General features: G+C 44.5%; 3 protein-coding genes and 2 non-coding genes across 15 annotated transcripts in view; 3 read left to right on the forward strand and 2 right to left on the reverse strand.

The window, feature by feature from the left end:
* Positions 1-2,384, forward strand: part of ZNF672 (zinc finger protein 672) — an 8,738-nt gene extending 6,354 nt beyond the window's left edge. For all 5 annotated transcript variants that reach the window (XM_070374216.1, XM_005911744.3, XM_070374215.1 and 2 more), the window contains exon 4: positions 1-2,384. This exon is cut by the window's left edge and continues 120 nt beyond it. In XM_070374216.1, coding sequence (XP_070230317.1) covers positions 105-1,502 — 1,398 coding nt within the window. In that variant the 5' untranslated portion in view covers positions 1-104 and the 3' untranslated portion in view covers positions 1,503-2,384.
* Positions 2,385-3,058: 674 nt separating this feature from the next.
* On the reverse strand, positions 3,059-11,264 carry ZNF692 (zinc finger protein 692). Of its 7 annotated transcripts, none has more exons than XM_070374208.1 (12): positions 11,131-11,264; positions 10,234-10,421; positions 9,919-9,950; positions 9,376-9,639; positions 8,785-8,833; positions 8,562-8,684; positions 8,057-8,275; positions 7,892-7,969; positions 7,717-7,795; positions 6,186-6,300; positions 3,546-3,645; positions 3,059-3,403 (listed from the first exon to the last, which is right to left on the reverse strand). In XM_070374208.1, the coding sequence occupies exons 2-12, from the start codon at positions 10,407-10,409 to the stop codon at positions 3,106-3,108; spliced, it is 1,533 nt and encodes a 510-aa protein (XP_070230309.1). In that variant the 5' UTR covers positions 10,410-10,421; positions 11,131-11,264; the 3' UTR covers positions 3,059-3,105. The 7 variants fall into 7 exon arrangements, with proteins under 7 accessions (XP_070230309.1, XP_070230307.1, XP_070230308.1 ...); XM_070374206.1 differs by having other exon boundaries at positions 8,057-8,278; XM_070374207.1 differs by lacking the exon at positions 11,131-11,264 and adding an exon at positions 10,955-11,045 and having other exon boundaries at positions 8,057-8,278.
* Positions 11,265-32,662: 21,398 nt separating this feature from the next.
* On the forward strand, positions 32,663-32,768 carry TRNAL-CAA (transfer RNA leucine (anticodon CAA)). The gene is made up of 2 exons: positions 32,663-32,700; positions 32,723-32,768. It is a non-coding gene; the product is annotated as a tRNA-Leu (tRNA).
* A 280-nt stretch (positions 32,769-33,048) lies between these two features.
* TRNAE-CUC (transfer RNA glutamic acid (anticodon CUC)) lies at positions 33,049-33,120 on the forward strand. The gene has a single exon. It is a non-coding gene; the product is annotated as a tRNA-Glu (tRNA).
* Positions 33,121-41,794: 8,674 nt separating this feature from the next.
* Positions 41,795-42,790, reverse strand: LOC102269756 (nucleophosmin). Its single transcript, XM_014480211.2, is given in 4 exon segments — positions 41,795-42,116; positions 42,118-42,338; positions 42,341-42,745; positions 42,748-42,790. Coding segments are annotated over 4 exon segments (855 nt in total). The 3' UTR covers positions 41,795-41,930.
* Positions 42,791-71,331: the final 28,541 nt, after the last annotated feature.

The following is a 71,331-nucleotide window of genomic DNA, read 5'->3' on the forward strand; positions in this document are numbered from 1 at the left end:
TGCTACTGCTCCCTTTCTATGCCTTAAAAATAACTCAGATGAAGGTGGACTCCAGAGTGTGAGTGGCACTCTGCACGCTGAGGGCTCCCGACCTGGCCCTCACCATGTTCGCTGCCTCAGAGGTGGCAGCGGGCAGACCTTATGGGTGCAGTGAGTGTGGCAAGAGCTTCCGCTACAGTTCAGTGCTGCTGCGGCATGAGCGCGTCCACAGTCGTGACAGCAGCTTCCGCTGCCTAGAGTGTGGCGAGCGATGCGCAGAGGCCTCTGACCTCCGTGCACATAGACGCGCTCACGCGGGCCAGACGCTCTACATCTGCAGTGAGTGTGGCCAGAGCTTCCGCCACAGCGGCCGCCTTGACCTGCACCAGAGCGTACACAGGCGGCGCATCCGCTCCTGCCGCTGCCGAGCTTGTGGCGGATGCTTTCCACACCTCCCGGCTCTGTTACTGCACCGGCGCCGCTGGCACCCTCCCGAGAGGCCCCACCGCTGTCCGCTGTGCCCTCGAGCCTTCCGCCAGAGTGCGCTGCGCTTCCACCTGGCACGGGCGCACCCATGGGGAACACCTACTGTGCCTGCTGACACCCTCCACCGCTGCACACAGTGCTCGCGGGCCTTCCGCAGCATCGCTGGACTTCGGAGCCATTTACGTGTTCATGCAGCCAGGAGCCCCAGTGACTCCACACTTCGGCAGCCAGGTGCTCCGGACACACACCAGTGTGGTGTGTGTGGCAAGACCTTTGGCAAGAGTTCCACACTAACGCGACACCTGCAGACGCACTCGGGTGAGAAACCTTTCAAATGCCCGGAGTGCGGCAAGGGCTTCTTGGAGAGCGCCACACTGGTGCGCCATCAGCGCACACACACGGGCGAGAAGCCTTACGCCTGCGGCGACTGCGGGCGACGCTTCAGTGAGAGCTCCACCCTGCTGCGCCATCGACGCAGCCATCAGGGAGAGCGGCCACATGCCTGTGCCACATGTGGCAAGGGCTTTGGGCAGCGCTCTGACCTGGTGGTGCACCAGCGCATCCACACAGGTGAGAGGCCCTTCCCATGTACTGAGTGCGGCCGCTGCTTCAGCGACCGCTCAGACCTCACGAAGCACAGGCGCACACACACAGGTGAGAAACCCTACCGCTGTGAGTTGTGCGGCAAGTGCTTCACATGCGTCTCCAACCTCAATGTGCACCGGCGCAACCATGCTGGCCACAAGCCCCACAAGTGCCCTGAGTGTGGCAAGGCCTTCAGTGTGGGTTCCAAGCTGGCACTGCACCGCAAGACGCACCTGGGCGAGCGGCCAGCGGAATGTGCAGAGTGTGGCAAATGTTTTAGCCACAGCCGCTCCCTGTCACAGCACCAGCGAGCTCACAGGCGTGCTCGTGCCTCCACTGCTCCTGCTGCCACTGCCACTCAGCCCAAGGCAGGCACTGCACTCATCGTTGCTGGGCAAGCAGGACAGGAAAAGCCAGGGCTTTTTTTGTCTCAGTTGAGAGAGACTTGTTGAGACTTCTCTGGGGTGGGCTAGACAAGCACTCATACAATGCCACAGGGACGGTGGGACAACTCGCAGACAGAGGTCTGTGGAAAGACAGCATGGCCTATCACCTTTCTCCATCTCTCTCGGTAGAACTTCACCTGGCTTCTCGCCGCACCCCTACGTCTATGTCGCTTGTCAGCTCCTTGCCTGTCCTCAGCCCTTCCTTCTTCCCCTCTGAGGTGTAGGTTTAGGGAAAACCTCTCAGACCCCACGAGTAGAACAGCATCCAAGTATTGATGTTTCACATCCCTGCTGCTGTGCTCTCAGGTCTGTCTTCCCATCATTGTTCTGTCTTCTCTTATTCCATCTCCTTTTTGCAGCCTGAGTCCCCTCTACCTTTTCTTTCTGGGTACTTTTGGTATCCTATCTCTTCAGGTAATGACTATAGATGTGGCTAGAGTCACATCCCACCAGTGGTCTTCTTGCCTCTTCCTTTCACTTGGCTGTTAGTCTCTTGCTGCTTTTTCCCTCAGCTTCTGAGAGATGGGAAATTTGCAGAGAAATAGTGGGAGAGCTCACTTTTCCGAAAGATATCTCCACATCAGAAGCACTCAGAGAAGTGCTTCACAGCATGTAAAGGTGGGCATGAGCCCTCAGCATAGCTGCCCACCTGTCTCATGGGACAGACCTGTTGGTGTACAGATCAGGGTGCTTCTCAGGATAGTGTTCTCCAGGTAGGGGACAATAGCCTGGGACCTGAGTCAAGACCACATGGGTCCACAAAGCTAGGCACTGCCAAGTGGAGTGAGAATGCTATGTACAAATCACGCTTGGAACCATAGGAAAACAGCTCCACAGAGGCCACAGTGCAGGGCTGAAAATTCCCTGGAATTGGCCTTTTTTTTTTTCTTGCAGGTGGTGAAATAAAGAACTGTTTGAGTTCTAGATGCCAAGAGCTCCCTTTGTTAAACCTGAGGCTGCTGTATTCACAGACACCAAGTCACCCAAGAAACAGGCCCTTTCAAAAATCAAGGTCTCTGGTCCCTTCCCAGGCTACATCAGCAACCGTGGATGTATAGCCCCCTCATTTTTTCACTGGAAGGCAAGACTCTTCAGGGGCCCCTATACATCTGGTTGTCTTGGTTAACAAAGAATAGAAATGTGGCCCCGAGTCACATACCTCTAATCCTTCTCCAGCCCATCCCTCTGGAATGACCTAGTGATCACACCCTGCCTTGCTTGAAGGCAAGAGTGTGTGTGACTCTCCACAGAAAAAAGGGAAGCCCCAAAGTGAATTGGAAAAGAAAGCCGGGTCCTCACAGTGGGGGCAGGTGGGGGACTGCACTTAGGGTACACTCAGGCACATTCCAGCAGAGCCTGTTTCTAAAAGAATCAAGATTTCTGTACCTCAGGTGCCAAAATACTCACTCTGCCCACACAAGTCTATGTAAAATACTGGGTTTATTCTGTCCTTTAGGAAGACTCAAGTAGCCTGGCTCCCCTAAAATCTGGTCTTGCCCCTGCCCTGCATTCCCCATCACCCTAGTTCCTGGACACCAGGCATCTTGCCCTTCTTGCTCCTTTCCAGTCCCTGGGACCTGGATCCCCAAATTCTGAGGAATGCTTGCTGCTAAGGGAGCAGAATGGGAGCCTGAGGAGCCAGAGTGGACCTGGATCCTTCACTGGCCCCCAGGGATGCAGAGGCCAAGATGCTGGAACAGGACTCCACTGGACCGGATAGTTCTTGTGGGGCCAGGAGCAAGGCCGGGTGGCTTTTGCTGCGATGAGCTGCAACACTGTCGGGCTTCTCAAAGCGCTTGCCGCAGAACTCACAGGGGAATCGCAAGGCAGCCACCGTCTCTGCATGCTTGCGCCGGTGCCAATTCAGGGATGCCTTCTGGCGGCAGGTAAACCCGCAGATCTCACACCTAAACCAGGAGGAGAAGAGTGAGGGCAGGTGCCTCAGCCCATCTTGACCTCCCCAGGGGCTCCTCCTGGTCCCAGCTTCCCAGGTGTCCTTCCAGCACCTCCCCACTTCACCCCACACCAGGCTCCCTTCCCCACACTCACTGTAGGGGTTTCTCTCCAGTGTGGATGCGCCGGTGGATGACCAAGTTGCTGCTGGTGCGGAAAGACCGGGCGCAGAACTCACAAATGTAGTCTCGGGTGTCTGTGGGCACACAGGGGATAGCCAAGCATCCATCCCCAAACTGAGGCCCTCCTTGGCCCACCCCTTCCAGTCCTCCAAAGGAGTACTGTCCCTATTTAGTCTGCATGTCACTCCTCCCAGCCCCACAACAGTGCCCTGTGACCTGACAGACACCCTGTGGGTATCAAGAGCCAATCCCCTCTCCTTTCTCCCTGAACCTGACCGCCAGCCTGGTACATTTCTCCTACACCTCCTGCAGCAGCGGAGATAGCCATCCTTTTCAATGCATCCTGTAGTCTTCTGCCCAACCACTGCTCTGTATACCCTGCCATCAGACCACACACACATGTACCTACAGCCTTCATCCCCATCACTAACTTGCACTCCACACAACTCCTGCTCCAGGCTCTCTCCTCAGTCACTACAACTGGTGTCAATTTGTTCTCTATATGTCCAGCCCTCCACTCTCCTGGTTCCCAGACCCTCACTAACCTGGCCCCCCTACACTCCTCAGCCACCACTCCCAGGTTATGCACCATCACTGCACCATGTAGAAATCACAATTTCAAGCATCCTAGTTCCAGTCACATCCTTTGTCCTGTTACAGTAATCCTACAACTCCAGGCTGCCAGTTCAGTGGCCCACTGTCTCCCTGCCTTCTCTGACCAGTCCATTTCCAAGGCATCTTCATGGCCTTCCTTCACTTTACCTGTCTCTCTCTTCCTTAGCTATATTTTCCTGGTTAAAACCCAACTCAGGATAAATACAACACTTGGTTGCTCCAGGCCTGCAGATACATGTGTGTTGAGCAGGGCAGACAACCTACAACTCCCCACTACCCCACCTTGGGCTCTACTTTCATACACAACTGCAAGCCTCGAGCTTCCCCACTGCCCTGCCACAGTACCTCTGCATCTCCTTGGTCAGTTCACTCCCACTTTCTAGAGTCCAGAAGGGCATTTTCCACATGACCTCCTCTTTCTACCAACCTCACTCAACAATGACCTCATTTTATAAGTCACCCAGAAGAAAAGAGCCAGGAAAGAAGGCCCACATCCTCCCCTCACCTAATCCACCAGGCAACTTGCTTTCTGTGCCCATATATGTGAATAGTCCCTGCTTCTCTGTGGCTGCCTTCCAACTGTGCCCAGACACACCCCCTCCTCACTGACTTGAGGTTGCCCAACCCTGGCATCAGCAAGCCTTTCCTCTCTGTGGGATCATCTCTGTATGATCCTGCCCTCCAGCTTATACCTACTCCTCTGCTTGCCTTCACAGCAAAACTCCAAAGAGTTGTCCGTACTTGCTATCTTTACTTCCTCAGCTCCTCTCTGCTACAGACCCACCCGCTGCTGGCTGTTATCTCCCTTGTCACATGCCATTTTCTCATCTGGTCAAGGATAGCTTTCCACTACCCTGTCTGGTGGCCTGTCCACATCCTCATCTCACACAGCTCGGCAGCACTGGCATAGGTCACCCCTCCCTCCTCCCTAGAGCGCTTTCTCCACTTGGCTCCTCAGATACTGCTCTTCAGCTGCCTCCCTGGCCCCTCTGTAGCTGACCTTCCCACCTGCCCTGCTCAGACCTCTTCTCTACCTATGTTCACTCTCTCCCTGTAGAAGCACTCCACCCACAGCTCTAAACACCATCCAAGTGCTCATGATGAACAAGTTTTTCTTTTTTACCCAACATCTCTGAACTTCAGATTCATGTTTTCTGGGACACCTGATTAGCATGTCCCAAATAAAATGTCATGTCCCTTTCCTGAAACCTGCTTCTCTGTCATTTTCAGGGAATCACATCACCTTCTACCCAGTTGCTCAGGTTCAAATCTTTTTCCAAGTCTTCCCTGACTCTACAGTCCTACCCATGGACAATCTGTTCTACCCACAGTAGCCCTGGCTCCATCTTCACTCGTCAGTCTCCAGCCACTTCTCACCAACTCGACTGTCCAGGTCGTCACTACTGTGCTGCACCTTTCTGCGGTCCCTCTATTCTTCACATGGCTGTCACAGTGCTCCTTTTAAAATCAGTTGTGTCCCTCCCTCCAACATACTGGTGCCCATCACATGTGGCCAGGAGCCAAGCCATCATGAAGATGGTCTTGGAGGCCTCTACCACCTATTTGACCTCTCTTCCTTCCTTTCTAACCTCGTGTCTTCCTCTCCATTCCTGGATCATGCTTGGAGATGCCAGTTTAGGGTCCTCTCATGAGCTGCTTGTGGGTGTGGCTAAGCCTCCATTCTCTCTTCACTTAGGTCTTTGCTCAAAGCACTTTTCACAGCTCTTGTGGCCCAGTGCCAGTAGAGTGGACATCTTACAAGGTGAGTACTGCCTGCTTTATTCACTGCCAAATCCCAGCACTTAGAACAGTTTAAAGCAGGCAAGATCTCAACAAAAAGAGAGGGCAGGATGAGTGTGTGAATGAAGAGTTATCCCAGAGCAATGTGACAAAACCTGCAGATAAGAGGTGATGGGCCTCGTGGGGAAGGTGAAGGTACCCACAGGGGGAGGTGACAGGACCCACAGTGGGGAGATGAGAAGGCATTTCTACCACTCACCACTGTGCAGCTTCACATGCTCCTTCAGGTGTTTCTTAAAGTTGAAGGACTTCCCACAGGCTGGCTCTGGGCAGGAGAAGGACTTTTGGTGGATGTGCTGGTATTTCTTGTGGTGCTAGGGAAGGAAGCACATGGCTTTCTCAGGGAGACCACCAGAGCTGACCCAGCAGGCAGGCTCTTCTGCCCTCTTCCTTAACAATTCTTGTCACTGCCTCACCTATAGTCCAGTCCTCACCTATAAGTGAGCACCCCAATCCCATCCCTTCCTGATCCCACCCTGTCCTTACTCTGCCCTGCCCTCAAGTTCTATTATCTCACCTCCTTGTCACCTCACCCTGCAATGCCCAGTTCCCTGAACAAAATGCAGTTCTGCTGACATTCCTGGTTCCCTAACTATATATTTGCCATCTGCCAGGGATGGGAACACATTTTAGGTGGTTATGATTATTCTCCTTGATATCAATATCAATGCCCAACAGTGTCTCTCAGATGGCCTACATTTTACTAATAGCTCACCATGGGGTTATATAATTTTCTCCTAAATGTGCTTTGGAAACACGCACTCTGTCAATTTGGAACACTTTTAAGGGTAGTGTGTTCTTCAACCTTAACTCCCCAAGTATTTCTAGGAAGTATTTCTCTTTTTATCTGGTCTAATTTTCACATTCTGGCTCACTAAGCTGCATGAGCTCGTTCCCTTTCTCCATAATCCCATTTCCCCATATTTAAACTACTGCTGGGAGCTACTTCAGTCTCCTTCATTAACAGAATCAAATATGTCTGACCAGCCCTGCTGTTCTTATCAAAAGCCTAGAGCTTTGCAACCACATGGGGACCTTCCCCTTCTCCCAAATCCCATCCACCCAGGCCTCACCATCCCTCTGGTCTAGGGTCCCCCAGCCTCAGAACCCTGTGAGAGCTCTCGCTGAGTGTGGGGCTTGGACTCTTCCCGCTCTGTGCCTCACCTCTCCTGTAGTAAGGCTGAGGACAAGACTGTCTCCTAAACCTTCTAGTGCAGGACCACCCACATAAGCCAGCAGAGCAAGGCAGTCCAATGGACTGAGGAACCCTAGCACCAGGACACACTAATGAGAAGCCTTGGGCAATGCTTAATCTTTCTGTGTTCCTTGTTTTCCTCATCAGAAAAGCAAGAATAGTATCAGCGCCCACTCCACAAGAATGTTGAGAAGATCAAAAGACTCAACACATATCAAGTACTTAGAACAGTCACTAGCACCTCAAAAGCCTGAGGAATGCCACCATTATCTCCATGTGGTCAACAGAGGGCTTGTGCAACAAGCAGTAGTGGCAGCAGCTGTGCACCTGAGGCTTGGTGTCCTGCCTTATCTACCAGTCATCTGGATTAGTGATTATAACTGTAGGCAAGCTCTGCACATCCATCCCAACCCTTCTCTCCCTGGCTCTGAATTCCCCCCACACCCCAGGTTTCTTTACCTCAGTTTCTCCTTCAGCCCTCCTCCTCCACCCATGAGGCTACACAGAATCCAACCTGTACCCCTCACATCCTCACATTCAAATACTGCCGGTTCGAGAAGATCCTTCCACAGCCAGGGAAGTCACAGGGCAGCAGCTCTCTTTTGGCAGCTTTCCTGAGGAAGGAAAACAGGAAGCGGGAGGACTTGTGCAGGCTCTCTTCCACCTCCCTCCTCACCCTTCCCTACCAGGGCCCCTTTCCCCAGTCCTACCTAATTCTCTTGGGGCCAATCTGAGCAGTGTCCTCATCCCATGCCGAGGCCAGAGCAGACTGAGCCTGACTCCCAGGGCTATGGGCAGCAAAGAGGGAGCAGAGGGCCTCGAGGGAGGGCCATGTCCCAGGATGCCCCTGCCCTCTGTCTCAGCCATCAGGTTACCTGGCCAGGGGCTCAGTCTGCTGGTCTGCTTGAGGGGTCCCCCTGAGCTCTGGCTGGATCCTGACTTCTACAGGCCTGGGAGCTCCAGAACCCAATGAGGATGCTGATGAGGATGGCGAAGCAAGAGGAGCTGGGACAGCTGCAGGGGCCGGGGCTATCTCCCCATCCTTAAGTGCATGGGTGACAGGGGAAGGGGGTGGTTTGGGGACATCTGGCTCACTGCTGAAAGGAGAATGAAGAGGAGGAGGGCATTATCTCATGGATCCTCAGCCAGCCCCAGCCCAACCCCAATCCCTAAATTGCAAAGATCCCAAACTCACTTTCCACCCAGTTCAAAATCTCTAATTCTTTCTGCCTTCCCCAAAGCCTACCCTGCCCTCTCCACCAACAAGCCACTCCCTGAAGTCTGCAAAGCAAAGCTCCAAGAGCCCCCTGCCCCAGCCACCCCCACCCTGCCCCGCAACTAGCCCACTCTGTTCAGAATCCTCCCTCAGCCCCAACTTGCTCATCTGGGGAGGAGCTGTAGGTCCAGGGACTAGCATCACTGAGCATTTCCTCTTCATCCTCCTCTTCCTCTTCCCCATCTTCTCCGAGGGATGGGAAGGTCTCCGGTGGGGGTCCCGCCCCCCTGCAGGTCCAAGGAAGGCAAGTGTGAAGTCCTGCTCCCTCACTTCCATTGTCCACCCAGGTCTATCTTGTCCCCCGCTGTTCCCCAACCCCAGACTCACCTGGGCATCCTGGCCTCCTGAGCCCTCTCATCACAGTTAGATTCCAAACCTGTTGGCATGGGTAGGGTCAAAAGGGAAGGAATTCTGTACTGGAGGGATGAGGACAGGTGAAGTTCTAAGGCCTGAAGTGGTGGGAAGACTCTTAGGAAGAAGGAAGAGGGGGAACAGGCTACTGGAGTGGGAGGGATTGTTTGATTTTAGACATGGTACATTTCACATGGCCCAAAAAAAGAAACAAGTATAAAAAGGTACACTGTGAAAAGTCTCCTTTCCAATCTGTATTCCAGCCACCTCAGTCTTCCTATAGGTAACCTGTTTTCCTATATGCCCTTCCAGAAATTTTTATACATTCATAAGTACATACAAATAAATTCCTTTTTTCTCTTATTTATCCACCAGTGGTAACATACAATACATCCAATTCTGTATTCTGCTTTTCATACCTAAAAATATATTGAGGATATATTTCCTTATCAGCAGAGTTTTTCCACTGAGAAAGGATAATTTTTGAAGAATGGGATTCTGAGTTTCAGAATAGGGTTCTGAGTTCCCCTCTTTTTTTCTCCATAACTCTTCTTTCCCCCAGCCTACCTGCAGGCTCCTGCCCACTCTTGGCCTCTGGGCACCAGCTCCTCTCATCAGTACTTGGAAGAGGGGTCAGATTTGGCTCCTCTGGAGATTTGGGGCCTGAAGAGGGGCCCCAGGAGAAGGTGTGGCCAGCTGAACACTCCCACACAAGCCCCCCATCTTGGCCCCCAGGTCCCCGAAGCCCAGGAACCAGGCTGCACTCCCGGCTGTGAGCGTGAGATAGAAGCACCAGATACTGCAGTCCCTTGGGGGCCACAGGCTCAGGACCTAGAGCAGTAAAGGCAACAGTCAAGAGTGAGCTGGGAGGCCCTCTCGTCTCATCCTGGAGAGCCACATTCAGACAGCCCTGTACCCCAATCCCCTACTCCCTTCTCCACAGGTGGCCCCTCTCAGCTGTCCAACTCCCCCCATCTCTTCCCAAACTCACTCAAGGCTCCCTCTGATCCAGTCCCCATAGGGAGGGTATTTCTAGGTCACACCACTCCCTGTTGCCCCCTCTTCCCTCTCTGGCTCCTAATTCTCTACCCCAAGCCATTCCCTACCCACCTGCACAAAGCACACAGCCTGAAGAAGTGTACCTGCCAGGGGGACAAGAGGCAGGTCAAGTGAGGGCCCATGTGACCAACTGCCCTCAGCTCTAGCCACTCACACACTTAAGGGGTCCTCTATCCTCTGGGAACCAAGAGGTGGGGGAAGACCGTGGGAGGTCACAAACCACACTGGCCTTGCTTCTGAAATGAGAAATCTGCCAGTGGGAAGGAGCAGCAGGACTATACTTGGTGTCGGGGACAGGGGACGGGTAAGGTGCTGGGTGTTGTAGCCTGGGTCCCCTCCCTCAGAACCCCTGACCCGGGCCCTAACCGGTCCAACAGGAACTTGGCCAGCTGCGAGTGCAAGGAGAAGCCCAGCTGCTCCTTGAGGAGGCACCACTGTTCCATATGGCCACCCAGGCGGATGCGGCACTTGCTGCGGCGTGCATCCAGCTGCCGCCGCTTCTCCCGCCGCCTGCGGGACGCGTCCGCAGGGGAGGCCGCCATGAGTACCAGGGCCTGCGGGGTGGAGGAGATGCTGATCGGATACGGGTCCAGAGGCCCCGGAGGAGATGCTGATCGGATACGGGTCCAGAGGCCCCAACTCCACCCTTTGCCAGGGCCTCAGTTTCCTCATCGGTGAATTGGGAAACCAAACCACTGCAACAGCATTCGCCACCACCGGGTCCAAACCACATCTGCTTACCTGTCAGGGCGTGTAAACTAGTGCTAGGCGGTGGGTATCGTGGGGGTGGGAGGTAAGGGGACAGCATCAAAGTCAGAATGGCCTGATACCCGGCACACTGAAGTGCAGAACTGGAGCTATGGGGTAAGAAAATTTCAACTAGGGCGGGGTAAAGGGTAAGGTAACAGTGTTATATTGAAAAAGGCCTGAGTCTTTACTGGTAAATGAGGGAAGAGGTCGTTTGCACTGGAAGAGCTCCTCACAGTTGGGACGACTTGGGTAGAGCCGGGGCGGGGGGCGGGGGGAGGGGCGGGGGTCTGGAGGGCACCCCCCCACTCCGTTCTGGGCCGCCCCACTGAACACTCACACTGCGTCGGATGGACCAATTCCTAAGGCAGCTCCCCGGCCGCCCAGAGCTCCCGCCGCGACCCACCCCCACCCCGGCCTTACCTGAGCGCCCCCACCCGCCCTCATCCCGACTGCGCCTGCGCCTCCCCCGTGTCGCGCGCAGGCCCGGAGAGCGGCGGAAGGACAGGGGCCCACCTCGCGCGCGCCGCCGGTGTTTCTCTTTTAAGAGGAACCCGTCCCCCTTCGCGTCGGTGACTCCAGCCTGGAACTGGCGCCGGAGTTTGGGGGAAGGGGAGAGTCGAAGGCTGCCTGCGTGCGCCTGCGCATTGGCCACTCAGCGCAACGCCTGCTGGGAGCCGTGGTTCCCATACAAACTGCTCACGCTCCTGGCTGAACAGTGCAAAGGCTATAGAAGGGTCGCTGCCCCGGCGAGCTCCTGTGTTTGGTGGCCAAAGGCTTAGGAAATGGAGTTCATAGGCCCTCCTCCCGTGCGCCGACCCCAGCCCCTTCAAACATCCCAGGGATGTGGCCTCTGCAACTGTTCCTACTTTGTAATTTATCTTTTATTCTCCCTCCCAATTCCCTGTTCTCCGACAGAAGTGACCTGGAGAAGGGAATGGCAACCCACTCCACTATTCTTGCCTGGAGAATCCCATGGACAGAGGAGCCTGGCAGCCTACAATCCATGGGGTCGCACAGAGTCAGACATGACTGAAGTGACTGAACACGCACGCACTACAGAAGTCATCTGAAAAGTTGACCAGATTTGCTGTGGACTGGAATCAAGATTGCCGGGAGAAATATCAATAACCTCAGATATTGACACCACCCTTATGGCAGAAAGTGAAGAGGAACTAAAAAGCCTCTTGATGAAAGTGAAAGAGGAGAGTGAAAAAGTTGGCTTAAAGCTCAACATTCAGAAAACGAAGATCATGGCATCTGGTCCCATCACTTCATGGGAAATAGATGGGGAAACAGTGGAAACAGTGTCAGACTTTATTTTGGGGGGCTCCAAAATCACTGAGGATGGTGACTGCAACCATGAAATTAAAAGGTGCTTACTCCTTGGAAGGAAAGTTACGACCAACCTAGATAGCATATTCAAAAGCAGAGACATTACTTTGCCAACAAAGGTCCATCTAGTCAAGGCTATGGTTTTTCCTGCGGTCATGTATGGATGTGAGAGTTGGACTGTGAAGAAGGCTGAGCGCCAAATAATTGATGCTTTTGAACTGTGGTGTTGGAGAAGACTCTTGAGAGTCCCTTGGAGTGCAAGGAGATCCAACCAGTCCATTCTGAAGGAGATCAGCCCTGGGATTTCTTTGGAGGGAATGATGCTGAAGCTGAAACTCCAGTACTTTGGCCACCTCATGCGAAGAGTTGACTCATTGGAAAAGACTCTGATGCTGGGAGGGATTGGGGGAAGGAGGAGAAGGGGACGCCAGAGGATGAGATGGCTGGATGGCATCACTAAGTCGATGGACTTGAGTCTGAGTGAACTCCGGGAGTTGGTGATGGACAGGGAGGCCTGGCGTGCTGCGATTCCTGGGGTCACAAAGGTCGGACACGACTGAGCGACTGAACTGAACTGATTCCGCACTTCCGTTCTCTCTTCAGTTGACTCCAATGGAGCTTTTCTGTCTTCCAAGCCACTGAACGGCTTATGTCAATGTCACCCGGGGCAGTCACTTTGTTAAAGGCAGTGGTCTGTTCTCTGCTTCTCTGCTGCTGCTGCTGCTGCTGCTGCTGCTGCTGCTGCTAAGTCACTTCAGTCCTGTCCAATCTGTGCGACCCCACAGACGGCAGCCCACCAGGCTCCTCTGTCCCTGGGATTCTCCATGCAAGAATACTGGAGTGGGTTGCCATTTCCTTCTCCATCTCTGCTTCTCTACCCTTAAAGCAATATCTGACAATGTAGATATTTCCCTCCATGACCCCTGTCCCCTCACAGAAGTTTGGCTTCTGTGACTCCACACACACCTGGTTTTCCTCCCTCCTCACTGGCTCTTCCCTTCCTTTGTTGGATCCTCTTCAGAGAATCAGCTTGGGGTCTTTCCGTGGACCAAGTCCTCTCTCTTCTGGACTTTTTTCTTCTTGTTTGATTTATTTTGCCCCTTGGCTTTAAAGGGCTTCCCTGGTGGCTCAAACGGTAAAAAAGTCCACTTGCAATGCAAGAGACCCAGGTTCCCAGTAAATGTTACCATCATCCACCCACTTGTTCAGAACAAAAACCTCAGAATCATCCTTGACTACATCATCTAGTCCTGCTGATACTATCTGCAAAAATTTGTTGTGAATCCGATCATTTCCAGCTTTTTTCACTGCTAAAACCTTACTCCAGGTCACCTGTATTAGTTTTCTGTAGTTGCTGTAACATCTCCACAAACTTGGTGGTTAAAAACAACAGACATTTTTTTTTACTCATAGTTATGAAGGCCTCAAGTTAGTATGAGGCTGTCATCAGAGCAATATTTCTGCTACAAGGATTCTAGGGGAAAATCCTTTCCTTGCCTCTTGTAGCTTCTGGTGATGAACTGGCAATCCCAAGCCTGTGGCCACATCATTCCAATTTCTCTCTAGTCATGTTGCTACCTTTCCTTTTGTCTGCATCAAATCTCCCTGTACTTCTCTTTTATAGGGACATTTGTGAAAGTGTTTGGACCCACCTAGAAAATCCCCAAAAAATAAAATCTTAAGACTCGATATTAAAAAAACTAAGATCATCTGGGCCCATCACTTCATGGCATATAGAATGGGTAAAAGTGGAAGCAGTGACAGATTTTCTCTTCTTGGGCTCAAAAATCACTGCAGATGGTGACTGCAGCCATGAAATCAGAAGATGCTTTCTTCTTGGAAGGAAAGCTATGACAAACCTAGACAGCATATTAAAATGCCAAGACATCACTTTCCTGACAAAGGTTCGTATAGTCAAGGCTATGGTCTTTCCAGTAGTCATGTAAGGATGTAAGAGTAGGACCATAAAGAAGGATATGTGCAGATGAATTGATGCTTTCAAGCTGTGGTGTTGGAGAAGACTCTTGAGAGTCCCTTGGACTGCAAGGAAATCAAACCAGTCAATCCTAAAAGAAATCAACCCTGAATACCCATTGGAAGCACTGATGCTAAAGCTCCAATACTTTGGCCACCTGATGTGAAGAGACAACTCATTGGAAAAGACCCTGATGCTGGGAAAGATTGAAGGCAGAAGGAGAAGAAGGCACAGAGGATGAGATGGTTGGATGGCATCACCAATTCAATGGACATGAACTTGGGCAAACTCCAGGAGATAGTGAAGGACAGGGAGGCCTGGCATGCTGCAGTCCAGCAAAGAGCTGGAATCGACTTAGCAACTGAACAAAAATAACAAAGATAATCCAAATAATCTCTCCATCTCAATATCCTAAAACAATCACATCTACAGAGTGTTTGCTAGATTGATCTGCTTCCTTCTGCTCTCACCCACACAAGGCAGGAAGGAGGAAATCTCCTGCTTAAAACATTTCATGGTCACCAGTGCAATCCAAAACCCTTACTATGACATCAAGGCCTGTGTGGTCTGACCTTTAGCTGTTTCTCTGGCCTCCCCGACCTTTCCTTACTTTGTCCACTCTGTCCTACTAGTCCCACTTTTTTTTGTTTGTTTTCACTATTTTTCTAATGTACCAAACACGCTGGAGAGAGTCCCTTCTCTCTGGAATACCCACTCTCCATCTCTTCATGTGGTTGTTTTCCTTCTTATTATGTAAATCTCAGCTCCAAGTTCACCTACTCAGATCCTTTTTGTCATTCTCTGCCCGCTGTGTCTATTTCCTTCACAGCACTTCTAGTTCTCTGAAATTATTTGCTTGTGTGTTTGTTGTCAGTATATGATGATTGTTGGCTATCTCAGGCTTCTCCTGTGCAGCCTAGACAGTCAAAATAACATGGTATCCAATCATAAACTACCCCTTAGGATGAATCCAGTATGTCCTGCCTATATCATACTCTTGAATTATGATACCAATGACTCAAAATGGTATTTGTCTGCCTAATATAAGATTGGAGGAAAGATCACTCACATATTCCAGATACTTTACTAATTAAAAAAGATCCTTCATTAATCCAAAGAATAGGACTCCACAGGGGACAAACAGAAAAAAAAATATTTTCTTTCCCTTCATGGTCCCTTAGTAGACATCTGTAAAATCCTATTTTCTCTTTCCCATGGATGAAATTACAAACAAGTTTAATAATTCTTGGTTACTCTTAGATAATAATAATAATAATAAAAAGTCCCTTACTTGATTTGAGACTCAAGCACACTCTTGGTTCTCTCAATCTGACATGGTTCAAAATTACAAAGCTCTAAACCCCTTAATCCTCCAATAACCCTCTCCAAACAAATCCCCCTTTTTTTCCCCCTCTCAATCTCTCTTCAATTTCTTACATCACTGAAGTAAGGGATGAACCAAGCCTCTCAATAGTCACCTTCCTTTGTAGGTACTGAAGACAAGCACTAACTTCTTTGGCATGGATGGGAAGAGGAAAAGTGAAAGTGAAGTCACTCAGTCGTGTCCAACTCTTTGCGATCTCTTTGTCCAACTCTCCTCTTTGGGAAGAGGAGATTCTCTATATTTCTTTTCTGCCTTTAGTTCTTAGCCCAAACTGCCTTCAGTATTTAGCCCAATCTAAGAATTCCATTTTACCACCCCATTTCAAAAGTTATTATTAAATTTGAGCTTTTTGTTGCTTTAGCTCTGTTGAGTTACACAGACTTTACAGCCTCTTGAAACTGCCAATTGCTTTTTTCATGTTAAGTTCCTAAGTCTCCCCATGAAGAACTTGTGAGGAGGCTTAGGGGTTCATGTTGGGGGACATTTCATTTATCCTCATGACATTTATTTTTTCTGGATTCTAGATGGCACCATAGCTTCCTTTTTATCTCCTGCTTTGGGAAAAGCTCTATCTGATATTATTACTGTACCCTCTGAGTTCTCAATATCTTCTTTCTAAATAGAAAAATCACCTTCCACTCCCCTGGTTCAAAGAGAGCCAAATTGCTACAGCCTTGATCTGAAATCCTGACTCAAAGTGGAGAAGGGGGACTTCCCTGGTGGTCCAGTGGTTAAGAATCCGCCTTCCATTGCAGGGGATGTGGGTTCCATCCCTGGTCAGGGAACTAGGATCCCACATGTCTCAGAGCAACTGAGACCACATCCTTCAACCAGAGAGAAGCCTGCACACGCAACTAAGACCCAATGCAGTTTTAAATAAATAAACTTTAAAAAATAATAATAATAAAGTGGAGAAGGAGCACTCCACAGGAAGTTTATGCCCTAAATTCCAGGAGACCCACCGACACTATTAGCTCTATTCAGGCCCCAAGTCTATGCAAGAGTCTTACACCCCACCCTTTGTCTCTCACCCAATCAGCGTCTGTCATCTGTTTTCTTCAGCCAATTAGCTTCTCTGGGAGCGCTGTTTGTCTTCTCCTTGATCATCAGTGGGCGGTGCCTTTGTTCTGAGCCCAATCACACCAGAGAGTGGCCCGCCACTATCTTCTGTGCCGGCAAGTGGGCGGGGCGGAACGATTTATAAGAAACCAACCGGTTGTCTGGAAACCTAGGTCACAGCCCAAGAGGGCTGAGGACATGTACCGGAAGCAAGCTGGCACCCGGGAGACTTATCCTCCGGAATGTTGCAGCAGCACGGGTGCTTTCCGCCGCTGTGACAGGGGGCGCGGCGGAACACACAACGCCGGTCGCGGGGAGACATTGTGTTGCAGATACTGAAGAAGCCCCTGTCCAGGGACGCCGTGGTGATACTGCACGTGGTGGAGCGGGATCTTTTCAACCAGATCGCGCGCGAGGTGACCCGACTAAGTCAGGAGGGTGCGGACCTACGAGGCGAGCGCCGGGCAACCGGGACTGCTGAGATCGGCTCCACCCTCCGGTCGCTCCTGTCCTCGAGAGTTACGCTTCGTGCCCACACCACCTCCTTCCTGACGCGTGGCCGGCAGGTGGCCCAAGCGCTGCCAGCGCTAGTCCGAAGGAGTGGGCTCCTCTTGGGATCCCCCTAGGACAGGCCCCGTTGACAAATGCTTGCGGAAAATCGTGGATTTACAGACATAGCTAGCTTATCATCCAGGCTGTAGCTTTGGTGTGTTGCTGAAGAAATGAAGGTGTTTCCAGAGTAAATACCAGGAAAGGAAGAAACATTGGAAAATCAGGCAAAAATGTCATGGATTCGGGAAAAGTTCCAAGCAAACGTGAGGTTAGAACACCGGCACCTGGACCAACCTTATACCTCACCCGCTGATGAAGATGGAAATAAAGGGAAAATCTGAACTTGGCGTCTTACATGCTGCTTTGTGGGGTGGATGTGGTGGATGAGGAAAACTCAGATAAAGATAGGGTTCCTCTAATAGAGGAAATGTCCTGTCTCCTCCTCTCCATCCCTAGAGGGGCTCCCTCTAGTTATCTTCATCCCTCTTAGTTATCTTCATCCTCTGTACCAGGATGAGCTGTTGCACTTGTGTATTCAAATGTAGATGAGAGATGAAGAGCCAGAATGGCAAGTAGAGGGTACTGATAAAACACTAGCCATCCAAGTCAAGCTTACTAGCGGAAGAGGAGCCTAAAATTAGAGGGTAAGGAAGAGTCTTTCCCCACCCCTAGACAGGCCCCCTGCATGTTTCTACTGTTTCCTGGCAAGGTAGGACTCAGCATTTAGAATTCCCTTTTGCTTTTCTCTCATCCTACTTCACGTCATGGGTTTATTCTGTCTCATCTCTGTCCTCTTATTCCTATTTTTTCTCTCCACTCACTGTCACTCCTGTTTTACTTCTAATTACCCATTTTCCTTCCTTTCTGGCCCTCAGCTTATTCTTGCCCCGTTTTTCTTTGTCTTTTCACCTTTTCCTTGTCTGTCTTTCATCTATTTTCTCTGTACCTAGAAAGTTTTACATTTGGGCTGAAAATGTAAAGCCCTATTTATCTAAAAGTCCTGGTAAATGAGGAAGAGAGGTAACCTGCTAATAACCCCAGGAGTAAAATAATGTGAGAAGTGTGTTTGGTAGGTGAGGATATGTGTTGAGAAAAAATTTAGTTGTAAGGCCTGTCTCTGTTTATTCCAACCCTTTCCCTGGGGTATACAGACACCCAGCATGATGTCTAAAACAAAATGCTTGATCCTCAGCCCTCTCCACCAGGAAAACCCAAGTCTGGCTACAACATTTGTTGAGATGACTAATTCAAGATAATTAGTTAAAGTCTTGATATTCTGAAGACATTAATTTCAGGAAGGCAAAACTGAGCTCCTGGTGAACACTGGAAAAAGCAGATAGGATCCCAAAGCTGCTTGGCAGCAAGAAGTGAATGGTGTTCAAGGAACATACATGAAAATTTTTGGAAACAAATGAGGTGGTTCACATCTCCACTGAGACTTAAAAATAAGTCTATATTTTCTTGGTACACTTTAAGATCATGACAACAGAATGAACAATGACATGGGGGTGCTGTTGCTCATGGGGAATGGCTTGTAGCAAACATGCCCTTGCCATGTACCCCACACTAGTACAACATGGAGAGAGCAGGAGAGATGGCAGAGCACTGTGAAAGGCTTTTTAGAAGTTATTATAAGACTCTCTTCGTAACCTGAGCATCTAGACCTACTGAGTCCCCTTTGTTTTTCCATTGCTAAGTCATGTCCAACACTTTGTGACCCTATGGATGGGGTTTTCCAGGCAAGAATACTGGAGTGGGTTGCTATTTCCTTCTCCAGGGGATCATCCCGACTCAGAGATCAAACATGCGTCTCCCTCATCTCCTGCATTAGCAGGTGGATTCTTTACCACTCAACCACCAGGGAAGCCCACTGAGTCTCCTACTCCCTGCCTACACCATATACTGGGGCCTAGGAGATAGCAGATGTGATAGTGGTGAGTTCTCCAGGATCTCCAAAGCCATTACTAGCTGAAGGTCTGGGCCTTGCTGATATATTAAAGCTCAGTTTATCTGGGAAGAATCTTGTCTAAGGGTGGGCAGGATACGGGAAAGAAATGTCAAAGGAGAGCAGAGAAACAATGGGGAAGCTTGAGGGAAGGACCCTAAGGCATTAAGGAGACAAAGTTCCAAGATCAAGAAGAAAAGACTCCCTCTAAATCGGATGACTCTGACCCTTCATTACTGTTCCATCCTCCACCCCATAAATCCTACCCTGACCTATGCTGGCACCACCTCCTCCTTAGCCTGGCCCCAATTCTTGCTCTGCCAATCAGCTCCACTTAACCCAGCTCCCTAAAACAAGGTAAGAAGACCCCATAAGTCCCATGGCATTGTTATCTTGTATTTGTGTATCTACTTCTAGGAGGTCAAACAGCAAGAATGCAGCCAAGTGAAGCTAGAACCAGAGCCATAAAAAATTTAAATACAAAAATAAAACCAAATAAATCAGTGCTTTTTATTTACAATTATATCCTGTCAATGATAAACAATGTCAGTGATAAAACACTTCTCCAAGGTAAAATCTCCTAGTAGTCTAAATTCTAAATAACTGTAGATTTACAGTTCAGTTTGTCTATCTCAAGATCCTTATGCGTCAAGCTTTTGAGTTTCTCAGTCATGTCTGACTCTTTTGTGATGCCATGGACTATAGCCTGCCAGTCTCCTCTGTCCATGGGATTTCCCAGGCAAGGATACTGGAGTGCGTTGCCATTTCCTTCTCCAGGGGATCTTCCTGACCTGTGTCTCCTGTATTGGCAGGCAGATTCCTTACCACTGAGCCTCCAGGACTTCAAGTAGCACATTCTTATTTGTCCTTTAATAAACATATTGGGCTTCCCAGGTGGTGCTAGTGGTTATGAACCCACTTGCCAATGCAGAATTTAGCCAAATAACTTTAAAGCTTTTCTTAGTCCTGCCCAGACAGTCTTTAAAAATGTGTCTTCTTGCTACCTGGTAACATTTCAGCTCCTCTCAGAAGGTATTCTAGGTATTTTAAGTATCTTTCTCTAACACCACCTCTCTTTCTAGTTCACTCCTGATCCACTCTTGACCCTACTGGAACTCCAACCAACACCTTGTCACTGACCCACTCCACTTCTATCCTCCCTTTTCTCTTTGCCCAGCTTCCAGACCAGGTTCTACCATTGTAGCCATTCCCTGGGCACACACACTTATTTATGTCCCTATCCCCTTTCTTTCAGACTTAATCATTTGGCAAGAAGCCTTTGCTACTGTCCTTGTAGCATTTATATGGAAATGTGAGACCAACCCTTTCCTGAGCACAACAGCTTGCCACTTCCCTACACCTCCATCCCAGCCATGTCCATCTTTTTTATCACCAATTTTCTCACAACTTTAGGGATTCTTAAGCTGAGATTAAGGGGTGGCGGCTGGGAGGAGCAACCCCACATCCAAGGAGTGGTGGCTGCGTGGGTGTAGGAGGGCCAAGAGGAGCCACTCCATGTTCAAGGTCAGGAGGGGCGGCGGTGAGGAGATACCCCTAGTCCAAGGTAAGGAGCAGTGGCTGCCCTTTGCTGGAGCAGCCGTGAAGAGATACCCTATGCCCAAGGTAAGCGAAACCTAAGTAAGATGGTAGGTGTTGCGAGAGAGCATCAGACGGCAGACACACTGAAACCATAATCACAGAAAACTAGTCAATCTAATCACATGGACCACAGCCATGTCTAACTCAATGAAACAAAGCCATTCTGTGTGGGGTCACCCAAGACTGATGGGTCATGGTGGAGAGATCTGACAGAATGTGGTCCACTGGAGAAGGGAATGGCAAACCACTTCAGTATTCTTGCCTTGAGAACCCCATCAACTGTATGAAAAGGCAAAATGATAGGACCATGAAAGAGGAACTCCCCAGGTCGGTAGGTGCCCAATATGCTACTGGAGATAAGTGGAGAAATTAACTCCAGAAAGAATGAAGGGATGGAGCCAAGGCAAAAACAAGACCCAGTTGTGGATGTGACTGGTGATAGAAGCAAGGTCCGATGCTGTAAAGAGCAATAATGCATAGGAACCTGGAATGTTAGGTCCACGAATCAAGGCAAATTGGAAGTGGTCAAACGGGAGATGGCAAGAGTGAACGTCGACATTCTAGGAATCAGCGAACTAAAATGGACTGGAATGGGTGAATTTAACTCAGATGACCACTATATCTACTACTGTGGGCAGGAATCCCTTAGAAAAAATGGAGTAGCCATCATAGTCAACAAAAGAGTCTGAAATGCAGTACTTGGATGCAATCTCAAAAATGACAGAATGATCTCTGTTCGTTTCCAAGGCAAACCATTCACTATCACGGTAATCCAAGCCTATGCCCTGACCAGTAATGCTGAAGAAGCTGAAGCTGAACGGGTCTATGAAGACCTACAAGACCTTTTAGAAATAATACCCAAAAAAGATGTCCTTTTCATTATAGGGGACTGGAATGCAAAAGTAAGAAGTCAAGAAACACCTGGGGTACAGGCAAATTTGGCCTTGGAATACAGAATGAAGCAGGGCAAAGACTAATAGAGTTTTGCCAAGAACGCACTGGTCATAGCAAACACCCTCTTCCAACAACACGAGAGAAGACTCTACACATGGACATCACCAGATGGTCAACACCGAAATCAGATTGATTATATTCTTTGCAGCCAAAGATGGAGAAGCTCTATATAGTCAGCAAAAACAAGACTGGGAGCTGACTGTGGCTCAGGTCATGAACTCCTTATTGCCAAATTCAGACTTAAATTGAAGAAAGTGGGGAAAATAACTAGACTATTCAGGTATGACCTAAATCAAATCCCTTATGTTTATACAGTGTAAGTGAGAAATAAATTTAAGGGCCTGGATCTGATAGAGTGCCTGATGAACTATGGACAGAGGTTCATGACATTGTACAGGAGACAGGGATCAAGACCATACCCATGGAAAAGAAATGCAAAAAAGTAAAGTGACTCTCTGAGGAGGCCTTACAAATATCTGTGAAAAGAGAAGCGAAAAGCAAAGAAGAAAAGGAAAGATATAAGCATCTGAATGTAGAGTTTCAAAGAATAGCAAGGACAGATAAGAAAGCCTTCTTCAGCGATCAATGCAAAGAAATAGAGGAAAACAACAGAATGGGAAAGACTAGGGATCTCTTCAAGAAAATTAGAGATACCAAGGGAACATTTCATGCAAAGATGGGCTCGATAAAGGACAGACATGGTATAGACCTAACAGAAGCAGAAGATATTAAGAAGAGGTGGCAAGAATACACAGAAGAACTGTACAAAAAAGATCTTCATGATCAAGATAATCACGATGGTGTGATCACTCACCTAGAGCCAGACATCCCGGAATGTGAAGTCAAATGGGCCTTAGAAAGCACCACTACGAACAAAGCTAGTGCAGGTAAGGGAATTCCAGTTGAGCTATTCCAAATCCTGAAAGATGATGCTGTGAAAGTGCTGCACTCAATATGCCAGCAAATTTGGAAAACTCAGCAGTGGCCACAGGACTGGAAAAGGTCAGTTTTCATTCCAATCCCAAAGAAAGGCAATGCCAAAGAGTGCTCAAGCTACCGCACAATTTCACTTATCTCACATGCTGGTAAAGTAATGCTCAAAATTCTCCAAGCCAGGCTTCAGCAATACGTGAACTGCGAACTTCCAGATGTTCAAGCTGGTTTTAGAAAAAGCAGAGGAACCAGAGATCAAATTGCCAACATCCGCTGGATCATTGAAAAAGCAAGAGAGTTCCAGAAAAACATCTATTTCTGCTTTATTGACTATGCCAAAGCCTTTGACCGTGTGGATCACAATAAACTGTGGAAAATTCTGAAAGAGATGGGAATACCAGACCACCTGACCTGCCTCTTGAGAAACCTATATGCAGGTCAGGAAGCAACAGTTAGAACTGGACATGGAACAACAGACTGGTTCCAAATAGGAAAAGGAGTACGTCAAGGCTGTATATTGTCACCCTGCTTATTTAACTTATATGCAGAGTACATCATGAGAAATGCTGGGCTGGAAGAAGCACAATCTGGGATCAAGATTGCTGGGAGAAATATCAATAACCTCAGATATGCAGATGACACCACTCTTATGGCAGAAAGTGAAGAGGAACTCAAAAGCCTTTTGATGAAAGTGAAAGAGGAGAGTGAAAAAGTTGGCTTAAAGCTCAACATTCAGAAAACGAAGATCATGGCATCTGGTCCCATCACTTCATGGGAAATAGATGGGGAAACAGTGGAAACAGTGTCAGACTTGAATTTTGGGGGCTCCCAAATCACTACAGATGGTGACTGCACCCATGAAATTAAAAGACACTTACTCCTTGGAAGGAAAGTTATGACCAACCTAGATAGCATATTCAAAAGCAGAGACATTACTTTGCCAACAAAGGTCCATCTAGTCAAGGCTATGGTTTTTCCTGTGGTCGTGTATGGATGTGAGAGTTGGACTGTGAAGAAGGCTGAGCGCCAAAGAATTGATGCTTTTGAACTGTGGTGTTGGAGAAGACTTTTGAGAGTCCCTTGGACTGCAAGGAGATCCAACCAGTCCATCCTAAAGGAAATCAGTCCTGGGTTTCTTTGGAAGGACTGATGCTAAAGCTGAAACTCCAATACTTTGGCCACCTCATGCGAAGAGTTGACTCATTGGAAAAGACTCTGATCTGGGAGGGATTGGCGGCAGGAGGAAAAGGGGACTACAGAGGATGAGATGGCGGGATGGCATCACCGGCTCGATGGACATGAGTTTGAGTGAACTCCAGGAGTTGGTGATGGACAGGGAGGCCTGGCGTGCTGCAATTCATGGGCTTGCAAAGAGTCAGACATGACTGAGCGACTGAATTGAACTGAACTGAACTGAAAGCTGAGATTCCAGTGGAGGGAATTCAGATACCTATGAGTTTTAAAGGGAAACATTCCATTTATCTGTCTTCCAAAAACTCTGACTAAAATCGAGCCTCTCCTTCCATCAATAAAGGAGACAGCAAGCCACAGTAGTATTAGTAGGACCTATGTCATGAGAAAAAAATCATAGATACTTTCATACCACATTACAGTTGCAGGTATTTCAGAATGTCATTTATACTTATCACTAACTCAAAATGCTCTGTATCTTGTTATTTAATGTGTTAATAAATAAGCACACATAGTACTATAGCACAAATTAATTTTAGTATTTTTATAACAATTTCAACATAATTAGTTTCCTTTGTAAACCCATGTATTTTGTCTTATGTATTTAAAAACAATGTGAGGGATCTTTCTTGACGTGATCAAAGGCACATATGAAAATCCCACAACTAAGAACATAGCCAATGCGGAAAGACTGAAAACCTTCCCAGTTAAATCAGAAACAAGACGAAATGTCCATTCTCACCATTAGTATTCAATATTGCACTAAAAATTCTTGCAAAAACTCTTAGGCAAGACAGAGAAATAGAAGGCATCCAAATTGGAAAGGAAAAAGTAAAACTTGCTCTCATTACATATGACATGATCCTGTAGGTTAAAAATCCCAAATACACACACACACACAGAGAGAGACACTACTAGAGCTAATAAAAAATTGTAATTGTTCAGCAAAATTGTAGAATACAAGATCAAAACACACAAAATTCAGTTGCATTTCTATATACCAGCAATACCATTTACAATAACCCCAAAAGAATAAAATATCTGTACATAAATTTAACTAGAAAGGTCAAAGACTTTTTACATTGAAAACTATAAAACATTGCTGAAATAAACTAAAGGCTTAAATAAATGGAATGATACCCCATATTCATTGCCTGGAACACAATATTGTCAAGAGTCAAAACCACCCATAGTGATGTAATCTGTAAGAAAATTTCATTTTTTTTTTTTCAGAAATAGAAAAGCCAGTTCTCAAATGCATCTATAATTACAAGGGCCCTCGAATAGCCTCAACATTCTTGAATAAAAAGAACAAAATTGAAGGACTCATACTCCCTGATTTCAAAACTTATTACAAAAATATAATAAAGGTCATCAAAAGAGGAGTGGTACTAGAATAAAGGAAGACATATAGACTGCTGGAATGGAACTGAGACACCGGAAATAAGCCCATCTACCTAGGGTCAATGAATTTTGAGCCATGGGGAAAGAATAGTCTCTTTTTTTTTTTTTTTTTTATTTTATTTTTAAACTTTACATAATTGTATTAGTTTTGCCAAATATCAAAATGAATCCATCACAGATATACATGTGTTCCCCATCCTGAACCCTCCTCCCTCCTCCCTACCCACACCATCCCTCTGGGTCGTCCCCGTGCACTAGCCCCAAGCATCCAGTATCGTGCATGGAACCTGGACTGGCATCTCGTTTCATACATGATATTGAAACATGTAAAATATCATGTATGAAAAGAATAGTCTCTTAAACAAATGGTGTTAATACAGCTAGACATCCACATACAGAGAATGCAGTTGGATCCCCTACCGCATACACACCAAAATTAATTTAAAATAGATCAACAACATAAATATGAGATAAAATAATGAAACTATTGGAAAAAACTAGGGATAAATCTTTATGACCTTAGATTTGGCAGTGGATTCTCAGGGTACCAAAAGCATGAGCAAAAAAAGAACAGAAAAATTACATATAATCAAAATGAAAAAATTTGTGCATCAGGGACGTTATGAAGAATGAAAAGACACGGCTTCCCTGGTGGTCCATTGGTTAAGAATCCACCTTGTAATTCAGGGGACACTAGTTTGATTCTTGGTCGAGAAAGATCCTATGCCATGTAACAACTAGGCCCATGTGCCACAACTGCTGAGCCCACACTCTGGAGACTGTGAACTGCAACTTCTGAGCTCACACACTGCAGCTATTGAAACCTACCTAGAGCCTGTGCTCAGCGACAAGAGAAGCCATGACAACGAGAAGTCCACGAACCACAATGAAGAATAGTTCTTGCTCACCACAACTAGAGAAAGCCCATGTGCAGAAAATAAACAAATCTTTTTTTAAAAATGAAAAGACAACCTATAGAATGGAAAAAAAAACTTGCAAATCATATAAATAATAAAGGTCTAGTATCCAGAAAAGACAAAGTACTCTTACAACTGAATAATAAAAGACAAACAACTCAATTCTTTAAATGGACAAAGGAATACACATTTCTCCAAAGAAGACATACTAGTGAAAAACAAGCACATGAAAATATATTATTCTTTGAAAGTCACTCAGTGGTATCTGCCTCTTTGCAACCTGACTACACTCTGTGGAATTCTCCAGGCCAGAATGTTAGAGTAGGTAGCCTTTCTTTTTTCCACGGGATCTTCCCAACCCAGGGGTTGAACCCAGGTCTTCCACACTGCAGGTGGGTTCTTTACCAGCTGAGCCACCAGGGAAGCCTGAAAATATCGGAGTGGGTAGCCTATCCCTTCTCCAGCAGATCTTCCCAACCCAGGAATCAAATCAGGGCCTCCTGCATCACAGGCAGATTCTTTACCATCTGAGTTACCAGGGAGGCCTATATTAAGCTTTATGGAAATGCAAATCAAAACCATAGGAAGAACCACTTCATACCCAGTAAGAGTGGCCATACTTTTTTAAAAAGGCAAGGGGGAAATAGGAGAAATTGGAACTCTCATACGTGGCCAGTGGGAATGTAAATCGTTCAACAACTGTGCAAAATAGATTCCAATGACCCAAACAGAATTACCAATGACTCAGCAATTCTATTCCTAGTTATTTAGCCAAAGAGTTGAAAATAAGTACTTAAGCACATGTACACACAAGTTTATGGGAGCACATTCACAAAGGCAAACATTGCTCAAATGTCTGTCAATGGACAAACTGTGATATTTCCATACAATGAAATATTATTCAGCCATAAAAAGGGAATGAAGTACTGATATATGCTACAATATGGGTGCATGCTTCCTTGGTGTGTGTGCTCAGTGAAAGAAGCCCTGCATAAAAGATTATATATAATATGATCATATATAAATTCCATTTATATGAAATAGTCAGAAGAGGTAAATTCACAGAGATATAAAGCAGATTGGTGATTGCCAGGGGCCAGATGAAGGGAGGAATAGGGAATGCTGAGGACTGAATTGCACAATCCCAAATTTACATGTTGAACCCCTACTCCCCAGTGTGATGATATTTTAAGATGGGGCCTTTGGGAGCTAATTAGATTTAGATAAGACATAAGAGTGGGCCCTCAGAAGCATAAGAACATAAATTTTTATTATGCCACCCAGTCTTCAGCGTTTTATTACAGGAGCCCAAGCTGACTAAAACAGGGAGCAACTGCTTAACAGGTACAAGGTGTCCTTTTGGAATGATGAAAATATTTTGGAACTTAAACAGAGACAGTGCTTGTACAACATTGTGAATGTATTAAATGCTACTTTGAATAGTTAACTTTATGTTATTTCTATTTCTTTTCAGTTTTTTTAAAAAACCAAACCCACAGGAAGTAGACCTCACCACATGGCCAGAGAGGTCCAAAGAAATGCTGAGGAGAGAAACAACACTGGATCATTGCCATCAATACAACACACCATGTAATGTCTGTTTTCAAATAAATCGAAACCTTGATTCTGTGGTCTCCTGCAGCCAGCATTCCATATTGCTGATCCCCGTTAAGGCAGAATACCTCCCACAGGGCATCAGTATGTCCTGTCACCATCTCCAGTCTCTCCTCCAACCTCACCAGAAGTCTGACCCTCTGGGTTCTCGACTTACTCCCCTTGGCAGCATTGGACTTCCAATCACTGCTTTTCTCCTCTACCTTCTTTCTCCACTCGGCTTCTGCAAATCACAGTCTCCTCTTTTTCTTTCTTTCTCAGTGGCCATTCTTTCTCAGCCTTCTGTGCAGCTTCCTCTTCTTTCTCAGCTTACTGGAATGATCCAGGGTTCAGTCCTTGGCCTCACTTTCCAAGTGACCTCATTCTATTTTATGGCTTTTTTTTTTTTTCTTTTGCCCTTTGCATATGCAGTATCTTGGTTCCCGGACCAGGGATCCAACCCATGTTCCCTGAAATGGGATCACATAGTCCTAACCGCTGGACTGCCAGAGAATTCCCTGTTTTATGGCAGGGATACAGATAAGTACAATTTATTGGCTAATGAGTTTCCACTTTTATATCTCCCACAGTACTTCAGATGCTTGTATTTATTTGCTACTTGACATCTCTAATAGACATCTTAAACTTGAAGATCGAAAACCATACTCTCTCTCCACAATCTGCCTCCTCCCTGGCTTCCCTACTGGCCAGTTAATGGCAACCCACTCCAGCATTCTTTCCTGGAGAATCACAGGGATGGATGAGCCTGGTGGGCTGCCGTCTATGGGGTCGCACAGAGTCTGGACATGACTGAAGCGACCTAGCAGCAACAGCAGCAGCAGCAGCAAACACCTCTTATTACATGCCACTTCTTTCTTTCTTGTGCGTCAACAAATCTTATTGACTCCAGCTTCAAAATAGATCCAGAATTTGACTGTCTATCTCCATCTGGCCTGCTGCCCCATGGTCTGTCCAAGGGAGCTTGCAGTAGCCTCTCGACTGTTCTCTCTGCTTCATTCTTGTGCTCTCCCATCTACTCTCCATGCAGGCAATATCTTACCAACCTCAGCTCTCCTCTTCACTCAGTGTCAATATACAGGATGGAACCAAGCCAAGCAGTCCCTGCCACGCTGTTTTGCATTCTTTGCTGGACTTTGCATCTGCTCTTCTCTCTCCCCACAGATATTTTATCTGGTCATTCACTGACAGTCTACTCAAAAGCCATATCCTGAAAGACCTTCTGAACCACCTACCTCTCCCTTTATCCTTCTTTCTCTATTTTTCTTCATAGTACTTATTACTCCCCCACATATAATTATTTTGTTTACTTTCCATCTTTCTTTGCTGGAACATGAGCTTCTAAAGTACAGATAAGTATTTTGTGTTCTTCTCTGCTACATCCACGGTCCTTACCCCCCAGGCTCTCAGGACTTTCTGGGTGAGCTAGAAGGAATGAAGGCTGATTAAGCATGTTGAGGAAAATTCAGCTAGCTCACTGGGGTACATGAGAGACTTGCGGTAAGGTCAGACTGGCCAGAAGTTCCTAAAGGCCAAGTAGACCACCAGAGAAATTAGAATATTATTGTCAGGGTTGTGGAAAACGTCCCTCCCCTTCTCCCAGTGCTTATGTCCTCCCTTCAGTGAAGGCTCCAATGTGAAAGAAAAAATTATCTAAAACTTGGAAATAGAAAAGAGATTATTAGTGACAAAAATTCCCACTTTGACCAAAATTTAGTCAGGCTCCTCTGAGCCCTCTTTTCAACTAAACCTTGATCTTGGGCTTCCATGCTCTGCCTTGTACAGTCTAATTTTCATAAGAATCCTGCTAGGGTTCTAGTGAGAATCCCCTTACCTTTAATATCTGCTCACCCCCCACAGCTAAACAAATTCCTCATCCCCCTCCCCATCTTCCAGGTAATATAGGATGACCCTGGCCTGCCTTCAGCAGAAATTTTATTATATCAGTTTAGCAAGAATCTCCGGAGAAGGCAATGGCACCCCACTCCAGTACTCTTGCCTGGAAAATCCCACGGACGGGATTTTCTGCAGTCCATGGGGTCGCTAAGAGTCGGACTCGACTGAGCAACTTCACTTTCATGCATTGGAGAAGGAAATGGCAACCCACTCCAGTGTTCTTGCCTGGAGACTCCCAGGGACGGCGGAGCCTGGTGGGCTGCCGTGTATGGGGTCGCACAGAGTCAGACACAACTGAAGTGACTTAGCAGCAGCAGCAGCAGCAGCAGCAAGAATCTCTCTACTCTTGATGTCTCCTCATAGCCATTTTCCATCCACCAACCCCACCCTGCTCCTTAGCTATAAATCCCCACTTTTCCTTGCTGTATTTGGAACTGAGCCCAGTTCTATTCGCAGAAGGCAATGGCTCCCCACTCCAGTACTCTTGCCTGGAAAATCCCATGGACAGAGGAGCCTGGTAGGCTGCAGTCCATGGGGTCGCTAGGAGTCGGACACGACTGAGTGACTTCACTTTCACTTTTCACTTTCATGCATTGGAGAAGGAAATGGCAACCCACTCCAGTGTTCTTGCCTGGAGAATCCCAGGGACGGCGGAGCCTCATGGGCTGCCGTCTATGAGGTCGCACAGTTGGACACGACTGAAGCGACTTGGCAGCAGCTATTATATAAGGTCTCTTTTCTCCTACTACAATAGTTCTTGGATAAAATGTGTTCTTACAGCTTTCACTGCTGTTCGGTTTGATTCTCTTGGACACAAGGTATCCTTACAGTGGAGTACTTGACATTGTCTAGCACTTCTTTGGGGGATTATCTGATTCCATTTGCACCTTTGCCTGGCTTCTTTTGACTATTTTAGAGTTCTGTCTGGGTAGAAATTAACCTGTAGAAAATCGACAGTGATGCAAAGGGCTTCTGTGTGGGAGCAAGGCCAAAAGATTCCTATGTATCACAATACAAGGTGCACAATACGGGTGAAGAGAGGCACCTGATTTATTTCTGGTAGAAAAAAACAGCCCCAAGGTAGAAACCATACCTTAAATATCATACTCTTGATAAATTAACCCATCTCACATCTGTTAGCAATCTCTTTTCAAATCCCCTTGTCTATTAAAAAAAAAACAACCCCAAGGTAGAAACCATACCTTAAGTATCATACCCTTGATAAATTAACCCATCGCACATCTGTTAGCAATCTCTTTTCAAATCCCCTTGTCTATTTAAAAAAAAAAAGAAAAAACCCTTCAAAATCTCCTTTGAATTGGTTATAACATCGTACAGGGACCCTCATTAATGAGTTGAGTAAAATCTTGATACGTGCATCACTTATATACTTGCATGGGAATCATGTGTTTTACTTTTTGAAAATTATTTTTAGAAAAAGGCAGTGAGATCTTACTTGCCAATCACAGTCTAAAAATAGACCTCCACCATGTCATTGCTGTTTTTGTTTTGTCCTCACAGCCTGTATGTTCCTTTGGGCTGACTATCCCCTTCACTAGCAGTCAGTTTGCCAGGGTACAGCCCTCCTCCTTGTTCACTGTTGTATCAATTTCCAACAAAGGATTGTCTAGTCAAAGCTATGGTTTTTCCAGTAGTCATGTATGGATGTGAGGGTTGGACCATAAGGAAAGCTAAGTGCAGAAGAATTCATGCTTCTGAACCGTGATGTTGGAGAAGACTCTTGAGAGCCCCTTGACTGCAAGGAGATCAAACCTAAAGGAAGTCAATCCTGAATATTCACTGGAAGGACTGATGCTGAAGCTGAAGCTCCAATACTTTGGCCACCTGATGCAAAGAACTGACTTATTAGAAAAGACCCAGATGCTAGGAAATATTGAAGGCAGGAGGAAAAGGGGGGTGACAGAGGACAAGATGGTTGGATGGCATTACCAACTCAATGTACACGAGTTCGACCAAGCTGCAGGAGATAGTGAAGGACAGGGAGGAAGCCTGGCCGTGCTGCAGTCCACGGGGCCACAAAGAGTGGGACAAGACTAATCAACTGAACAACAAAAACGTATCGATTAAGACTCAGTGAATAAATGAACGAATGAATGATTGAATGCATGTGGTCTGGAGCACAAGAAGCAGGACTTTCCGGTTGATGCTAAAGCACACTTGCTATCTTTGCACTCTTTTGTTAAAACTGCCCCCCCTACCCCGAAATCTTTTTCAACGAGGCCTGACTTTGGACTTTCATGCTTGTCTCTATAACGTTCAATTTTAGCAAAAATCCTGCTAAGTATGTTTAACCAGAATGCCCCATCCTTGATACATTATCACTCTGAATATATAATGGGGTTCCTGGTCCTTTACCAGGCGATATCTAATATCCTGGTCCACCTTCAGCAAGAGCCCTGTTAGATATCCTTTCGGACAGAATCCTCCCCGCTCCCCCGGCCCCGCGCCCTTAGTAATTTTTCATCCACTGAATGCACCCTACCTCTGTCTTTGGCTATAAATTTCCAGTCTCACTTGTACTCAGAGTTAAATCCAATCTCACCTCTCCCACTGCAAGACCCTGGTGCAGTAATAAACCATACATATCTTGATTCCCATCCCCCACACCACCCATTTAATAAAGTCTTCCTTACAGTGCTTTAAGGGGTGTCATGAATGAGCAATGTTTTTCTTTAACACTGATAGCCCCCCATTATCTCTAGCCAGGACTGGGTGACTTGGCAGAGGAAGAGGTGTGGGTCTTAAAAGGATGGGTATGCCAAAGACAATAAGGCAGAAGCCCTAATAATTTTGAAACAACAGCAGCAATCACTGTTGCTTCCTCTGTGGCAAGCTATTTCCATATGATTTCCTTGTATTCACTCAACTAGCCAGTTTTCCCCAGCTAGGGCCAGGCACTTGTGGCGGGAGCCCGGGATCTGGCAGTAGCGGGTCGCCCGGTGGGCAGACACCTGGCACTTTCTTTTTGCTTTTGCTACTGTAGTTTCCTTCCTTTGCTGGGTCGGATGGTCACTAAACCCTCTGGTTTTCTAGCGGGATTGTCCTTGCTTCTTGACTCGATTTTCCTGCCAACCTGAGAGCCTAGGCAGTCGGCAGGAACTGCAAACCCGGCATTCTCCAAGAGCTCCTCCGCATCCAGCCGCAGGCGCCCAGCGCAAGGTTCTCCTCCGCCCTGACCTGGTGGATCCGCCGACAGCCTGCCCAGGAAGGCGGGACAGCACATCAGCCTGTCGCAGAAAGCAGGCCGTTCAGGAACATCCTCCCTTCAGCGTGTCAGGATGGCCGAGTGGTCTAAGGCGCCAGACTCAAGGTGTCTACCTTCCCCTAGGGCATTCTGGTCTCCGTATGGAGGCGTGGGTTCGAATCCCACTTCTGACAGGCGCGTTTTTGCAACCTTTCGCGAACATACCCAAGAACATTTCCCGTTAGTGCTGGTGGTTTTGTTTTCTGTTTCTGAGACGGCGGCCATATTTAGACTTCACAGTTGCTTCGGTTCTCCATTATGTTTTCTTCGGTTTTGCAGCGGCCGAGAGACCGGTCAGGTGGAAGAGGGAGGCGGTTTGAATACCGGAGGTTCAAGCAACCGCATTCAGGAACCCAGTTTACGTCACCTCTTTTACAGTTTGTCTAGCTTACTGTAGAGGGCTCTCTTATGTGTTCCCTGGTGGTCTAGTGGTTAGGATTCGGCGCTCTCACCGCCGCGGCCCGGGTTCGATTCCCGGTCAGGGAAAGTACTTTTTTGTTTCGTTTTTCTTTCAATTTGACGCCAAAAATACAATATTGGCTACCTTTCTGTTTAGGAGAACCAGAGGGGAGGAGTATTCTGGTTAACGAGTGCCGGCTGTCTGTGAATCACTGTCCTATACCTGCTGCTTCTGCTACTGCTGCTAAGTCTCTTCAGTCGTGTCCGACTCTGTGCGACCCGATAGACGGCAGCCCACCAGGCTCCCCCGTCCCTGGGATTCTCCAGGCAAGAACACTGGAGTGGGTGGCCATTGCCTTACGATACCTTAATTAAGAAAGGAAGAACAAGGCAGACAGCATTAAATGATCCCAAAAGAAAACTGGTGCTGCTGCAAGTGCCAGGTCTTCCAATGCCCAGGGTTAAAAAAAAAAAAAAAAAACTCCCCGAATACTCAAAATGATTAGAATGACCGATGTCACCTAGAGGGGGCTCTCTGCTCACAATGACTCAGGCAAGTTTTACTACAAAAAGGAGTCAGGAAATTCTTCCCACCCGAACACGTAACTTTTATTTTGAAAGTAAACCGAAATGAGTAAAATAATGACACAACGAACACCGGTGTTCTTTCTACCTCCATACGACATAGGTTAATATTTTGCCACATTTTCTCTTTCTCTCCAGACATAATCAGAGCTTCCTCAGTCTCCCACCCGTTTGAAAGTTGCATACATTATTACACTACTCCATGTCACACCTGAGAAAATCAACATTAACTTGTCATCAGATGCCAGTCCACATTTGAATTTCCCGTAATTGTTCCCAAAATATCTTTTATAGCTGCTTTTTAAACTTTTTTATTCTAGAAATTTCCACTGCTCATTTTTCTGTTGTGACTCCTGTGGAAAATAATCTATTTTAATAATAAAAACTCTTCAGCCACATTTAAGTTCTATCTTCTTAGTATTTGTATAATATTCTGACCCTCTATGCTTAATTTGTTGTTTTTGAAAGTATTCATTTCTCCCTGGGTATCTTTTCTAGACCTCCAGGCCAGGCTGTTAGGGTATAGCCTACCTCCATATTAGTTACAGCTTGGCTCACCAAACTACCCTTGAACAAATCATTTTGCCTCTGCTTTTCTCTTTCCTAGCTGTTGGCTTTTTTTTTTTCCCTTTGGTAATTCAGCCTTGTGTGGAGTATAGTATAGCAAGAGATGATTGGTGGTCAGGTTGAGCTGAGTGCAAATCCTGACTGGACTTTTCAGAAGGCAAGCTGTCTATTCTGTCTAAGCTTTAGTTTTCTCATCTGTAAAGCTGGCCGATTAAAGGATGAATAAGAAAGAGAATGAAATTTCATCTAACTTTAAGTTTCATTTTGAAATTTTCCCTCATCTTCAAAAGGAATTGGAAGGAACCTAAGTGTACATATATATATATATATATATATATATATATGTATGTTGTGTGTGTGTGTGTGTGTAAAGAATAAAAAAAAAGCTGGGAAGACATATACTAAATGTAATGATTTTCTATAAGTGGTAGGATTATGAAAATTTTAAATTTTCTTTGTCCTAATGTCAGGCGTTTGCTTATTTTTCTACCATGAGTATATACAATTTATTAGTAGAAGAATAATACAATTTATTTGAAAAATTGCTCACACGTTACACAAAAATCAATTTAAAATGAGTCATAGATTTAAATGTAACACTTAAAACTATAAAACTTTATAAGAAAACATAGAAAACCTTTAAGACCTAGTGCTTAGTGACAAGTTCTTAATAATGACATGTAGGAAAATATTAAATTGAACCTCATCAAAATTAAAAACTTATTCTGCAAAAGGCCTTGTTAAGATGATGTAGCTTGTTAAGACAAGCTACAAACAGAAAAAAAATATTTGCAAACCACATCTCTGACAAAGGGCTCGTATCTAGGACGTATAGAGAACTCTCAAAACTCAGTGATAAAAAAGCAAACAATCCAATTATATAATGAGCCAGTGGCATGACAAGACATTGATGTTCAATGTTGTTGAAGTGCAAATTAAAATCACAATGAGATATCACCAGAAGCTTTTCAGAATAGCTAAAATAAAAAGCAGTGGTAACAGCAAATGCTAGTGAGGATGACAAGAAACTAGATCACTTGTTCATTGCTAGCAGAAATGTAAATGGTATGGCCATTTAAGAAAGAGTCTAGCAATTTTTTTACAGAACTAAACATGCAGTTACTATATGACCCCACAATTACATTCTTAGGCATTTATCCCAGAGCAATGAAAACTTATATTTACACAAAAACCTGTACACAAATGTTTAAAGCACTCTTATTTATAACAGCCAAAAAACAGGGAACAACTGAAATGGCCTTCAACAGGTGAATGGTTAAACAGGTGGTAGTACCACCATACCATAGAATGCTGCTCAGCACTAAAAATAAATGAACTACTGATGCAGGATATAACTTGGATATACCTCAGGGAGTTATGCTGAGTGAAAAAGTCAATATCAAAAGGTCACATACTTCATGATTTCATTCACATAAAAATTATAGTGAATGAAAAATTATAGTGATAGAAAACAGATTACTGATTGATAGGGCTTGGAGATGTTGGGAGGTAGGGAGTGGGGCAGAAGTGACTAAAGAGGCATAGCAAGAGGGAAATCTTTATGTTGATGAAATAGTTCTGTATCTTGTTGTGGTTGTAGTTAGAAGAATATGCACATGTGAAATAATAAAATACCTAGGAATAAACCTACCTAAGGCGACTCAATGGACATGGGTTTGGGTGAACTCCAGGACTTGGTTTGGACATGGAGGCCTGGCGTGCTGCAGTTCATGGGGTCTCAAAGAGTCGGACACGACTGAGTAACTGAACTGAAAACTGAAGGACGCAGAAGAGGTGTATGCAGAAAACTATAAGACACTGATAAAAAAAAAATAAAAGACAACATTAACAGATGGAAGATATATCATGTTCCTGGATTGGAAGAACCAATATTGTGACATGACAATATTACTCAAAGCTATCTACAGATTTAAGGCAATCCTTATCAAATTGTCAATGGCATTTTTTCACAGAACTAGAACAAAAAAATTCACAATTCATATGGTAAAATAAAAGACCCCAGAATAGCCAAAGCAGTCTTAAGAAAGAAGAATGAAGCTAGAGGAATCAACCTTCCTTGTTTCAGACTGTACTACAAAATTACCACACTTCCCTTGTGGCTCAGCTGGTAAAAAAATCCGCCTGCAAGGCGGGAGACCTGGGTTCCCACTCCAGTATTCTGGCCTGGAGAATTCCATGGACTACAGTCGATGGGGTCGCAAAGAGTCAGACACAACTGAGCGACTTTCACTTTCACAAAACTACAGTCATCAAGACAGTATGGTACTAACAAAAAAAACAGAAATATAAACCAATGGAACAAGACAGAAAGCCCAGAGATAAACCTACACACCTATGAGCACCTTATCTTTGGCAAAGGAGGCAAGAATAGAAAATGGAGAAAAGACAGCCTCTTCAAGAAGTGGTGCTAGGAAAACTGGACAGCTACATGAAAAAGAATGAAATGAGAATACTCCCTAACACCATACAAAGATAAACTCAAAATTGATTAAAGACCTAAATGGCTTCCCAGGTGGCTCAGTGAGTAAAGAATCTGCCTGCAGTTCAGAGGATGCAGGAGGTGTGGGTTTGATCCCTGGGTTGGGAAGATTCCCTGGAGAAGGGCATGGCAACTCCAGTATTCTTGCCTGGAGAATCTTACAGACAGAGGAGCCTGGTGAGGTGCAGTCCATGAAGTCACAGAGAGTTAGACATGACTGAAGCGACTGAGCACACAAGGATACTGTAAAACTTAGAGGAAAACATAGGCAGAACACATTTTGACGTAAGTGACAGGAAGATCCTCTATGACCCACCTTCTAGAGTAATGGAAATAAACGGTATGTAACTAACTAAACTCAAAAGCTTTCAGATAGCAAAGGAAACCATAAACAAGATGAAAAGAACCCTCAGAATGGGAGAAAATAATTGCAAATGAGCAACTGACAAAGGATTAATCTCCAAAATATGTAAGAAGTACATGCAGCTCAACATGAGAAAAACAAACAACCCAAACAAAAAATGGGCAGAAGGCCTTAATAGGTATTTCTCCAAAGAAGACATCCAGGTGGCTAATAAACACATGGAAAAATGATCAACGTAACTTATTATTCAGTTCAGTTCAGTTCAGTCGCTTAGTCGTGTCCAACTCTTAGTGACCCCATGAATCGCAGTACGCCAGGCCTCCCTGTCCATCACAAACTCCCAGAGTTCACTCAGACTCACGTCCATCGACTCAGTGATGCCATCCAGCCATCTCATCCTCTGGCGTCCCCTTATCCTCCTGCCCCCAATCCCTCCCAGCATCAGAGTCTTTTCCAATGAGTCAACTCTTCGCATGAGGTGGCCAAAGTACTGGAGTTTCAGCTTTAGCATCACTCCCTCCAAAGAAATCCCAGGGCTGATCTCCTTCAGAATAGACTGGTTGGATCTCCTTGCAGTCCAAGGGACTCTCAAGAGTCTTCTCCAACACCACAGTTCAAAAGCATCAATTCTTTGGTGCTCAACCTTCTTCACAGTCCAACTCTCACATCCATACATGACCACTGGAAAAACCATAGCCTTGACTAGACGAAACTTTGTTGGCAAAGTAATGTCTCTGCTTTTGAATATGCTATCTAGGTTGGTCATAACTTTCCTTCCAAGGAGTAAGTGTCTTTTAATTTCATGGCTGCAGTCACCATCTGCAGTGATTTTGGAACCCCAAAAAATAAAGTCTGGCACTGTTTCCACTGTTTCCCATCTATTTCCCATGAAGTGATGGGACCAGATGCCATGATCTTAGTTTTCTGAAGGTTGAGCTTTAAGCCAACTTTTTCACTCTCCACTTTCACTTTCATCAAGAGGCTTTTTAGTTCCTCTTCACTTTCTGCCATAAGAGTGGTGTCATCTGCATATCTGAGGTTATTGATATTTCTCCCGGCAATCTTGATTCCAGTTTGTGCTTCTTCCAGCCCAGCGTTTCTCATGATGTACTCTGCATATAAGTTAAATAAGCAGGGTGACAATATACAGCCTTGACGTACTCCTTTTCCTATTTGGAACCAGTCTGTTGTTCCATGTCCAGTTCTAACTGTTGCTTCCTGACCTGCATATAGGTGTCTCAAGAGGCAGGTCAGGTGCTCTCGTCTTCCCATCTCTTGAAGAATTTTCCACAGTTTATTGTGATCCACACAGTCAAAGGCTTTGGCATAGTCAATAAAGCAGAAATAGATGTTTTTCTGGAACTCTCTTGCTTTTTCCATGATCCAGCGGATGTTGGCAATTTGATCTCTGGTTCCTCTGCCTTTTCTAAAACCAGCTTGAACATCTGGAAGTTCATGGTTCATATATTGCTGAAGCCTGGCTTGGAGAATTTTGAGCATTACTTTACTAGCGTGTGAGATGAGTGCAATTGTGCGGTAGTTTGAGCATTCTTTGGCATTGCCTTTCTTTGGGATTGGAATGAAAACTGACCTTTTCCAGTCCTGTGGCCACTGCTGAGTTTTCCAAATTTGCTGGCATATTGAGTGCAGCACTTTCACAGCATCATCTTTCAGGATCTGAAATAGCTCAACTGGAATTCCATCACCTCCACTAGCTTTGTTCTTAGTGATGCTCTAAGGCCCACTTGACTTCACATTCCAGGATGTCTGGCTCTAGGTGAGTGATCATACCATCTTGATTATCTTGGTCATGAAGATCTTTTTTGTACAGTTCTTCTGTGTATTCTTGCCACCTCTTCTTAATATCTTCTGCTTCTGTTAGGTCCGTACCATTTCTGTCCTTTATCGAGCCCATCTTTGCATGAAATGTTCCCTTGATATCTCTAATTTTCTTGAAGAGATCTCTAGTCTTTCCCATTCTGTTGTTTTCCTCTATTTCTTTGCATTGATCTCTGAGGAAGGCTTTCTTATCTCTTCTTGCTATTCTTTGGAACTCTGCATTCAGATGCTTATATCTTTCCTTTTCTCCTTTGCTTTTCCCTTCTCTTCTTTCACAGCTATTTGTAAGGTCTCCCAAGATAGCTATTTTGCTTTTTTGCATTTCTTTTCCATGGGTATGGTCTTGATCCCTGTCTCCTGTTAAATGCCATGAACCTCCATCCATAGTTCATCAGGCACTCTATCTATCAGATCTAGTCCCTTAAATCTCTTTCTCACTTCCACTGTATAATCATAAGGGATTTGATTTAGGTCATACCTGAATGGTCTAGTGGTTTTCCCTACTTTCTTCAACTTAAGTCTGAATTTGGCAATAATGAGTTCATGATCTGAGCCACAGTCAGCTCCTGGTCTTGTTTTTGCTGACTGTATAGAGCTTCTCCATCTTTGGCTGCAAAGAATATAATCAATCTGATTTCGGTATTGACCATCTGGTGATGTACATGTGTAGAGTCTTCTCTTGTGTTGTTGGAAGAGGGTGTTTGCTATGACCAGTGCATTTCCTTGGCAAAACTCTATTAGTCTTTGCCCTGCTTCATTCCGTATTCCAAGGCCAAATTTGCCACAGAGTGCAGCAGAGAGGAACTACTCCATGTTCGAGGTCAGGGACAGTGGCCAAGAGGAGCTACGATGCATCGGAGGTCAGTGGCTGCGGCCAGGAGGAGCAACCCCACGTCCAAGGAGCGATGGCCGCTCGGGCACTGGAGGGCCTAGAGGAGCTATTCCACGTTCAAGGTCGGGAGGGCCGGTGGTGAGGAGATACCCCTCGTCCAAGGTAAGGAGCAGCGGCTGCGCTTTGCTGGAGCAGCCGTGAAGAGATACCCCACGTCCAAGATAAGGGAAACCCAAGTAAGACGGTAGGTGTTGCAAGAGGGCATCATAGGGCAGACACACTGAAACCATAATCACAGAAAACTAGTCAATCTAATCACACTAAGACCACAGCCTTGTCTGACTCAGTGAAACTAAGCCATGCCCATGGGGCCACCCAAGACGGGCAGGCATGGTGAAGAGGTCTGACAGAATGTGGTCCACTGGAGAAGGGAATGGCAAACCACTTCAGTATTCTTGCCTTGAGAACCCCATCAACTGTATGAAAAGGCAAAATGATAGGATACTGAAAGAGGAACTCCCCAGGTCAGTAGGTGCCCAATATGCTACTGGAGATCAGTGGAGAAATAACTCCAGAAAGAATGAAGGGATGGAGCCAAAGCAAAAACAATACCCAGTTGTGGATGTGACTGGCGATAGAAGCAAGGTCTGATGCTGTAAAGAGCAATATTGCATAGGAACCTGGAATGTCAGGTCCATGAATCAAGGCAAATTGGAAGTGGTCAAACAGGAGATGGCAAGAGTGAACGTTGACATTCTAGGAATCAGCGAACTGAAATGGACTGGAATGGGTGAATTTAACTCAGATGACCATTGTATCTACTACTTCGGGCAGGAATCCCTCAGAAGAAATGGAATAGCCATCATGGTCAACAAAAGAGTCCGAAATGCAGTACTTGGATGCAATCTCAAAAACGACAGAATGATGTCTGTTCGTTTCCAAGGCAAACCATTCAATATCACAGTAATCCAAGTCTATGCCCCAACCAGTAACGCTAAAGAAGCTGAAGTTGAACGGTTCTATGAAGACTTACAAGACCTTTTAGAACTAACACCCCCCCCCAAAAAAAGCTTATTATTAGAGGAATGCAAATCAAAACTACAATGAAGTACTGCCTCACACTGATCAGAATGGCTATCATCAAAACATTTACAAATAGATAATCTTATGGGAGTTCCCTTGTATGTTATTTATTGTATTTCCCTCGTTGCTTTTAACATTTTATCTTTTTCCTTAATTTTTGTCAGTTTGATTACTGGGTGTCTCGATGTGTGTGTGGGTTTATCCTGCCTGGGACTCTCTACTTCCTGGACTTCATTGACTATTTCTTTTCCCATGGTAGGGAAATCTTCAGCTATTTTCTCTTCAAATATTTTCTCAAGTCCTTTCTCTCTTCTCTTTCTGGGACCTTTGTAATGTGAATATTGGGGCCTTTAATGTTGTCCCAGAGTACATTTTTTTTTCATTCTTTTTTCTATATTTTGTTTTGCAGCAGTGATTTCCACCATACAACCTTCTAGGTTACTTATCTGCTCTTCTGCCTCAGTTGTTGTGCTATTGAATCCTTCTAGTGTGTTGTTCATCTCTGTTTATTCCTTCGTTCTTCAAGGTCTTTGATAAACATTTATGGCACCTTCTCCATTTTTTCCCCCAAGATCCTGGGTCATCTGCCCTATCATTATTTTGAATTCTTTTTCTGAAAGATTGCCTATCTCCACTTCATTTAGTTATTTTTCTGGGATTTTATGGTGTTCTTTCATCTGGGAGATAGTCCTCTGAACTTTCATTTTGATTAACTTTCTGTGGTTGTGGTTTTCATTCGGAGGCTGCAGGATTGTAGTTCTTCTTGCCTCTCCTGTCTGCCCTCTGGCGGATGAGGCTGATGAGAGGGACTGTTGTTCAGTCGCTCAGTTGAGTCTGACTCTTTGTGACTCCATGGACTGCAGCAGGCCAGGCTTCCCTGTCCTGCACCGTCTCCCATAGTTTGCTCAAACTCATGTCCATTGAGTTGGTGATGCCATCCAACCATCTCATCCTCTGTCATGCCCTTCTCCTCCTGCCTTCAGGAGGAGAACATTTATCAGACATGATAGGGAAAGTTCTCATTCTGCATTATAAAAAGAACAGCCAGATATCAACTGTTACAGAAATGAAATAAGACGGAAAATTTTTAACAAACTGTTTAAACTATTTTCTTAGAGAGACTTCTTTCACTGCCAGAGATCTTGAATAGCCTCCTGGTCAGTCATCTGGAAACAATTCATCACGTAATTGATAAACTTGGCTTCCACTTTGGGAAGGGAACCACCTCTTACTATATTTGCTTGCATTTTTGCTTTAATGTCTTCTGCAGAGCTAGGTCCTTTCAGTGTTTTAGGTGTTTTTTCCTGTTTTTTTGAAGGATTCCTGACCTTTTGATCTTGGTGTTGACAGTTTTGAGTCTTTTCCATTCTGGTTCAACTTTTGTGCATTTTTGGCTCGAGTATCTCATACAGATTTCTTTACTGGGGCTTTTTCTTCAACTTCCTCATCAAAATCGTCATCATCATCATCATCATCACCTTCTTCATCTTCATCAGCAGCAAGCTTTACTTTTTTCTGGGGAATCTTGCTACCACAGAACACCTTCCAGATATACTTAGGAGTTTCATATCATCCTTCTCTTTATCTTCTGACTGTGCATCTTCCTCCACAGCTACTAAGTCCTGGTCAGTCCTGGTCAGCACCAGTTGTCCACTGATATGCACAGGCCCTGAACCACACTTCAACTGTAAGACCACAGGTGGTATAATTTCAAAGCCCCCAAGGGAAACTATTGGCTGTATAGACATTTTCAAAGTTGCCAGTGTTACTTTAATTGGACTGCCTTCATAATTCATTGCCTCTGCTTCAACAATGCATAATTCATCCTTTGCTCCAGCCCCTAAACTGACCATTCTTAAAGATAACTGGTGCTCATTTTCATCATTATCCACCTTGAAGTGATAATCTCTGTCGGCCTTTAGTTCACAACTGAAAAGATAGTCTGGGGCCTCGGGGTGTTCATGTCCATCTTCCCTGAATCCTCCATGGGTTGGTGACACACACTTCAGTGGGAAAGAAGCTGGATGGAATTAAATGACTACTGTTTGAACGAGCAGTCATGCAGGATGCAACCACACCCAGTCCCAGGAATCTTGATTTCAACTTGTGATTCATCCTGCCTGGCATTTTCCATGAGGTACTCTGCATATAAGTTAAATAAGCATGGTGACAATATACAGCCTTGACATACTCCTTTCCTAATTTTGAATGAGTCCATTATTCCATATCCAATTCTAACTGTTGCTTCTTGACCTGCATACAGATTTCTCAGGAAGCAGGTAAAGTAGTCTGTTATTTCCATCTCTTTAAGTGTTTTCCACAGTTTGTTGTGATCTACACAGTCAAAAGCTTTAGCGTAGTCAATGAAGAAGAAATAGATGTTTTTCTGGGACTCTTGCTTTTTCTATGATCCAGTGGATATTGGAAATTTGATCTCTGGTTCCTCTACCTTTTCTAAATCCAGGTTGAACATCTGGAAGTTCATGGTTCATGTACTGTTGAAGCCTAACTTGAAGGATTTTGAGCATTACCTTGCTAGCATGTGAGATGAGCCCAATTGTATGGTAGTTTGAACATTCTTTGACATTGCCCTTCTTTGGGATTGGATGAAAATTGACTTTTTCTAGTCCTGTGGGCACTGCTGAGTTTTCCAAATTTGCTGGCATATTGAGTGCAGCACTTTGACAGCATCATCTTTTAGGATTTGAAATAGCTCACCTGGAATTCCATCACCTCCACTAGTTTTGCTCATAGTGATGCTTCTTAAGGCCCACTTGATTCTAGGATGTCTGGCTATATGTGAGTGACCACACCATCGTGGTTATCTGAGTCATTAAGACCTTTTTTGTATGGTACCTTTGTGTATTCTCGCCATCTCGTCTTAATCTCTTCTGCTTCTGGTAGGTCCTTATCGTTTCTGTCCTTTATTGTGCCCATTTTTGCATGAAATATTCCCTCATATTTCTAATTTTCTTGAAGAGATCTCTAGTCTTTCCCATTCTATTGTTTTCCTCTATTTCTTTGCATTGTTCACTTAAGAAGGCTTTCTTATCTTTCCTTGCTATTCTCTGGAACTCTGAATTTAGTTGTATATATCTTTCCCTTTCTCCTTTGCGTTTCACTATTCTTTTCTCAGTTATTTGTAAGTCCTCTTCAGAAAACCATTTTGCTTTCTTGCATTTCTTTTCCTCTGGGATGGTTTTGGTCACCACCTCCTGAACAGTGTTATGAACCTCTGCTCGTAGTCCTTCAGACACTGTCTATCAGATCTAATCTCTTGTATCTATTTGTCACTTTCACTGTATAATCATAAGGGATTTGACTTAGATCATGCCTGAATGGCCTAGTGATTTTCCCTACTTTCTTCAATATAAGTCTAAATTTTGCAGTAAAGAGCTCATGATCTGAGTCACAGTCAGCTCCAGGTCTTTTTTTTTACTGACTTTACACAATTCCTGCATCTTCGGCTGCAAAGAATATAATCAATCAATCTGATTTCGGTATTGGCCATCTGGTGATGTCCATGTGTAGAGTTGTCTCTTGTGTTGTTGGAAAAGGGTGTTTGTTTTGACCAGTGTGTTCTCTTGACAAAACTCTTTTAGCCTTTGTCGTGCTTCACTTTGTACCCTAAGGCCAACCTTGCCTGTTGCTCCAGCTATCTCTTGACTTCCTACTTTTGCATTCCAATCCCCTATTTAACCCCCAAGTTGTAAGTAATTATTTTATGCATGCTAAGTCACTTCAGTCGTGTCTGACTCTCTTTGACCCGAATCTTTGTGACCTAACTCTTTGTGACCCTATGGACCACAGCCCTCCAGGCTCCTCTGTCCTTGGGATTTCCGAGGCAAGAATTCTGGAGCGGGTTGCCATTTCCTTCTCCAGGGTAATCTTCCCAACCCAGGGATCAAATCTGCATCTCTTAAGTCACCTGCATTGGCAGACAGGTTCTTTACCTCTAGCACCACCTGGAAAGCCCTGTTAAGTTAATCATATTTCCATTATGGCTTGCAATTATAATTATCTTTTATTTTTTGACTGCTATTAATTGTGATAGCTGATGAACATCTCTTACTGTTGTGATTATGTATCTTTGTTTTAATACCATTGTATCATGACTGGTCAACAGAAAATAATAGAATTCTATATCACTGAAACTACCATTTAATAGAAAAATTTGTAATCAGTTTTTAAAATCCAGATGCAGATTAGAATTATCTTGGATATTTTTGAAAAAACAAAACAAAACAAAACAAATTGGCCTGGTATTTTTTTCCTCCAAACCTCCAGATGTGATTCTAATGAGCAGTCTTGTTTAAAAGCAACTGGACTATGATTATCTTTTATTTTTATCCAGTCTGTTTTTGGTTTCCCAGGTGGTACTAGTGGTTAAGAACCTGCTTGCCTAATGCAGAAGACATGAGAGACGTGGTTTGATCCCTGGGTCAGGAAGATGCCCTGAACAAGGGAATGGAAACCCATAGCGTCAAAAACAGTCAGACACGACTGAGGCAATTTAGCATGCACTGTATAGGTTTTGTTCAAATTTCACAAAATATTTTGCTAGTGTCCACGATTTGTTTTCATATCATATTCAAGATTCCACGTTGTATTTAGTTGAAATGAGCAGCTTTAGCTGCATGCAACAAATTCTGATAAATTCTCTTTTCATTTTTATTTTTACAAATACTTTCTAATGTTTCTTGCTATGCCTTCTTAGATACACCCATCATTTAAAAGTGGACATTGAACTTCCAAATACATGGAGTTTTTAAATTAGTTTTGATATTAATTTTTCATTTTGACATTAGTTTTTCACTTAAATGCTTTCTTCTCTGCAATCACCTCTGTGTTATTTCAGTCTTTTAATCTTCTTGAGGCTTTCGATGGCTAAGTCAAAGATTTCTCTTGGTAACTGTCAGATTACAGTTGAAAAATATGTGGGTTATTTTCAAATATCTTTTGATATTGTATTCTACCATAGTTATACAGTGATAGAACAGATTCTGTATGATTTTAATACCTTTAGACCATGACATTTTTGCATCTTGTTTTATGTCCCTGGATATGTTCCAGTGTCTCCTGGTTATAGCCTATGGGAACTTGAATAAAATTCATACCCTGCTATTGTGTGAAAATTGTATAAATCTTAATTATATTGAATTGGTTAATAGTGCTTTTCAGGTCTACTATGTCCTTCTACTTCTTTTCTGTCCATTCTATTAATTTTTGAGAGTTTGATATTGAAACTCCAACTAAAAACCTTAATTTATGTACTTAAAAATAATGTTAATATATAATGGAGCTATATGTAACTTTGTTCTGTATTTTCCAAGTCCCTTGTAAATATGTTATCATACTTTCATAATTTAAAAAATTAAAATTAAAAAAATCTGCAAAGAATAAATGCTGGAGAGGCTGTGGAGAGAAGGAAACCCTCTTGTACTATTAGTGGGATATAAATTAATAGCCATTATGGAGAAGAGTATGGATATTTCTTTAAAAGTTAGAAATAAAACTACCAGATGACCCAGCCATCCCACTACTGGGCATATAACCTGAGAAAAACATAATTGAAAAAAACACATGCACTCCAATGTTCACTGTAGCACTATTTGCAATAGCTAAGACACACAAGCCACTGAGATGTCCATTGACAGATGAATGGATAAAGGACCTGTGGTGCATGTACACTAGGGAATATAACTCAGGCATAAAAAGGAACGAATCTGAGTCAGTTCTAGAGACGTGTATAGATCTAGAGTCTGTTATACAGAGTGAAGTAAGTCAGAAAAAGAAAAACAAATAGCATATATTAGCACATATGTATGGACTCTAAAAAAATGGTACTGATGAAACTATTTGCAGGACAGGAGTAGAGACTCCAACATACAGAACAGACTTGTAGACACAGGGAGAGCAGGAGAGGGTGGGACAAATTGAGAGAGTAGAATTGAAATAAATACATTACCATGTGTGAAATAGATAGCTAATGGGAAGTTGGTGTACAGTGCAGGGATTTCAGCCTGGTGCTCTGTGACAACCTAAAGGGGTGAGATGGGACATGTGTATACCCATGGCTGATTCATGTTGATGTATGGCAGAAACCAATATAACATTTTAAAGCAATTATCCTCCAATTAAAAAGCAAATAAAAAAAATATGCACATGCAATAAAACTACAAACACACATTGTATTAATGTCATGTTCTGATATTCATATTATATTACAATTATGTTAAGTGCAACCATTGGTGAAAATTGGATGAAAGGTACGCAAGGACCTGTCTGTACTGTCTTTGCAACTTCCTATGAATCTATAATTACTTAAAAACATTACTTGCTCTCTGCATAATGAGTGACATCAGCCCTCAGTCAGGAAGAAGCCCACTTCTGGCATTATGCCTTATGAACACCATCATCTGTCAGTTATCATACTTATTTAAACATATAGTCCCTGCTATGGACTGAACATTTTTGTTGCCCCAAAAATTCTTATGTTGAAACCTAATCCCAATATGGTGGTATATAAGGTTTTAGGTTTGTTTCCAGGTTGATTAATATTCCCTCCCCCACCCCCTTCCAGCTACTGCAATTACTTCAGTTCAGTTCAGTCGCTCAGTCGTGTCCGACTCTTTGCGACCCCATGGACTGCAGCACACCAGGCCTCCCTGTCCATCACCATCTCCCGGAGTTCACTCAAATTCATGTCCATCAGGTCAGTGATGCCATCCAGCCATCTCATCCTCTGTCGTCCCCTTCTCCTCCTGCCCCCAATCCCTCCCAGCATCAGAGTCTTTTCCAATGAGTCAACCCTTCACGTGAGGTGGCCAAAGTATTGGAGTTTCAGCTTCAGCATCAGTCCTTCCAAAGAACACCCAAGGCTGATCTCCTTTAGAATGGACTGGTTGGATCTCCTTGCAGTCCAAGGGACTCTCCAGAGTCTTCTCCAACACCACAGTTCAAAAGCATCAATTTTTCGGCGCTCGGCTTTCTTTATGGTCCAACTCTCAAATCCATACACGACTACTGGTTATGCATGGTTATGCCTTCATCTACTCAGCTAGCATGTGCACTACATGATATCAGAAACTTGCTTGTTTATCTAGGATGCCTAGTGGAGGGTGGGTATGTAGTGGTGCTCAAAGAGTGCTACATCGGTGAATGCAGGAATGAGGCATGCATTTGTGTGCCCATTGTGGTCAGCAGTGAGGCCAGAGAATCTTTACACATCCCTTCTCTGAATTCAGGCAGTGTTCTTGCTCTCCTTTCCACCTCTCCTTAGACTTGGATCCTCCCATAAGGGCCCCCTTGTCACCCCCTATTCCTGTACTTCAGGATTTTCATGTTAGATTTCCCCACTGGGGTTTTACTCTGGGTGTGAAACTTGCACTTCCTCCTCTTCTGGATTCCTAATGTATTTTTGTTTTTCATGCACACCTCCGCACTTCTGGGACTCAGGCCTGCTATACTTCCTATAGTCCTCTCATTCTGGGAACTGTCACCCTCTTCTGTCCTGCCCTTTGCTGAGTGGTGAGGATTCAAGATTGCCTAGGTTATAGTAGGAAGACGAAGGTCAGGTGCTGTCTGGGCTGGAGAGAAGGGGTGGGATTTGACTGGGTAGAAAGTAGAGATTGGTGAATGGTAGGGAAATGTGTAAATTTGTCAGTACCTGTTCCTGGCATACCTCCCTGTCTGTTCTCTGAAACCCAGAGCCATGAAGGGGTGCCTCAAGCTTGGCAATATTTAGCAATATGCTTGCCAAGCTTTTCAGCTGGGAAGCTGGCATCCTGTTTCAGACCTTTCTAATCGCTTCCCAAAGTGCCCTAGTTCCACCACAACTCTCAGGCATGTAATCAAAGGATCTGTTGCTGCTGCTAAGTCACTTCAGTTGTATCTGAATCTTTGTGTCCCTATGGACTGTAGCCCGCCAGGATCCTCTGTCCTTGGGGCTTTCCAGGCAAGAATACTGAAGTGTGTTGCCATGCCCTCCTCCAAGGGATCTTCCTGACCCCGGGATCAAACCTGCATCTCTTACATTTCCTGCTTTTACAGGCATGTTCTTTACCACTAGTGCAACTGGAAGCCCAACCAAAGGAGACAAATCTGCAAAGTGCTGGCATAGTGGCAGCCAGTGGTGAGGGTAAGCCTCTTATTCTGGTGGATTTTATCCATTTGTTGATTCATTTTTTACCCATTCATTCAGCACATCTTTACTGAATACCCTACTAAAGGGCCTGGGATCCCTTAGGAAAAAACACAGGACTTTCACAAGAGGATATGCAAATGAACAGGCACCATCATTAGTCATCAGGGAAATATGGATTAAAGCCCCAGTGAGATTCTTCTTCATATCCAGGAGCCATTAGAGATAGTTGAAATTAAAAGCCTGACAGTAGAAAGTGCTGGCAAGCATATGGAGCAACTGGAATTCTCATATGGCATTGGTAGATGTGTAACTTGGTACACTTTTGAAAACCGTTTGTCATTATCTACTAATGCTGTATATATGTATACCTTATGATCTGGAAATTTTACTCCTTGATATATATCCATAAATGAGTACATATGTCCACCAAAGACACAGAAATGTTCATAATGGCCCCAAACTCACACAGATTATATATATATATATATATATATATATATATATATATATATAAAAGTACATATTCATACAATACTACACAGAAAAAAGCAATTAAACAAAGAAAACAAAACAAATGACTGATAACACTTCACAACCAACATGGGTAGATGTCACAGACATAAAATTGAGCAAAAGAAATATGCTATATTATTTCCTCTGGGCCTCCCTGGTGGCTCAGTGGTAAAGAATCTTCCTGCCAAAGCAGAAGAGGTGGGTTCAGTCCCTGGGTCAGGAAGAGCTCCTGGAGAAAGGAAAATGGCAACCTACTCCAGTATTCTTGCCTAGGAAATCCCATGGACAGAGGAGCCTGGTGGGCTACAGTCCACAGGGTTGCAAAGAGTCAGACATGACATAATGACTGAGCAGCAACAACAACAACAACACTATTTATGAAAGTGAAGTGAAAGTTTCATACATGTTTAAAAACATGCAGAACTAACCACTGGGAATAAAAGTAACAATAGGGATAACTTCTTGAGGGTATTGACTGGAAAGTAGCACAGGAGAACCTTCCGAGGTGAAGGAAATGCATTAAATCATCACCTGGATGGTTTTCACTCAACTGTATAAATACACACAACTTCATCAACTAAGATATCTGCACTGTGCTATATATAAATTATACACTAGTAAAAATGTAAACAAATTTTAAATCATGAAGTACCTATGTGCTAAAATTAATTTTTTTTTTTCCTAAGCTAGAAAAAAGGAGGAGAGAGGCCACAGAAGATGAGAGAGGAAAATAAAATAACTGTGTAGTATGTCAAGTGATGAAAAGCCTTCTGGAGAAAGAGAGGAGGGTACAGGGCAGGAGGAGATCTGGGAAGGGGCTAGAATCCAGAGGGAAAGGGTGAAGGAGAAGTCAGGGGCGGGGCTGATGGGAATTCAGGCTGACATCTACTGAGAACCTCCCTGTCCCACAGTCCACGTGAGTCACTTCTTGGACCTGACGAAGGCCTTAGAAGCCCTGAAGTGAAGTGAAGTGAAAGTCACTCAGTCGTGTCCAACTCTTTGCGACCCCATGGACTATACGGTCCGTGGAATTCTCCAGGCCAAAATACTGGAGTGGGTAGCCTTTCCCTTTTCCAGGGGATCTTCCTAACCCAGGTCTCCTGCATTGCGGGCAGATTCCTTACCGGTTGAGCTACAGGGGAAGCCCAAGAACACTGGAGTAGGTAGCCTATCACTTCTCCAGCAGATCTTCTTGACCCAGGAATCGAACTGGGGTCTCCTGCATTGCAAGCAGATTCTTTACCAACTGAGCTATCAGGGAAGTCCTTAGAAGCCCTAGGCACTGACAAGCGAAATTATCAGTATTACATTGCCAAACTGCAACAGAAGAAAGTTCAACAAAATTCTGAGTTTTGTTTATGTTTTAAAAATATCCACTGTTGTAAATAGTGCTGCAATGAATATTGGGGTACATGTGCCCCTTTCAATTCTGGTTTTGGAGTATATGTCCAGCAGTGGAATTGTTGGGTCATATGTTTGAGGAGGCTTTACAAATAGCTGTGAAAAGAAGAGAAGCGAAAAGCAAAGGAGAAAAGGAAAGATATAAGCATCTGAATGCAGAGTTCCAAAGAATACCAAGAAGAGATAAGAAAGCCTTCCTCAGAGATCAATGCAAAGAAATAGAGGAAAACAACAGAATGGGAAAGACTAGCGATCTCTTCAAGAAAATTAGAGATACCAAGGGAACATTTCATGCAAAGAAGGGCTCGATAAAGGACAGAAATGGTATGGACCTAACAGAAGCAGAAGATATTAAGAAGAAGTGGCAAGAATACACAGAAGAACTGTACAAAAAAGATCTTCATGACCAAGATAATCATGATGGTGTGATCACTGAACTAGAGCCAGACATCCTGGAATGTAAAGTCAAGTGGGCCTCAGAAAGCATCACTAAGAACAAAGCTAGTGGAGGTGATGGAATTCCAGTTGAGCTATTTCAAATCCTGAAAGATGATGCTGTGAAAGTGCTGCACTCAATATGCCAGCAAATTTGGAAAACTCAGCAGTGGCCACAGGACTGGAAAAGGTCAGTTTTCATTCCAATCCCAAAGAAAGGCAATGCCAAAGATTCCAATCCCAAAGTAGTTTGAGCACAAACTACTGCACAATTGCACTCATCTCACACGCTAGTAAAGTAATGCTCAAAATTCTCCAAGCCAGGCTTCAGCAATACGTGAACCGTGAACTTCCTGATGTTCAAGCTGGTTTTAGAAAAGGCAGAGGAACCAGAGATCAAATTGCCAACATCTGCTGGATCACGGAAAAAGCAAGAGAGTTCCAGAAAAACATCTATTTCTGCTTTATTGACTATGCCAAAGCCTTTGACTGTGTGGATCACAATAAACTGTGGAAAATTCTTCAAGAGATGGGAATACCAGAGCACCTGACGTGCCTCTTGAGAAATCTATATGCAGGTCAGGAAGCAACAGTTAGAACTGGACATGGAACAACAGACTGGTTCCAAATAGGAAAAGGAGTACGTCAAGGCTGTATATTGTCATCCTGCTTATTTAACTTATATGCAGAGTACATCATGAGAAACGATGGGCTGGAAGAAGCACAAGCTGGAATCAAGATTGCCGGGAGAAATATCAATAACCTCAGATATGCAGATGACACCACTCTTATGGCATAAAGTGAAGAGGAACTAAAAAGCCTCTTGATGAAAGTGAAAGTAGAGAGTGCAAAAGTTGGCTTAAAGCTCAACCTTCAGAAAATGAAGATCATGGCATCTAGTCCCATCACTTTATGGGAAATAGATAGGGAAACAGTGGGAACAGTGTCAGACTTTATTTTGGGGGGCTCCAAAATCACTGCAGATGATGACTTCAACCATGAAATTAAAAAACACTTACTCCTTGGAAGAAAAGTTATGACCAGCCTAGATAGCATATTCAAAAGCAGAGACATTACTTTGCCAACAAAGGTTCATCTAGTCAAGGCTATGGTTTTTCCTGTGGTCATGTGTGGATGTGAGAGTTGGACTGTGAAGAAAGCTGAGCAGTGAAGAACTGATTCTTTTGAACTGTGGTGTTGGAGAAGACTGTGGAGAGTCCCTTGGACTGCAAGGAGATCCAACCAGTCCATTCTGAAGGACATCAGCCCTGGGATTTCTTTGGAGGGAATGATGCTGAAGCTGAAACTCCAGTACTTTGGTCACCTCATGCGAAAAGTTGACTCATTGGAAAAGACTGTGGTGCTGGGATGGATTGGGGACAGGAGGAGAAGGGGATGACAGAGGATGAGATGGCTGGATGGCATCACAGACTCGATGGACGTGAGTCTGAGTGAACTCCCGGAGTTGGTGATGGACAGGGAGGCCTGGCGTGCTGCGATTCATGGGGTCGCAAAGAGTCGGACACGACTGAGTGACTGAACTGAACTGAACTGATAGCTGTTCTATTCCCAGTTTTTTTTTTAATATAAATTTATTTATTTTAATTGGAGGTTAAAATTTACAATATTATATTGGTTTTGCCATACATCAACATGAATCTGCCATAGGTATACACGTGTTTTAAGGAATCTCAGGAAAGGAGACACAGATGTAAAGAACAGAATTTTTGACTCAGTGAGAGAAGGTAAGGATGGGATATTTGAGAGAATAGCATTGAAATATGTACATTATCATATGTAAAACAGATGACCAGTGCAAGTTTGATGCATGAAGTAGGGCACCCAAAGTGCTCTGAGTCAACCCAGAGGGATAGGGTACAGAGGGAGATGGGAGTGGGGTTCAGGATGGGGGGGACATAAGTATACCTGTGGCCGATTCATGTTGATGTATGGCAAAACCCATCACAATATTGTAGAATAATTATCCTCCAATAAAAATAATTAATTGAAAAAACATATATATTAATTGATTAAATTCAATTCTTGCTTATAAACCAACAAAAAGATAATATCCACTATTGGATTGGTGGGAAACCCTCATCCTCTTTGGCAGGGTGCCTCCGTGTTGCCAGGGCCCAGGGTGTGGGTTTAACATCACTCTTGCTAATCTAGCTTTGAGGTTCTTTCACTAACTTGCCACCCACACACCTGGAGGCAGGTCCTTGTTACTTTTGTTTCCCCGTGAGGAAGCCAAGGCTCACAGGAAGGAGTCAGGGGCTTAACTGAGGCCTGATTGTGTTGGCTTGCATGTGTCTAAGCTGAGGATGATTCCAGCACTTCCTGGCTTCTGAGTGTGCACTGAGCTGTGTTTCCTCGGGGAGATCCTTGCAGGTCTATAGCCTGGAACAAATGTGACCAACATTTGACTCAAGCCCTCATACTGCATTGACTGAACAGGTGTGCACACAGACACCACACACAGGAACCCAGCCAAGCAAGACAAGCAAGCAAACTAGCTTTCGAGAGTAATCAGCACAGAGGCAGTGCTGCCACAGAACCCCAGGCCTGAGAGGTGGACTTCCCTTCAGAAAGGTGGGGATCAGGCTTGTAAGGTGTGTCTTGGTGCCCATGTTCCCCAGAGCTGGGGCCTGACCATGAAGGCTAGGACTGCCAGCTTCCTAGGCACTTGAACCTTTGTTGGGGGGTGAGGTCTGCTTGTAGGGATTCTCTTAACCTTGTCAAGCATCCTGGACTTGTTCTCCAGTTTACTCAGAGCTGGGAGTCTGTCCTGGAGAGGGGCTTCTTCTGGGGGGAGGTCTGTGCTAGAAGAATCTATGCTGAGAGGGTACCCTGGGGGCCCTAGCCTGGGGGAGCCTGTACTAGGGGACCTGTGCTGGGGGACTCTGTTCTTGAGGGGACTATGCTGGGAGGATACTTTCCCACTTGCCATCTTCTGCTCAGGGACAAGGCCCCTCAAAGTGTGGGCTGAAGATGAACTGTTCATAGTCTCCTGAGGATTTAACCTGCTCACTATGAGCAGGGCTTATGGAGGCTGGGAGATTATGAGATCAGGTCAGGGAGGATTCAGGAGCTAGAAGGAACAAGACATTGAGCCAGAGAGACATTGGGAAAGGGAGTCCTGCCTGCAGTCCTATCCTTCACCCCCTGCCCTTTGCCCTCCTCTTTCTGTACCCGCTCAGTCCCTCCTCCACCCCTTGCCTTGGGGTGTGAGAACCACCTGATGGGAAAGCTCACACCTTCTGCATCCCACACAGTAGTAGACAATCACGGAGCCATACCTTCATGTCCCCCTCTTGGTGGAGTTCAGAGTGAAACAGACATGGTGGCTGGGCTATATGGGCCTTGCACCTACCTTCCCACTCTCCTCTGCAAGCATAATACAGAACTTCAAAATCTGCCTGCAATGTGGGAGACCTGGGTTCAATCTCTGGGTTGGGAAGATCCCCTGAAGAAGGGAAAGGCTACCCACTCCAGTATTCTGGCCTGAAGAATTCCATGGACTGTATAGTCCATGGGGTCGCAGAGTCTGACACAACTGAGCGACTTTCACTTTCAAAAACTGCACAGAGACCTTTGAATGGGTAGGACAAGCAGGGGAGGTGGAGAGGAAAAAGAACATGGAGTCAGGAGGAGAGCATTGCACTAAGCACAAACCCTGACTCTGTACAGCTCCAGACCCACCCGCCTCGGACACTTGTGCAGGCTGACTGGATAACCACAGGTCATGCATGCCTCTGAGACATGTCCTTCTCTGTCTGTATCAGCACCCAGGAAAAAGGTAGACAGACTGTTCTTGAGGACACCCCAGGATCATCTCACCCTTGTGAGATGAAATGATGGGCTGCAGGGAGAGGGGTCCCTCCTTTTGTCACAGATGAGGGATCAGTCCCATCCCATCCCAGCCCTTGTACCAGCTCATGAGTGTCAGCCTCAGGAAAGACATGGCCAGGAAGGCATGTTGGTCCAGACAGTAGAGGACCAGGCCTCTACTGGTGAACACATCCTCTTTGGCGGTGGCAGGCTGGTTAGAGGAGGTGTTACTTACAGGGTCTGCCAAGTTCATCCTAAAAGGCTGTGCCATGAGAGAAGGTGAGGGACCACCCACCTGAGAGTCTGCTTGAGGTAGGTCATGTGCACAAGGTTAGGGCCTGAGCCGAGCTGTCAGCGTCTGAGAGAATGGATGGAATAAGAGTCTTGGACAAGGATATACCCATTGTGTTATCATGCCACTGGGCTTCCTGGTCTCACTTCCCCCTGCTTTTTCAGGTCTCCACTGACAGGCCCTACTGGAGTGAAGGCAGAAAAGGGTGGGATTTAAGGGCTGTTGGCCAAAACTAAATGCTAAGGCTTGTTTCCCTTCTCTCAGCAGACACCTGGGAAGAAATCCTTTTGAAGCAATAGGTGCATCAGCAAGAATGTGCCAATCAGTGACCCAGCAAGAGCAGGCCACCTAAGGCTGAGTGGGTGGGGCAGGCCCTTGGTTTCTACCTCCTACCAACTCTCTCCACCTAGCTTCTGTGCTCATTTCCCAGCAAATCTTGCTGGGAGTGGGTTGGGCTCCCATGCATGGCTTATCTCTCCATCTTGAAGCCTGGTTTTCCTTCTCTCAAGAACTGAATGTGAAGGAAAAGTTCTGGTTTGACCAGCAGCTGTTAGGAGCCCCTTGGAGGAATGAGGGGGCTCAGTGGAAGGTCCAGAAGTTGAGTGGTTCCTGTGGCCCAAGCTATATTCCGCCCTTGCCTGTGAGTCTTCATGCTGCTCTCTTCCTCCTGGAAACCCATATCTCTTGTGCTTTCACCCCATCTGTGCATCTGGGGTTAGTGTCGTCTTCCCCATAATGCGGGAGGAGGGAGGGGTTGGAGGAGATGGCTGGAGCACATGCCCATTGTCTTGCTTGACTCTGAGCTCGGCTCTGTTTGGGTTCGCTGTGTGTCTTGGTCATCACACATGTATAGTCTATTGTTTCTGAACCCCATTTTGCCTTGACATGAGACGATCCATGTCCCCACACACTTTGAACTTCTATTGAAAACTGCCAGTGAGCTATCATAGTCTACGAACCAGCTTATATATTTGGCACAGGTTTTCTACTTGGCTCCATTGATTCTAAAATACCATCTCTCCCATGTGGAGTGGCATTCCTGACCCTGAGGTTCTCAGGCAGCAAGGCTGTGCCTGTGTCCTATGAGGTTCTCTGTGCACAGAGGTGAAGGCTCAGAGAGGGAGACAGAGGGACTGGGAGGTGAAGGAGAAGGGCATAGGGAGGGAGGGCTAGAGAGAGGAAGGAAGAGCATTAGAGAGGAGAGAGGGAAGGAGAAAGGGGACAGAGGGAGGGAGGAAGTGAGGAAATGAGAAAGGAAGGAAGGGGAGACAAAGGGAGGGAAAGAGGGGGGAAATGGCAATATGGATGCCAGGTACTTTCCAAATTTGGACACATGGGTTCAAAGGGCAGGCACATAAGAGAGTTTATTAAGTCACTGAAAAGAATGAGGAAAAAAACTCCTGCCTTTGCATAGCTCCTGTTTGCATACCGTAGATAGCTGTATTGAACAATAGCACCATTCACATTCCTTCGTTTTGTCACTCTCAAGAATGCCTGCTTACCTGTGGAGGACAGGCCCTGTGAGTAAGGTGGTGAATAAGGCAGGCAAATATCAGGGGCCCTATGGAATTCACAAAGCAAGGAGGGGACAGGAGGGGTGATTCCAATTTTACGTGAAGTAGCCATGCTGGGTGGCTACCTGGAGTGTGTGGTGGAGGTGTATGTAGTAGAGTTGTGGAGTGATGGAGGTGCGTGGTGGTGGATGGTGGAGGAGGTGTGGATGGTGGAGGTATGTGTGATGGATCTGTGCATAGTGGAGAGGCGTGGTGGTGGAGATGTTGTTTGTGGTACTCAGGTGCCCATGCAACAAATACCCTTCCTGGTGCCTCTGGTGGTGGTCCCATCCTGAATCAGTGACCTTCAGTGCTGATTCATCCAAGCCTGAGATGAGCCCAGGGCCATTTTTCCCACCTTCCTCCACCTTCCTGCCTGTTGCTTCAGTGGTCAGTTTTCTCCCCAGGCTCACCCCAAGCTTGTCTACCTTCCTGTGCTTCAGAACACCTAGCCTGATGGAGTCAGTACTGATTTTAAACCTCAGGGCTACCAGAGGGATATTTTCAAATATAAGTCAGAAAAGGGCCCACTCTGCTTGCCTCCCTAACCCCATGCCTCTTCATTTTGATCAGAGAAAAAGCTAAGGGCTTAGAGCCCTCCAAAGCCCACAAAGCTCTGCCCCTGTTACTCTTCAACTTGGTCTATATTCTCCTCCTCTTTTGCCTTTAGTTTCAAGCACACGGGCCTCCTGCAGGTCACTGAATAGCTCAGGCTGGCTCCAGCCTAAGCCTGTGAATGAACTGTTCTCTCTGCCTGAAATGGTCTTCCCTACATTAGTTTCCCAGCAGTCCTTACCGTCACACTTTCTATGACCACACACCTGCTCCACTCTTCACCTGCCTCCTGCTTTATTTTCTCTAAAGTACTTGTCATCTTCTCATAGCCTGTGTATTTATCATCTCCCTATACAGAAAATGGAAACTCCACAAGGTCAAGGAATGCCATTTTGGTCACTGTTGTATCCCAGTTCTTGACACCTAGTAAGTGCTCAGTAAATTCCTGTTGAATGGGGAGCTCTAAATATTCATTCAATTTGAGACCACAGAGGAGCTTTTATTTTCAGAGCCTTCAAGACAGAGGGGGCTGAGTTGTGGGGACCTTCCCATTTCTCAATGACCTTCCACACCTGAGATTCTCCTGCAGAAGGAGATAGCATTACATTTGCTCCAGTTTGGCCCATCCTTCTCTGGCCAGGTTGCCACTTGGAATTCCCAGAACACAGGGTGTTCTTCTTGCAGTGTTCCCCTTCTCCATCACACGACCCGGTCCTTGGAGCCCAGGCACTTGAGTATCTCTGGTTCTTGATTAGCAGCTCTGTTTGGCTAGGTGTGGGTGGTGAAGAGAGGGAGTGGTAGGTAATTATTTCTCTGGGGTGAGCAGGAGTAACATAATATTACCATCGTATTCTTGGTTGTGGGTGTGAGTCTTTATTGCTGGAGGCAATTATTGTGCTTTTTATGTTGAGTGGAGAGATGGCAGATTTATGCAGCCACCCATCTGTTTCATGGTATGTGGATGTGTTTGTGGAACTAATGCAGAGATGTATGTGGTTGTCTCATCATTACACCTGGGAGCATGTGCCTTCCTTTAATCTCTGACTGGATGTAGGTCATAGGATATACAGATGAGTGCACATGGATGGGATGCGCCTACTAAATTCTGCTGTATAAAGCCAGAGCTTTGGAGTTTATCGCCCAGTCCATGGAGGAATCCAGGCAAAGGAGAGTTTTTCTCTCTCTTCCCAAATTCTTCCTCTCATAATATGTGAGAGTATTGTATTTACAACTAATGTAAAATATAAACATATGGACAATTAGCATGAAAAGTGAAAAGTGAAAGTGAAAGTTGCTCAGTCGTGTCTGACTCTTTCTGACCCCGTGGACTATACAGTCCATGGAATTCTCCAGGCCAGGATACTAGAGTGGGTAGCCTTTCCCACAATTAGTTTACTAGGTGATTATTCAACTTATCAGTTAGCTTATTATCTCTTGGACAAAGTAATTTAGTTAATTTATTTTTTATTGAAGGATAATTGCTTTACAGAATTTTGTTGTTTTCTGTCAAACCTCAACATGAATCAGCCAGAGGTACAGATATATCCCCCTGCTTTTGAACCTCCTTCCAATCTCTCTCCCCATCCCACCCCTCTAGGTTGATACAGAGCCCCTGTTTGAGTTTCCTGAGCCACACAGCAAATTCCCGTTGGCCATCTATTTTACATATGGTAATGTAAGTTTCCGTGTTACTCTTTCCATACATCTCACCCTATTCTCCCCTCTCCCCATGTCTATAAGTCTATTTTCTACGTCTGTTTCTCCACTGCTGCTCTGTAAATAAATTCTTCAGTACCATTTTTTTAAATTCCATATATATATGTTAGATATTTATCTATCTCTTTCTGACTTACTTCAGTCTGTATAATAGGTTCTAGGTTCATCCACCTCATTAGAACTGACTCAAATACATTCCTTTTTATGGCTGAGTAATATTCCATCGTGTATACGTACAACAAATTCTTTATCCATTCATCTGTCGATGGACATCTAGGTTGCTTCCATGGTCTAGCTCTTGTAAACAGTGCTGCAGTGAACAATGGGATACATGAGTCTTTTTCAATTTTGGTTTCCTCAGGGTATATGCCTGCGAGTGGGATTGCTGATTCATATGGTGCTTTTATTCCTAGTTTTTTAAGGAATCTCCATACTGTCTTCCATTGTGGCTGTATCAATTTATATTCCCAACAGTGCAAGAGCATTCCCTTTTCTCCACATCCTTTCCAGCATTTATTGTTTGTAGACTTTTTGATGATGGCCATTCTGACAGGTGTGAGGTGATAACTCATTGTAGCTTTGATTTGCATTTCTCTAATAATGAGCAATGTTGAGCATCTTTTCTTGTGTTTGTTAGCCATGTGTATGTCTTCTTTGGAGAAATGTCTGTTTAGGTCTTTTTCCCACTTTTTTTATTGGGTTGTTTGTTTTTCTGGCATTGAGTTGTATGAGCTGCTTATATATTTTGGAAATTAATCCTTTGTCACTTGTTTCATTTGCTATTATTTTCTCCAATTCTGAAGGTTGTCTTTTCACCTGGCTTATCATTTCCTTTTCAAAGCAAAAGCTTTAAAGTTTAACCAGGTCCCACTTGTTTATTTTTGTTTTTATTTCCATTACTCTAGGAGGTGGGTCATAGAGGATCTTGCTTTGATTTATGTCATCAAGTGTACTGCCTATGTTTTCCTCTAAGAGTTTTATAGTTTCTGGTCTTACATTTAGGTCTTTAATCCATTTTGAGTTTATCTTTGTGTATGGAGTTAGGAAATGTTCTAATTTCATTCTTTTACTTGTAGCTGTCCAGTTTTCCCAGCACCATTTATTGAAGAGGCTTGTCTTTGTCTTTGTATATTCTTGCCTTCTTTGTCAAAAATAAGGTACCCATAGGTGCATGGGTTTATTTCTGGGCTTTCTATCTTGTTCCATTGGTCTATATTTCTGTTTTTATGCCAGTACCATACTGTCTTGATGATTGTAGCTTTGTAGCATAATCTGAAGTCAGGAAGGTTGATTCCTCCAGCTCCATTCTTCTTAAGACTGCTTTGGCTATTCAGGGTCTTTTCAGTTTCCATATGAATTGTGAAATTTTTTGTTTTAGTTCTGTGAAAAATGTCATTGATAATTTGATAGGGACCACACTGAATCTGCAGATTGCGTTTGGTAGTATAGTCATTTTCCCAATATTGATTCTTCCTACCCAGGAACATGGAATGTCATTCCATCTGTTTATGTCATCTTTGGTTTCCTTCATTAATGTCTTATAATTTTCTGTGTATAGTTCTTTTGTCTCCTTAGGTAAGTTTATTCCTAGATATTTAATTCTCTTTGTTGCAATAGTGAATGGGATTAATTCCTTAATTTCTCTTTCTGATTTTTCATTGTTAGTATATAGAAATGCAAGTGATTTCTGCATATTGATTTTGTATCCTGCAACTTTGCTAAATTCACTGATTAGCTCTAGTGATTTTCTGATACTATCTTTAGGGTTTTCTATGTACAGTATCATGTCATCTGCAAATGGTGAGAGCTTTACTTCTGCTTTTCCAATCTGGATTCATTTCTTTTTCTTCTCTGATTGCTGAAGCTAGGACTTCCAGAACTATGTTGAATAATAGTGGTGAAAGTGGACACCCTTGTCTTGTTCCTGATCTTAGGGGGAATGCTTTCAGTTTTTCACCAGTGAGAATAATGTTTGCTGTAGGCTTATCATATATGGCCTTTACTATGTTGAGGTAGGTTCCTTCTATGCCCATTTTTTGAATTGTTTTAATCATAAATGGTTGTTGAATTTTGAAAAGGCTTTTTCTGCATCTATTGAGATTATTATATGGTTTTTATCTATCAATTTGTTAATATGGTATATTACATTGATTGATTTGTGTATATTGACGAATCCTTGCATCCCTGGAATAAATCCAACTTGATCATGCTGTGTAAGCTTTTTGATGTGTTGCTGAATTCTGTTTTCTAACATTTTGTTGAGGATTTTTGCATCTATTTTAATCAGTGATATTGACCTGTAGTTTTCTTTTCTTGTGTTGTCTTTGTCTGGTCTTGGTATCAGGGTGATGTTGGCCTCATAGAATGAGTTTGGAAGTGTTTCTTCCTCTGCAATTTTTTGAAAGAGTTTTAGAAGGATAGGCATTAGCTCTTCTCTAAATTTTTGATAGAATTCTTCTATGAAGCTATCTGGTCCTGGGCTTTTGTTTTTTAGATTTTTGATCACAGCTTCAATTCAGTGCTTGTAACTCTGTTGTTCCTAATTTCTATTTCTTCCTGGTTCAGTCTTGGAAGATTGAACTTTTCTAAGAATTTGTCCATTTCTTCCAGGTTGTCCATTTTATTGCCATATAGTTGTTCATAATAATCCTTGGACAAAGTAATTTAGATCAACACTTGTAAAACATTGCAACACCATTCAGTTTTTTAAAGTTTATTTATTTTTAATTGAAGGATAATTGCATTACGATATTATGTTGATTTCTGCTGTACATCAACATGAATCAGCCATGGACATACAAATGTGTCCTCCCTCTTGAACCCTCCTTCTGCCTTCCGCTCCATCTAAGTCGTCACAGAGCACTGGGTTTGAGCTCGCTGCATCATACAGCAAGTTTCCACTGGTTATCTTTTACATATGGTAAAGCATGTGTTTCAATGATACTCTCTCAGTTTGTCCCACTCTCCCCTTCCTCCACTGTGTCCACAAGTCTGTTCTTTATGTCTGCGTCTCCATTCAGTTCAGTTCAGTCCTTCAGTCATGTCTGACTCTTTCAACCCTATGGACTGCAGAATGACAGGCTTCCCTGTCCATCACCAACTCCTGGAGCTTGCTCAAGCTCATCTCCATGGAGTCGGTGATACCATCGAACCATCTCATCTTTTGTCACACCCTTCTTCTCCTGGCTTCAATCTTTCCCAGCATCAGGGTTTTTTTCTAATGAGTCAGTTCTTTGCATCAGATGCCTGAAGTATTGATGCTTCAGCTTCAGCATCAGTCCTTCCAATGAATATTCAGGACTGATTTCCTTTAGGATTGACAGGCTTGATTTCCTTGCAGTCCAAGGGACTCTTAAGAGTCTTCTCCAACACCACAGTTCAAAAGCATCACTTCTTCAGTGCTCAGCTTTCTTTATGGTCCAATTCTCACATCCATACAAGACTATTGGAAAAACCATAGCTTGAACTAGATGGACCTTTGCTGCCAAAGTTAATGTCTCTACTTTTTAATATGCTGTCTGCTGCTGCTGCTGCTAAGTTGCTTCAGTCATGTCCGACTCTGTGTGACCCCATAGACGGCAGCCCACCAGGCTCCCTTGTCCCTGGGATTCTCCAGGCAAGAACACTGGAGTAGGTTGCCATTTCCTTCTCCAATGCATGAAAGTGAAAAGTGAAAGTGAAGTCGCTCAGTCGTGTCCAACTCTTTGCGACCCCATGGACTGCAGCCTACCAGACTCCTCCATCCATGGGATTTTCCAGGCAAGAGTGCTGGAGTGGGGTGCCATTGCTGTCTAGCGTTTGTCATATATCTAGCGTATGTCAATATGTTTGACATAGCATTTCTTCCAAGGAGCAAGTGTCTTTTAATTTCATTGCTGCAGTCACCATCTGCAGTGATTTTGGAGCCCAAGAAAATAAATTCTCTCTGTTTCCATTGTGTCCCCATCTATCTGCCAAGAGTGATGGTACCAGATGCCATGATCTTCATTTTTTGAATGTTGAGTTTTAAGCCAATTTTTTCACGCTCCTCTTTCACTTTCATCAGGAGGTTCTTTAGTTCCTCTTCACTTTCTGCCATAAAGGTGATATCATCTGCATATCTGAGGTTATTGATATTTCTCCTGGCAATCTTGATTCCAGCTTGTGCTTCATCCAGCCTGGCATTTCACATGATGTACTCTGCATATAAGCAGGGTGACAATATACAGGCTTGACACACTCCTTTCCCAATTTGGAACCAATCCGTTTTCCATGTCTGGTTCTAACTGCTGCTTCTTGACTTGCATACAGATTTCTCAGGAAGCAGGAAAGGTGGTCTGATATACCCATCTCTTGAATAATTTTCCACAGTTTGCTGTGATCTACACAAAGATTTTAGGGTAGTAAATGAAGCAAAAGTAAATGTTTTTCTGGAATTCTCTTGCTTTTTCGATGACCCAACAGATGTTGTCAGTATGGTTTCTGGTTCCTCTGCCTTTTCTAAATTCAGCTTGAACATCTGGAAGTTCTCAGTTCATGTACTGTTAAAGCCTAGCTTGGAGAATTTTGAGCATTACTTTTCTAGCATGTGAGATGAGTGCAATTTTGTGGTAGTTTAAACATTCTTTGGCATTGCCCTTCTTTGGGATTGCAATGAAAACTGACCGTTTCCAGTCCTGTGGGCACTGCTGAGTTTTCAAAATTTGCTGCCATATTGAGTGCAGCACTTTAGGATTTGCTGGCATATTGATTAGCATATTTTACGATATGAAACTGCTCAACTGGAATTCCATCACCTCCACTAGCTTTGTTCATAGTGATGTTTCCTAAGGCCCACTTGACTTTGCAGTCCAGGATGTCTGGCTCTAGGTGAGTGATCACACCATCATGGTTATTTGGGTCTTTAAGATCCTGTATAGTTCTTCTATGTATTCTTGGCACCTCTTCTTATTATCTTCTCTTCTGTTAGGTCCATACCGTTTCTGTCCTTTATTGTCCCCATCTTTGCATGAAATGTTCCCTTGGTATCTCTAATTTTCTTGAAGAGATCTCTAGTCTTTCCCATTCTAGAAAGGAGGAGGCAATCATCTCCATTGCTTCCCTGCAAATAGGTTCATCAATACCATCTTTCTAGATTCCATATATATATGTGCTAATATGTGATATTTGTTTTTCTCTTTATGACTTACTTCACTCTGTATAACAGGCTCCAGCTTCATCCATCTCACTAGGACTGACTCAAATTTATTCCTTTTTATGTAAAACATGTATAATATACATTGTATATATGTACTGCAGCTTCTTTATCCATTCATGTCTCAATGGATATCTAGGTTGCTTCCATGTCCTAGCTATTATAAATAGCGCTGCAGTGAACATTGGAGTGTGTGTGTCATTTTCAATTATGGTTTTCTCAGGATATATGCCCAGTAGTGGAATTATTAGGTCATATGGCACCCCACTCCAGTACTCTTGCCTGGAAAATCCCATGGATGGAGGAGCCTGGTGGGCCGCAGTCCTTGGAGTCGCAAAGAGTCGGACACGACTGAGTGACTTCACTTTCACTTTTCACTTTCCTGCACTGGAGAAGGAAATAGCAACCCACTCCAGTGTTCTTGCCTGGAGAATCCCAGAGACGGGGGAACCTGGTGGGCTGCCATCTATGGGGTTGCACAGAGTCAGACACGACTGAAGTGACTTAGTAGCAGCAGCAGCATGGTAGTTTTATTCCAAGTTTTTTAAGGAATCTTCATACTATCCTCCATAGTAGCTGTCTGAATTTGCATTCCCACCAACAGTGTAAAAGATTTTCCTTTTCTCCACAGCCTCTCCAGCATTTATTGTTTGTAGATTTTTTAATGACGGCCATTCGGACTGGTGTGAGGTGATACTTCATTGTAGTTTTGATTTGTATTTCTCTAATAATGAGTGACGTTGAGCATTTTTTCATGAGTTTGTTAGCCATCTGTATGTCTTCTTCAGAGAAATGTCTGAACAACAATAATGTTCTCCAAAACCCTGTACTAAGTACCAACTGGGAAGTTTTCTCAGTCTAGTTGTTTATTGCTAGAACTGGATTACAAATTTTTCTCTTATGGCCAAGCCTCAAGAGGCTTAAAACATAAGCCTCTAATGTTTTACTAAAGAATAAGAACCTGCCCCAATTTTATGAAAAGAACCTGACAAAATAGCTTTCAAGGCTCTACATCAAGCAGAGTTTGATGAACTTACCTGCCCCTTGGGTATCACAGTTATCAGATTCCCTTTTACCATTTGTCTCTGAAAAGGAAGGGAATGCCCTTGGGGTACTCATCCAAAACAGGGGACTACCATCAGCCTTTAGGGTATTAATGTCAGCAACTGAACCAATGACACACAGATACCCTCCTTGCCTTGAGTGCCATTATGGGTACTACCTTTTTGGTTAAGACCTCTGAGAAAATCATTGTGGGATCCTCTTTAACCATTTTTGCATCTCATTCAGTAAAAGTTCTCTAAAATTCTCATCACACTCAACATTCCTCAATCAGCTGCCTCACCTCATATGAAGTCCTATTGTTAACCCTCTTTACATAACTACTTTATGTTCTGATATCCTTAACCCTGATACTCTCCTCCCTCTATCTGATGCCCTTCATGATTGTTTAATGCTGATGGATCACTTTCTGATTCCCCATGGTGATGTTTAGATATTTCTTTGAGTAACACTGACTTCTCATGGTTCACCAATGGTTTGTATTTGAAAGGTGACAAAGGTAAATATTGTGCTGGGTATACAGGAACTCCCATGGACAGAGGAGTCTGGTGGGCTACAGTCCATGGGGTTGCAAAGAGTTGGACATGACTTAGCGATTATACAACAGATCCTCTTGCAACTCCTTTTGATGTCGTTAAGACAGCATGTTTACTATGGCTGCTTCTATTCAAGTGGCTGAAGTATATGTTCTTACACAGGCTTGTACTTTAGCCAAGGACAAAGCTGCCAATGTTTATACTGATAGTAGGCTTGCTTTCTGCATAGCTCATGATTTTGGAATGTTGTGAAAGCAGTATGGTTTCTTTTCTTCTAGTGGAAATAAAATTTTAAATTGTCCCCATCTTCAGAAAGTATTAGATGTAATACTTTAACCTGCCACTTTCACAATTATTAAGATTCTGGGGCATTTTAAACTCGACATATTGGAAGCTAAGGGAAATTACTTTGCTAACATTTTGGCAAGGAATGCTGCCCTTAAAGGGACCAGCAGTAGTCAAACCTCTGTCACAGGCCAAAGGAAAGTGATAGTCACTCAGTCATGTCCAACTCTTTTCAACCCTATGGGCTGGAGTTCACCAGGCTCCTCTGTCCATGGAATTCTCCAGGCAAGAATACTGGCGTGGGTTTCTGTTTTCTTCTCCAGGGGATCCTCCCAACCCAGGAATTGAACCCAGGTCTCCTGCATTGCAGGTGGAGTCTTTACCATCTGAGCCACCAGGAAAGCCTTATTTCCCCAAATGACAACTTAGAAAAACTGACTAGAGGGACTTCCCAGATGGTCCAGTGGTTAAGAATTCACCTTGCAATGCAGGGGATTTGGGTTTGATCCCTGGTCAGGGAACTAAGATTCCATATGCCTCAGAGCAACTAAGCCCACACACCACAACTAGAGAGTCGACATGCAGCAACTACAGAATCCTGCAGAATCTGGAGCCATGGAACACAGCTCCTGAGCCTGAGCACCACAGCTAGAGAGTCTATATGCAACAGTGAAATCCCACATGTCACAGCAAAGATCTCATATGCTACAACTAAGACCCAAGACAGTCAAATAAATATTAAAAAAGAAACACTGGTTAGAGAACCTCAACAAACGGGCCCAAGGAAGGGTAAAACAAGACTGGAAATTGAACAAATTTTGACCTGATCAAATTTTCTCACTTGAGGTCAAATAATAACTCAGTCCTAACCAGAGATTCTAAAATCCCCAGTGTTCACCACTGTACACGCATTAAGCCATTGGTCTATGGACAACATGATATCACTCAAGAGTCAATGTTGATGAGGGGGAATGAACAAGGCCACAGAAAATGCCTACCTCACTTGCCCCACTTATACAAAGTACAACCCAGGGAAACATGTTCATACTGCTCCAGGACATTTTAATTGGCCCAATGGACAATTCAAGTTCTGGTAAATGGATTCCATTCAACTTCCTTCATCTCATGAATATAAATATGATTTAGTCATGGTCTGTGTGTTTTCACATTGGACCGAAGTCTTCTCTTGGAGACAGGCTATGGCCTCTTCTGTGGCTAAAGTCCTTTGGGAAAATTTCTGTTTACCTGGGAAACTCCTCTCAAACTGCATAGTGATTGAGGAGTAAAACCTAATTTTCTGGTTAAGTACTTCAACAAACTGTGCTATTTGGCAGGTTTTCCCCACTTTCACTGTGCTTATCATCCTCAGTTATCTGGCTTAGTTGGATGCACTAATGGCATTATTAAAATTCAGTCAGCAAAAATTCACAGAGGCCTTCCCAATACCCTTGCTAAAAGCATTAACATTGGTCCTTCTAAATGTCAACATCACTCTTCTTATAATCTATAAATTCTCATCCTTTGAGATAGTCATAGGATGCCCAATGCAATTGGATCATGCTTCTTTTGACTGACAGATGATGAAAGGAGAGATACTTCAATACTGCAAATGCCTAATTGCTTCTATTAAACCATTTTTTGGTGACATGAAATTGTTAGTCACTCGGTTGTGTTTGACTTATTGCTACCTCATGGACTGTACCTTCTGTCCATGGAATTCTCCAAGCAAGAATATTGGAATGGGTAGCCAACCTCTCTCAAGGGCATCTTCCTGACCCAGGGATCAAACCTGGGTCTCCTGCATTGCAGGTAGATTTTTTACGATCTGAGCCACCAGGGAAGCCCATTCTTTGGTAGAGCATTTTCTTCACAGTGAGCTCTTGAGAAATGAAGGCCTTAAGCATCATATTATACTTTGCAACCTAGATAATTCATATTGCAAAAGTCCCCACCAGAAGAACTCTACTTAACCTCATTGGAAAGACTCCAATCAGATACTACTAACCAACCCTTGTGCTGCCAAACTCCAAGGAATAGACTCTTGGATTCATGTGATATACCTTAAAAAAGTGCCAAACTCTGAATGAATCTACACATTGTCTGGTGACCTAAAAGTATAGATTTCCTCAAACTGAAGTAGATGACATCGGATGAGACTACTTTTCTAAAATATCTGGACCAGGCCTGTTGGAAGTTTGTTGCCCAACCTCTGATGATACATAACACTTCATATGATCTTCAATATCTGTGATCTTGATAACAGATAATGGGCTTTAGGTAAAACCTTCTTGAGACTTCTCTCTCCTACCCCTCCTTGTTATTTGAATGTGACCTTAATAGATCTCCAAAACATGCCATTTCCCTCCAATTTGAGACACTAAACCCAGTAAAGGTCCTTCTTGATGTTGAGACGAAAAGTCACTGAAACCAAAAAAAAACAAACCTAATTCTTGACCAAGTTCTGCTTTCAGAGAAACTTCTTGCTTCAAAGGGGGAAATACAAAAAAATTAATCAACAGAAACCTCATTTAAATAGGACTGGGAGACCAGAAGGGGGAGCTCTCATACCTTGCAATGATAGCAGATCCCAGGTGGGATGAAGAGATGGTTTTTCTGGTAAAGACTCAGCCAACAACCCCGGAATTCTTGGCTTATGATAACCCTCCCAGCTTCCTTTTTCATTCTATAAGAGTGTTCTCCTTCCTTTGCTGTGCAAGAAACTTGTATGTGGCTTGCCATGGTTGCAGACCCTGAATTGTAATTCTTTGCTGAACCCAAATAGACCCATCTTTGCTGGAGAAATAAATGGCAGTCTATTTATTCCAGGTCAACAAACCTCACGTTTGTTGTCGAAACTCCAGCCTCTAGCCTGGTGTCTGGCTCAGAAAAAGCATGTGAGAAATGTTGGATTGAATTCTGAATCAAGATGTGAAGACTGAGGCATGTGGCAGAAGCTGGGTTTGAAATGGAAGTTCTGAGGTCTGTTCTAACCCTCCTGAGATTTGGGTCCTCAGGACCTTCAGGTCCTCCCTGACTTGCAGATAGCCACCTACCTGACAGGTCCTCACACAGTGAAGGAAGAGAGGGATCTGTTTTCTTCCTCTTCTTCTACAGGCACTATTCCCATCCAGAGGCTCCTCCCTCATGCTCTCATCTAAACCTACTACCTTCTGAAGGCTCCAGCTCTGAACATCACATTGTGGGTCAAGGCGTAAATCATACCTCTTGCCTCTCCAATCATCCTCATAATTAAGCTCATTTTCCTTCTGTATGCAGGAGTTTCTGAGGGAGAAGAAGTTTCCGCACAGAGTTGTACTGGGCAGTGGAGAAGAGGGAAAGTAAGGTGGAGCCTGACCTGGGTCAGGGAGGGGCAGAACTGGCTCACAGTTATGCAAGAAGCAAGTGAATTGGAAGCCCAAGGTTTTGGCTCCAGTGTGAGTAGTCACAGAGGTTGGGCCCTCTTTTTGAGCCAGTTCTGTATGTTACATATTATAATTCATCTAACAGTACAGTGCTATTGCTTCAGTTTTACAGATGATCAAAGCAAAGATTAGAGATGCCAAGTCAACCTCCAAGGCCACACCATACAGCTAGAAATGGTGGAGACAGCGGAGCCTGGCTCCTGGCCTTTCTGAATGTCATCCTTACTCCCAGCATCAGAAGCATCATGTGAGAGGAGATGACCCACAGTGACTCACAAGTTAGGGGCAGCTTACATTTCAGTGTGAGTTTTTGTCAGTCTTGGAGTCTCTGGGTTACTCTTGGTTCCGTGAGAAGAAGAGGGTGAGGGAGGAGAGACCCCAGTGAAGTGGGAGAGTGGACCAACCTGCTTACTTATCTTGGGGCTCCAGCCACACAACCCAGAACTGAGGCAATTCTCGCAGCAGTACACTCCTTGGCTGGGCTGCTTCTTTGACTTCTTGTTTGGTCAGTGCTATTTACCACCAGACCTCAGACAGCAAAGGGGCTGTTTTCCCCACTGTGTGCCCTGTGGGCCTTTCTCAGTGGCACTCAGGATTCTTGTGGGTCTTCCCTGCCCGCTTCTTCCTCACCCCTCCTACCTCTGCTGAAGAATGTTTGCAGCTTTTGGGTCCCCAGCACTGAGTTTGGAGACTCTGGGCAAGAAGATTGCTGAGGTCCCTTTCCAGCTCTGTACTCTGTGATCAGTATCATCACTCTCACTGGCCTCAGTATAGGGAGAATGATGCACTGGCCACTCCGGCCCTGCCCAGAGCTTCATCTGTGAGCCTTGGGCTTCTTTTATACTTAGCTGAGAACTACTAAACCGGCATCGAATATTTCCTATGCTTAATGCTTTACCTAGATGTCCTACTTCCTCCTGACCTTTCTACCTATTTTCCCTTGCTACTTACTTTTTAAATTTAAATTTTAAGTGTATTTTAAATTTAATGCATTAAATACAGTTATTATGACCTGTTCTTGAACTTCATTTAGACAGCATCACCGTTCTCTCAGCTCTGTGTTTGTAGGATCTATTCGTATTTGTTTAAAATAATTTTATTTATTTATTTATTTTTGTCTGCACTGGGTCTTCATTGCTGTGCTGGGTCTTCTCTAGTTGTTGCAAGTGGAGCTACTCTTGGTTGCAGTGTGTGGGCTTCTCATTAAGGTAGCTTCTCTTGTTGTGGAGCACTGGCTCTGTGGCCCCCAGGTTCAGAGTTTGGCTTCAGGGCTCTAGAGCACAGACTCAATAGTTGCCATTCACCAGCTTAGCTGCTGTTCTGCATGTGAGATCTTTCTGGACTAAGGATGGAACCTATGTCTCTTGCACTGGCAGGTGAATTCTTCTCTGTTGAGCCATCGGGGAATCCTGCATCTATTTATGCTGTTGCTGTAGTAAGTTGGTATCATTTTTGACGCTCATGATATGCCACAATTAATTACTCATCCCACCGTTGATGAACATTTGGGTGGTTTCCAGCTTATGGCTTTTGAGACTAAAGTTGTGAGAGCATTTTAGCACATGACTTTTGGTAGTGATAAGTACTTATTTCCCTTGGGCATATGTC

The sequence above is a fragment of the Bos mutus genome, chromosome 7 (assembly GCF_027580195.1).
Source record: "Bos mutus isolate GX-2022 chromosome 7, NWIPB_WYAK_1.1, whole genome shotgun sequence".
In the NCBI taxonomy this organism is placed as follows: Eukaryota; Metazoa; Chordata; class Mammalia; order Artiodactyla; family Bovidae; genus Bos; species Bos mutus.

Excerpts from the sequence above, each read along its gene's own strand:
- ZNF692 (XM_070374206.1), bottom strand. The coding sequence starts at position 10,409 with ATGGCGGCCTCCCCTGCGGACGCGTCCCGCAGGCGGCGGGAGAAGCGG. Across the intron at positions 9,640-9,918 it reads AGGCTGTGTGCTTTGTGCAG|GTCCTGAGCCTGTGGCCCCC; the intron begins GTGGGTAGGGAA and ends TTACTGCTCTAG. Across the intron at positions 8,279-8,561 it reads TACAGCTCCTCCCCAGATGA|CAGTGAGCCAGATGTCCCCA; the intron begins GCAAGTTGGGGC and ends TTCTCCTTTCAG.